This window comes from Falco cherrug, chromosome 8 (assembly GCF_023634085.1).
Source record: "Falco cherrug isolate bFalChe1 chromosome 8, bFalChe1.pri, whole genome shotgun sequence".
Lineage (NCBI taxonomy): Eukaryota > Metazoa > Chordata > Aves > Falconiformes > Falconidae > Falco > Falco cherrug.
In genome coordinates, this window is record NC_073704.1 from 5,025,952 (window position 1) to 5,098,040 (window position 72,089).

Consider the following 72,089-nt stretch of genomic DNA (forward strand, 5'->3'; position numbering starts at 1 on the left):
ATGATTAAACTCTTGTTATTTCCTCCAAACTGGTCTGCCTAGGTGCATGGGAGCTGTTTTGGCTCTTGCTGTCAGAGCTGAGTCCATGCTGATAGTCAGAGAAGCTCACCACGCTTGAAAAAAACTGAGCCACTGGCTGGGGAGAGGATTGGAAAAAGAAAGAATGAAAATTTCATAGTATGATGGCATAAACCTCATCCCTTAGGATTACCAAATTTTCCTTCAAAAAAGTGATCCTAGAAAAATAAGTGGTACCAAAGAAAGAGATACAAATATTGAAATAAATTTTAAAAGTCGGTTTTATGAAACAAGGAGTTTTATTAAGATATTTTATTATGTGTCTCTGTAAGGAATAGACCAACAACCATATAAAAGCTTACAAAGATGGTTAACCTTCAACACTATAAATGTGTTAACGTGACAGAAGAAGTTCACAATTTTGCATCTTTATTGATTTTACAGAGTGAAGGGAGAAAGTTCTCAACTAGGACATGCCAATGCTGATCTTTGACAGGAGACATTTACAATTGCTTTAAATCATTTGTTGTTTTTTTTTTTTTCTTTTTCTTTTTAAAGCAAGTCAATAACCCCGACTTGCAGAGTTAGGAGTGAAAAATACATTAGCACCATCATATTAGTCTTTTACACTTCCCTAATTTTAGTGGTCTTGACCAGCAACGACAGGAAAGTAGAGAAGCACCTTTGATAACAGAATACAATCCAACAATAAACTTATGGTGACTACTGACATTAAGGTATTGAACTCTTAAAAGACACTGTACTTTTTCACAGCTAATCAGTACAGAAATAGACAATTTTATACCAAATGATTCCACTGAATTGACCGATGGGTCCAAGGTGTTTTGACTGATTTGTTTGGATTTTTGGTTTGACTCATCAGACACATCCCAGTTTCTGTCCATGTTGAGGTAGTTGAAACAGGGAGGTCGTTTTAGCTTTATGGACTGCATCTTAGAAAGGAGGGTAAACTTTGGTACTGGGAGCAATCAGTGCTTTATAAATTGGCTAACATTCAACTAATAGAACACAGTGTTGTTTTATTAAGTGTTGAAGTTGTATTATAGCACCACGGAGACATGTTTTGAAGATGGAATTTGGTAAAAAAAAATAGAGCAAAAAAAGCATTTTTACTGTACTTTGTGTAATAGCAAAAAAAAAAAAAAAAACCAAAAACAAACCCAAAACCAACCCTTGATCTCAAATTTATTTTTCCCCCAGAAATTTTGTTAATAAATAACTGGGATACAGATGGTCACCTGTAATAGCTGACAAGGCTAAAACAAAGGAGCACAGTTGGAGTGTGAATCTGTTTGCTGGGATTTCAGAAAGAGCAGAATCTTTGATTTACAAGAAGCAGACCGGGCCAATGTCCACACCAAATTCCTGATCAGGACCACCAATATCTATGGGTGCAATATCAACCACAGGCAACCTCATTGTCTTGCGCGTCCTGTATTCAAAGACTGTTTTACCCCATTCACCAGTGTGTTTCTGTGAAGTTAAAAAGAAAAGAAAAAAAGCCAACACGTTAGAGAAATCACTGTAGGGGTATGTGAAAGTTATCCTACAGTTTACTGCATTTCATACTTTCTCTTTCCATCTTAATGTGTCCCTCCCACCACTACGAAAGCTGGTCACAGTCTCTGTAGAAATGAACACGTAGTTAAATAGTCTTAATTTCTGGACCTTTTACGCGAGGTCTCGTGGGGCTGTAGGCCTTGGGGCTCAGAAGGGATGGGATCTCTGAGGGACCGTAGAGTACTCTGGAGCGGTGCCAGTGCCCTGACTTGTGACTGAGATGTGCTCTGCGTGCTGGGAGCGGGTACAGATGGCTACTCTGTTTGGGAAGTGGTTTTGGCCTCAGGAAAAAGTGTAATGAGGTAGCTGTTCAGGTTAAAGAAATGGCCACGGAGTAGGTATGTTCGTGCATCCCTAAAGGGCAGGTTTGCCGTATATGTCAGTGTTCATTGTGCCTTGGGGACCTTAAACAGCAGGAGGAGAAACTGTGGATGGTGCTACGGTGTTTTGTATTTGTTACTGAAAAGGCTGCAGATGCTTACAGCCTAGCACGCTTATTGATGTGACTGCTCCTCTCCCGTGCTTTCTGCTGCAGTGAGCAAGGCACAGAGAAGTTTCCCCCTCCCACAATCATAGCCCGTGGCTGGAATCAGCTAGCCTTGAAATTTTTTTAATTATTTTTTGTTACTTTTTAGTGACCAAGATGATTCCTACTACTCTTAGTTTTAATGTTGACATGGGATGGATCAAAACTTGGTCGCTGTCGACTTTGACTCTAAAGCACAGATTTAAATAGGAGTGCACCTCACTTTCTACAATTGCCACGGGAGTGACACGTCTTGTATGGAATCTCAGTTTCCTTGGTTAGGTGCAGCTGTGTCCTTGCCTTACCCAGGTCATGCAAAGCTCTCTCTTCCTTTATTATGGGTCTAGTCCTCTAGAGGGAACGGGTTATTAAACTACCACAGTAGAAGTCTTGTTTACTTACAGTACAGCCATCTTCCAGAACAGCATATGTGAACCTGCTGTTTCCTTCAGCCTTGATCTCACTTTCCACAGAGCTCATCAGTTTCAGAGCTTTTTTAACATTTCCACTGGCTTGATCCATGTAGGCGATGCTGTTCTTGCAGTGGTAGGTGATGTTCTGGGAGGCACGGCTAGAGAGGATGCGGAGGAAGGCCAGCTGAACTTCTGAGACATCCTCTGGAAGCTCAGGATCGCCGTAGCTGAACTGCAGAGTACAACACATGAGCAACAGGTTTGGTTTAATCATGTCTAGGGACAGTCCATATAGTTATCGTTTCACCCGCTAAATGTTTAGCCTAGTTTAATTTCAGGATTATTTTTAAGTACATTGTGATGAATGCGAGTACAATAGATGTACTACCTTTCGGGCTGTTAGCTGTGGTAATTCCGTACCTGAAAGCCTCCATTCATAGATTCTCCAAACCAAATGTGTTTCTTTCCACTGCTTTCGCTGGTCCACCAGTTTTTCCTTGGCACAGTGCTGGGGTTAGCACTGAGGCATGTCTCACCCGTTTCCATATTGCAGTATACTTTAATAGCATCCATTTTGCAGCCTTGGTTAGGATCAATCCAGTACTCTCCTAGAGGTAAAAAAAATAGTAATAAAGAAATATTAAGGGGCTTAATATATTTGGAGAAACATCTGACTGCATGATGGTGAAGCTTATTTCTATACCAGGTTCCTGAGCCAAATTAGGAAGCATATTAACTCTGACAAAAGCGATGCCACAAAAAATAAGGTGATATAAAAATATATTGCATTCATGTGAATACTATAAATAATATGGCTGACACTTGAAATAAAGATAGAACTTGGGTTTGGTTGTGGTTTTTTTTTCAAAATAATTATTTAAACATGTTTACTTACAAGCATTTAAGAATTGTAGTTGAAATCATTATATACACTGAGTAAATTAAAGTTCGAAATCATAATTACATTTATCCTGGTTATCATGATATTTGTTTAAAATAAAACAAGTCAAATTTTTATAACAGATCTATGCATTTCAATATTTAAAGACAATAGCGTTTATGAAAAACAAAATGAAGATCTGCTACTGCTGGTGAAAATAAAACCCAAACATACCACTCTTGAGCTCAGGATGGCAGAATTTCAGATCTCTGCAGTTACGAGCTGGATTCTTCTGTGACCCATCAGGACTAATGATATTTTCAATCTGGTTGTTAATTGATTTCATTGAAGATATGATGTCACCCAGATTGATATCATTTTCTTTTGGCTCATCTCGATATTCATACCCATAGCCCACTGGACCTTTTTCAGCACCACCCAGGGAAGCCACGCCACCACAACATGGACCAGGAGGACCAGGGGGACCAGAAGGACCAGGCTGGCCTGGTGGACCCTAAAAAAAAAAGGTGAACATAGTACTGAGTGGAGATTACAGGTTAAAACTAAGAGTCTGTGTAGGCCCTAATCTTAAGAAAATGTGAATTTTCACGTAAATATTTTATTTATTCATTAAATAATAGCAATTGTGACATATAAGTATCTGTTAGACTTTCCAGACCTTTATTTTCTTAAAATTGAGAATTTTTTTTCCTATTTTTTTTTCAAGCTATGACTGTCCTTCTTCTGTCTGGGCTTTGAGAAGGAGAAGGAACCCTTTCCCCCAAAACCCAGAGAATAACTGTTTCTTGGCTTTAGGAGAAGCGACTATGCTAGTGACCTTTGCAGCACCATCCCCCCTACAGAAGTGTGGGAAACCCAATTTATAGCTTCCATATCACAAAGGGGGTCTGTGCTTTGAAGTGGGGACCCTGCCTCCCTGTTGGACGCAGAAAGGTTGATGATTATGTGAGACTAATGCAACACCCAACACATCAATAGTTAGACGGAACTACAAATGATCTGTTTTTTTGTGCTGTTTTTTTTGTCTCCTTAATTTAGCCTTGGTAGCTAGATAAATCCTACCACAAACTCTGTCCATGAAATACAGAATTTTCTGAGGGAGATATTTAAATCAGAGAGTGCTCTGTGTTCGATGATTAATCCCTAAAGGTTTGGTTGAGTGTGCACAGTTTACTTACTGCAGGGCCACTGTCACCTCTGTTACCACGGGGGCCAGGAGGACCGATTGGACCTGGGTAGCCACCTCTACCATCTTTTCCAGGCTGCCCAGCTGGTCCTGGGGGACCCTAGAACAACGTTGAACACAAATAATATGGTCAAAATAGTTAACCGGATAATCTCAAATTCAGAAGTACTTTGTGAGATAAATCATACAGAAATGTTTGAAATATCAGGTGTTTTCTCTTTCTTCAGCTGTTGCCCATTAAAGTTTTTAAATCAGCTATCTTTCTTTTTTTTTTTTTTTTTTTTTAAGCAGTCTGAATCTTCTTTCTAGTTACACTAAGTAAGGAGTTTTTCTTACCCTGGCACCTGAAGCTCCTGGACTTCCAATTGCACCTTGTGGACCCAGGGGACCCTATGAAGAAAATAAAAGTAAGTCATACACCTCCCAGTAATGTTTTGCAACTAGTTGGGTGTACCTTAAAGGCAGACATTGAAAACATCTTTAAGATTATATGAAACACATCCTTATAGAAAGACTATTTCAAATATGAGAGTGAATGGCTTTCATTCTGTCATTCTTTAGCCAGAAAAAAAATATCTAAATATCCTCTAATGGAAAAATATTAATGAATGCGATATCCAAAATGCAAGAAGGCCAATGGACATCAATGAGCTTTGGAAGAATGCATGGCTACAGGCTCATAATGCTGCAGTTGTAATCATATTACCACTAAAGTTATTTAAATGTTTTGACAAACACTCATGTTTTCAAATGCATTATAAAATTTGCTCTATTTATGCACCACAAAGGACTAAGCCATATGTTTAAAGATTATTGACCATCTCACTGTCATAATGTAAATGAGAATGTATCAGATTTTTTAAAAAATCATGTTATACATTAGATAACCGGTTATATTGTGTTGTTAAATAGGTTGGTATTGGTTGCATTTATAGTGAACACTTCTATCTTTTTGCCATCATTAGTAGATTAATTGTGTGAGTTTTGGTTTCTTGGTTCTCACTTGTACCCATGAGTGCTATTAATGGTTCTTTTCACTGTAAATCACTTTTAAAATTTTCATTTATCCTGAATACCTAGGGGCATGCCTGTCTATTACCCTTTGATTCTTTTAGCTATTAAGAACTGTTCAAAATGGTAATGCATGTTCACAGTTCACTGGTTTACTATTTCATGCCCATTTTGCCCTACTATTAATTACTGCAAAAGATACATGATAGAAGTGAGGTGTTTGGACTCCAAGTAGCTTTTTCATGGATTTAGTTGCCTGCCTAACATAGATTTCTAACAGGCAAAGATATTTTAACTCCTGTTTCTATCTTCTATAATTTAATCAGGAGTAAGCTATATAAATGAATGCAAAAAGTGTTTGTTCCAGGCAAAGGCAGGCACATAGATGAAAGGGAATATGGCAACCCCAGTTTTAGCTCCTAACAGCTTCTTCTAGTTCTTTATTAATAATTATTTCAGGTTGATTCAGGGAATCTGGACTTTTGAACTCATTTAACAATCCAATTATACAGATTTTTTTTTTTCTTTCCTCAGTACATTATTTAAGGCTAACTATTTACCTGGGACCTAAACTACAGAAACTAAACCCAGCTGTAATTCCCAATCCAATGCAAAATACTTACAGGAGGACCAGGGAGACCGGGAGTACCAGGAAACCCTCTATGACCCTTTATGCCAATGCTGCCTCGTTCACCAGGTTCACCTTTGTCACCACGAGGACCTTGAGGACCCTTTAAGAGTAGATTTGCGACAAAAGGAACATATAAAGAAATACCCAAATAACATAATATGGTGAATTTATGATATTAAAAATACTTTAAATATAACTTACAACAGGACCACGAGTACCAGCAGGACCGGTAGAGCCAGGAGGGCCAGGTGGACCCTGTGACACAGTAAGAATATGGATCACTTGGTGTTGACTAGACTGCCTTTTTATTTCCAGATAAGCAATATGTCCAAAGCCAGCAGCTGTTTGGAAACAAGGGGAAGCTACACACACACACTACAATCAGCAAGAATTTTGGCCAGTTCCTTTCTCTACCCACGTTCATCTTACTCAGCTGCTTGTAGGCACTGATACATACTACGTGCACTGGACTCCTTCACTTTGTGAGTTGCTCAGTGCTCAAGCTGTGCTGGTGTCATCACTTCTCAGAAATAACTTGAGGACTTCCAAAAGTTACTCCTTTAGTTCAAATAAATAACATCGCTTCTGCTGCATGAGCACCAAATGGGATGGAAATTAAGATAGGGCCTGGTGGGATGATGTGCTTTTTGGCATCCTAAGGAGTATGTGGATTTTAAGCTTAATTTATATGGAGTTATCAGGACCATAAACTGTGATGTCTTTCCCATTGATATTCTTATAAGAGAGGTCCTCAATGCCAGCAGGCTATGTCAGTAACAAATGTATGAATCTTTCAAGCTTCCTCTTTATTACTGCATGAAGTAGACTTTGCATAGAAAAGGTATTTCTTACCTGAAATCCTCTTTCACCAGCTTTTCCAGGTGTACCACTGCTACCTGCAGGTCCAGGGTGACCAGGAGGTCCTGGAGGGCCAGGAGAGCCACTTTCACCACGGTCACCCTGCAGAGTAACAGTTGACAGGATAATAAATTTAGTGTGTTACAGAAGTACAGTGTAAAATGTATATTCATTGGAGCATAAGAGATTTAAGCACAGAACTATGTATATTGTCATCTCTACGTAACATTTTTTTGGCAATCTAAAGATGTTGGTGATTCCTTACTTTGCCTCCTGGGGATCCATCACGTCCAGGTGAGCCATCTGAGCCAGGGTTACCCTGGGAGGGAGACAGAGTGGTACAGTTTGTTCATAAATTGGATGAGGAGTAAACAGCTTGTACTCTAGTAAACTTAAATAATGCTTATCAAAGAAAGAGCATTTTCAAGAAGATAGAATTCCTGAAGGTGGATTGGCCCCTAAAAGATCTGGAAGACCTTCATTATTTTGTAGGCATCGGGCAATGCCATCTCTTGTTCAGTTCCAAGTGAGACGGAGCTGTGCAGAGACAGCAGGCTACACCACCTTACACAAAAATGTAACCTGCCCAGGTCCCTGTGCGTCAGGCACTTGAGGAAGGTTTGTGAACCTTGGAGCACCTTTACTCCCAGAATCTCCCATTTGTAACTCACAAGCTAGCAGGAAGGTCTAACGCATCTACTCACATCTCTGCCAGGCTCTCCAGGTAAGCCTCTCTGTCCAATAGGACCTTGTGGCCCAGGAGCACCGCGTTCTCCTGGGATACCGTTCGTGCCTGGTTTACCATCTTCACCCTGAAAAAAAAGGGAAGGGGTTTCATTGCAGATAAGGTACTTGGGAAATACTGTTCTACATCTTCAATTAAATATATGGTCGTTATGAAGGAGATCTAATAAAGTGAAGGGCCAGTGTGACTTTGGTGATTGTGAATACTGAAAACAAGAAAGATAAAAAAAAAGTTTGGCCAAATTTATATTGCTGGTATTCTTCATGCAAGGCCATTGAACCCAAGGAACATTGCATATTGTATTTATTTCTCTTCTTATGTACCCAAAACCAATAGCCAAAACAGTTAACAAAAAAATGCCAGTCTGTCACTAGTAAATAAATAAACCAAAAAAATACAAACCAAGCCTCACATCGCTTTTTCTGGAGGGAACTGAAAGTATTTTTCTGTTGGGGTCATAATATTTAAGCAAGAAACATATTGAGAATTAAGGAAAGATAAATATCTTGTGGTAGGTGAGACTACAACTCACATCTTGTCTCAAGGAGAGTTTATAGTCCACAACCCTCCTTAAGCGTGTGAAGCTGGCTATATACTTCTAAGTAATCTGATTCAGGGCTCTTGGTAATAGAGATGAAAGCCAATCTCACATCCCACAGCTGCAGGTGACCGGACATTTTAAAGCCCAATCTTCTGCATGCAAATACAAATAACTGTAAATTCCGTAGTGTCTAGACTAAAAAGCATTTTTTTTTTTAAAATACAACACATTCATTACTTTTTGTATCTCTAGGCTATGCCTAGCGGCTGGATTACAGCCGTTGCGTTAGCTTTGAGGCTACTGCTGCAGTGAATGTGCTCTCACCTTGGCACCCGCCATACCGGGGGGGCCACTCGGGCCACGCAGACCTGGCAAACCTGTGCTACCCCGGCCACCAACGATGCCTTGAGGACCTGGTTCACCTGGTGCCCCCTGTTTAAGAAAAGGTCAGATCAGTCAATACTGAGCATCTTCAACATTCAGTCAGTGGGTTCTTATTCTTGAGAGATCAACCCCTGTTATTGGTATATACTGGTATAACAGTCCCCGGCTGGATGTATACTTACCCTTTCTCCTCGTGCGCCTGGTGACCCTTTTTCGCCTGGCGGGCCGGGCTCACCTCTTGTTCCAGCAGGTCCCGGGCTGCCAGGACCACCGGTACTACCAGGGGGTCCAGGAGGCCCATCTTTGCCTGCAGGTCCTGCATTACCAGGGGGACCTGGACTGCCCTGAAAATAATTTTTAAAAAAAGTGTGCGTGAGCTGTGTTCTCTGAAACAGTAGCATATGCTTATGGCATTGATCTTTGCTCATGAAAGCCAGCCAGACTTGAGTCATTGCCTGAAGGCAGATTTAGGGTCGAGCCTCTATGCACCCAAATCTGGTCTGGTCTTATAAAGGTAATCCTTTCAACTACCACTTTCAAAACTGATTTATTTTTTTTTTCTACCTACTGTCTGGACACATTGTTTGCATAACACAACACCTGCACATCTTGGATGCCCAGTGGTTGTAATGCATCTGACACAGGATACATGTTTCTTGCCTATGGCTCTGCCACAGAAATTTGAAAACCAGTAGCAGACCCTGCTAATTTCTTGACTCACTCATACCAGATACCTTTAAGGTGGTGTCTTGGACACGTGCAGAATGAAATGTCTTTCATTAGAACTATTGCCTTAACCAATCAATGGAAAGAGTTACGTTGACTTTAATGGTACCTTAAATAAAATCCTATTTTTTCTTTTTATTTAGCAATATTCAAATTTGCATTTGTCTGTAACTGTAAGACAGAAAATAAAAATCTGTTAAAAAAGAAAGAATTTTTCTTGCCTTGTACCTCAGTTACCATAAAACAAAAGATTACTTACAATTTTGATTTCAAAATGCGTAAATGCATTGTGTTATTTATATTTTCTTAGTTTTTAAAGAATCAAAAATCGGAATCTAATTTTTACTATGTGAGTCAAAAGTAGGTGCATGTTGAACATGCAAGGGTATTATGAAACAGCTTTTCTTCACACACAGATATTGCATAAAATATTGTAATTAGCTGATGCACCAGCATACATTTTTACAATAGGACACTGCAGACTGGTAGACTAAACTTTACATGTAGGCCATATCATAAGAGAGAAACTTTGCCACAAGAATCTTTCTAAACTCCTCTGACCCAGGATAATTAAATCTTATGCGATTCCATTCCATACAGGCAACTAAAAAGATTTCTCAACAGTGAGCTACAAAACATAGTTTTGAAAATGCATACCAATTCAAGATTCTGAATTGAATATTTTTTTGCATCATAGAAAAGCAAGAGAGAAGACGGAATGACTGCCACAAACAGAAATACTTGAGGACCTGATCCAGGAGAAGGACTCCACTAACTCTGATGGGCTTTGGAGAACAAACCATAAAAGCAGGAGGAGTATCAAGACAGTTAAGTGAATGAATTGCTATTCCATATGAACTAAGAGGAGAGTAATCTCTTTTTTTGGAGATTTTTTTCCCCGAGTTGAAACATCATATTGAGAATGCTTTTGCTTACATCCTATTCATGTCAAGGTGCATACAGCTTAATATAATTTAATATATTAATATACATCTAAATATACTCACAAGGTAAGAATAAAATAAAAAAGGGGTTAAGACAACTTACATTGCTACCAGGGGGACCAGGTAGACCACGAGCACCAGGGAAACCAGCAGCACCCTACAAGAGATCAATACTTTTAGTTGTCCTTTTCTGAAGATTGGAAAAATATGAAAAAATTATTTTTATACAACAGCTGAATACTAAATATATTTAGGTGTTTTGCTTAAAACCTGAATTAAAATATTAAATCTCCTGGAACAGAAAAAGAAATTAAAATTTTTATTGATTTTTTTTTTTCCCCTAAGGGAAGGTCCCATATGTTCCTCAAAGGTGAACTAATGGGCTCTGAGAAACTTGGCAAAGATGGCATGTAAATCTACTAAGTGTTGAGATAAGCCATTTTGAAGTTTTGGGTCACTGTGCCAAAAGTTATTTTGGCACCTTACTTATAGTAAAATCAATGTAATCCAGATCACTAAACACCTCAACTTTAATTACTCCTTCTAGAACACTTTAGTATCTGAAGTTCAAGAACAATTAAAGTCCCTGAAGCCCTTGTTTTTCATTTACATCACGTTTGTTGTAACAGAATCATTTAATAGCGACTAAGTCAAAGAACTACTCACAGGGCCTCCAGGAGATCCACGTTCTCCTTTTGTTCCTTGGGGACCGGGTGGACCCTACATGGAATGAAACAGATCAAGAAAATGACTTAATAAATAGATTAAAATTATAGGAAGTGTCATTAAGTTTTAGGCAATTCAGATGCTTGCACTCGGGCCCAGCCACCTTGAGGCTGAGGGAGAACTGAAGAAACCTCTGTGTAGCAATAAGGAACAGCAAAAACTTACTGGTGCACCAGGACCACCTTGTGGACCTGCAGCTCCAGGGGGTCCAGCCTCTCCTCTTAGACCAGGTGGGCCTCTTTCTCCTTTCCCACCAGGTTCTCCATTCTGGCCCTGTAGAAATATTATATTGTTTTATTACGACTCAAAAAAATGCAGATGATATCACTGTGCTGAGAAACCCTATCCAGATACTCTTCTGAAAAGGATTTAGATATTAGATGAAATGTGAATCCAATTGAATTCTATGGGTCTTCCAGTACAGGAAGGGAAGGATAAAGAAATGTTCTTCTGTGTGTGACTGAGTACAGAAAGAGTTGCAAATGAATCAAACTTATGTAGCGGGTATGTGTATTAAAAGGGTTACAGCAAGCCTTTCTGAGATATGGATGAACTTAAACTAAAAACAGATAATCACATTCAATTGCTTTTAGGAATTTATACTTACTGGAGCTCCAGGGAAGCCAGCAGGTCCAGGAAGACCTTGTTCTCCTCGTTCACCCTGTAGAAAACATGTTAGCAATGGAAGGTGTTAGAAAAATAGGCTTCACTTTACAAGTTAGAGAACACTGCAGAAGTTTCTTTGTTGTGTCATCCTTTGGAAGGAAAAAAGCCCTGTACAAAACAATATTTGCTCTTGAGATCTAAAAGAAACCTGTTTGAGAATTATCTAATAATAATCTAAAGTGTGGCAAACTGATTTCAGTTACACCTGTATAAACCCTGAACACAGCCCATATCCAACTGAGATCCAAATGCGCTGTTTTATCTAAAAAAAAAAAATAAGTATGAGCATTTAAAAAAGTTTACTTAACTGTAAGACAAGATGGAAACAACTACTGCTCACACTCTTGCCCTGACCTGTCACTGCAGCCATCCAACCCCTTTACAGTGTTAAAAGCACTGATTTTCTAGAGTCCTTAGTACCTGTAAATCCCAAGAGCCAACAGGAGCTAAATGTGCTTAGTTTATTTTGAAGTCAAGCCACATGCGTTCCTGATGGGATAGGTGCAACGCTGACATCTATGCTAGGCTAGAGAAGCCATAGTAAAGTGATACTGGAAGAAAAGTACTCTCACTTACAGGACCACCACGGGAACCCATTGGACCAGGAGCACCTGCTGGACCAGTCTCTCCCTGTAAGGCACAAGAACAATTAGTAGCTGTTTTTCTTCTTCCCATGAGACGGCCACTGGTGTGACTTTACAGTATCAAACATCATTACAGAGGATGCTTTACCTTATCTCCAGGTGGGCCGGCAGGACCAGGAGGACCGATGGGACCTACATTACCCTAAATGATTAGAAAATAATATATTTTGTGTCAAAACATGAGAATGTTAATTCCTCTGCTTTGATAAATATAATTTCTGTTTCAGTGTAAACAGATTGCTAAAGATATTTAAATGGAAGTCTACAATGCCAGTGTGTTGTTGCACGCTACATTTTGGAGTGACACTCTGAGATGACACCATTTTGCGATGTGAGAGATCTCCACTTGATTGATCCTATTTTTTTTTTGTTGTTGTTGTTGTTCCCAACAGTCTAAACTTAATCCAAACCCACCTGAAGTTAGTAGATCTCTCTCAATGGCAGACAATAAAAATTATGCCTTGCCCTAACTTTTCTTACAGATAATTGGTCCATGTTTCTTCAGTAAATGTTCAAAATCTCTTGACTAGCTCCCTGACCTTTTGCTTTCTTGAGAATTTAATGTGTACTTTATGGTTTGAAATACTTTTTTTCTCTATTTCCTCCAACTCATAGAAGCTGCATTTTTATACATTTTTCATACCTCATTATTTTGATGTATATACTGCTTGCATGTACTCATTAAATTATATGCATATATTTCAAGTGTCTATTTTATGTGTACATGCTATATAGATGTATAAATATATCCTATATAGTAACCTGCAGAAATATTCTGTGTGAGAATACTTACTATCATGATGTCTTTTTGTGCTTTTTTATAACCAGCATTTTCCCCCTCAGTCAGCTGGGTGTATGAAGCTAGTAACATTTTCTCTACTTTTGTATTGCTGCTTTCCCTCCAAAACACTGTCCCAATTAATTGTAATCTTCTGCTTGCAAAAAAAATAATCTATTATATCTACCCAAGCAGCTGTACTCACAAAAACTAGTTTTAAGTCTAGTTTAGTTTTACGAAACCAGTTTGCGCTGCCAGGATGAAATACAATGGGGTTACTACTTTACCTTTCCTGACAATATTTATTAGCTGTAAGTTTACTTATGTTCTAAGCCTAGACTGTCTGAAGCTAACTGATAAATTGTTATGTGTTTAAAGACCACTCACTCTCTCTCCTCTTGCACCAGGAATGCCATCAGCACCTTTGCCACCAGGTTCTCCCTAGCAAGGATAAGATGTAAAAACCATAAGCAAAAAGCAAGCGTAAGACGAGCATAATAATGGGGGTGGGGAAAAAAGAATTAAAACATTATTGCAGAGAGGAACTCATACTGAGGGTATCTCGTAACCAGATTTTCTTATTGTGATCACACAAGTCTAAAATTGGGGATAACATTCTGCCCACTATTCTGCATCAGGTACTGAATACTTTGGTGGAAAAAAAACAAACCCAAATTGATTCAAAATGAAGTCTATGCCAAACTGTATGCCATGGTATAAGCTATTCCCACTGTTTATTAGCTTCATTAGAACTGTTAGGAGGTAGCCCTCCCCCTAGAGATCTAGCACAGCAAAATATCTAGCATATATTAAATCAGGTGGAAAATCCTATATTTCTTAATATATAGGATCCATATCACACTGCTATATCCATAGTATGTCTGAAATCAGACCAAAAGTGAAAATGTGAACAATCTCAGTGCTGTGTGGGAAACTAACACTAAATTAGCATAAAAATTGACAGAGTGTGGATGTGTTACCTTATCCCCTTTTGGCCCAGGACTTCCGGAAGCGCCTCTTTCTCCTGGCATTCCCTGTAAGCCAGGCAGCCCTGTGCCTCCAGGGGGACCAGGGGGGCCAGGAGGACCCTACAGAGTAATAAAAAATAATTAGGGGTGGGTGGGTGGGTGGTGGAAATATTAACCCGAATGCTAGACATAATAGCAGGAAAGCAACTGTGGTACCTTGGCACCTTCTGAGCCAGCAGGGCCTGGGCCACCTCTTGCTCCAGGAGGTCCTGGGGCACCCTGTGCACCACGTTCACCTGGGATACCATTTTCACCCTGTGACAAAGAAACACATTATTCTTTGTTTTCAGGTTCGTAGTTCGTTAATTCATTTATGTCATTACAGAAATGTTGCTGTACGATTTACCTTAGGGCCTGGGAATCCTGGCCCTCCAATATCACCTTTTGGCCCCTGTTAATGAGAAAATAAGTGTAAGTTATCCATGCACTTAGTAAATCTGCATTGTGGTCGGCATCCTATTTCTTTCACCTAGTATCCCTAAAATCAGACTTCCCTGCTCTGCAGAGTGCTGATAGCTGTTTGAATTTGGAACTGTAATCTAAGAACAATTTCTCATTTATATTTTGTTACTTAAAAAAAAAAAAAAAAAAAAATATTACTTACTGGTTCTCCAGGCTTTCCATTCTCTCCAGCTGGTCCTGGTCCACCAGGCAATCCCTATATGGAAGAACGATTTTATCATCCATGTTACATAGATGAATTATATGTTTTCCTATCTAGCAAATTTTTTTGACACAAAGATGTGTGCCCAACTCATTGCAATCCTTTAGAGGGGAGGAGGTGATAATTGGATGGCTAGAGGTTTTAAGTGACATAATCTACTGAGCTAAGCGAACTGTTTTGCAGTTGTGAAATACTAAGCAATAACTTTTGTCAAGCAGTTGATCTGTCTTACTTCAAAATATGATGACATGCACCCTAATGAAAATGTTTAGAGGCCTCTTTTTTTTTTTCCTTTTCATTTTGCGTGTGTGTTAGTCTATGAAAAAGAATCAGAAACCAACAAACAATAAACACACAGCACCTGGAGGCCTGGTGGACCTGATGCTCCTGGTTCTCCTCTCTCCCCAGGAGCACCCTAGAGTCAAACAAAAGAGAAAAAAGAATTTTTCTGAGAACATTTCAACATACAAACACCTCCACACCACCTCTAATCTATGCCTCCTTATCATGATTTGATGGTGACATTGCACAATCCCAAAGACTAATGTATCTTGGTGTTCTGGTATTTGCTTTTTTCACTCCAACTGTTAGATGTAATTCAGCAGACATATTTGTACTTGATACTAGTCTGAAATGCTATAAACATTAAAGGGAGCAGTAATACGCTTCAATTTGAAAAGCTGGTAGGATCCCCAAGAGCTCTAAATTGACTTTTCATCTCAACTTCTACAAGGTATACCTGACTCAGGTTTTGAGAACTTATTAAAATAATGGGAAAGAAGAGCTCTTCTATCTGTCTTCATAAAAGGAGATTTCTTCATGTAATTAAAAATATTTTCCTTCCCCTACATTTACAGTCTCTATCTACAGGTGCCAGACCACCTTGGCAATAACTCGTAATTGCCTTTTATGAGACTATGACACTTACAGCAGGCCCAGGAGGACCTGGGAGGCCAACATCACCATTCTTCCCAGCAGGACCCTATAACAGGACAACAGGTAGGCTATGGTTATGGGTTGATATATATTTTAAAACACTCATAAAATTATTATTAATAATTAATATTATATCACTATTAAATTATAATATTATTAAACAAAATCTTAATGAAACTTACAGGTGTTCCAGGTGGTCCACCAGGGCCTCTTTCTCCATTCTTACCTGGCGCACCCTTACAAAAGAGAAAGATCGTATTTAAAACATTTTTCTGGTAAGTTTACAGTAAGCTGCAGAGTGAGATAGCCCCACTAAGGAGCAATTTATTTTAACATTTGGCTGATCAAGCAGAAGCACAGGAGAAATGGAGAAACCCCACTCACCTCATTGCCCTTAGGACCAGGGAAACCCATTACACCTGGTTGACCACGTGGGCCTGAGGGACCAGGTGGACCAGGGCGGCCAGAGTCACCCTGACTACCCTGGGATAAGCAAAAAAGAAATAAAGAAATGGCATCTGTTAGGAGAAATAAATTAATATTCATGACATTAAATAGTGAGTGAGGGTGAGATTAGGATAGCAATATTGTTATTCAAAACTTATTACATGTGTTGTATTTCAACTAAGCTTCTGTATACTCTGTATTTTAAATAGCATTAAATGATGAGATTTACAGAATATTATTACGAGATAGCATATAAAGTGATAATTAAGTAGTAATTAAACAAAAAAAAGAGACAATTAATCTGACTGTGATAACATCTTGTCATGTAGATAGAGTGGGACGAGGGTAAGGTGAGTAGGACTAGTATTAAATATTTGCACGATGTACATACTGGAGGGCCAGGTTTCCCATCGCTTCCAGGGCTTCCTGGGATTCCGGGCAAACCCTGCAATTGAAGAAAACCAAGTGATATTCTTCATTTCAAAATGTGTATCATTAAGTTACAAAACTGAAATATATAACAATACATTTTAAACTACTTGCTTGATTTTCACTTCTTCAATAAAGATTAAAAGTCCTCCTGCTCCCCACCCCAACCCCATCTCATCGGGGGAAAAATCAGAGAAAGCTAACAAATTCTTTTTTTAGGAGTTTATCACTTTCTCTGAGAGTTATTGTATATTATCCAGGCATTGGACAATAATCAATATGCACAAAACTTGTATTTTCTCATTACTTGGGAGGAAAACTAATTTCAGATGGTAAAAATCAAGGAATGAAACAATTTTGACTACATACCTCTACTTAAAAGCAAAACAATTTATAATGTATTTCAGTTAACTTCTGTTATGTTTTTAAATATTATTTTTGTTATATTTTAAATAATTTAATTTCATTTTGAATAAAATCTTGTTTAACTCCTGGAAGCCTGCAGTCAGACTAACTTTTGAATTTCAGTGTATTTGTTGCTAATTCTTAGTATAGTTCACAAAATGTTTTTACGTTCTGTACATATTACACAATGGTGTATATTATCTCTGAAAATCTTCTTGATATGTACTATGAAAATCTGATCAACAGCTTATTTGCTTTAACTGCAAATAAGCAATAAATGTAATACTTAACTGTATTGAAATATATAAATTGATTTATACTTTAATTATTTAAATGTTAATTTGAAGCCTATTTAAATATATATGTATATGCCTATTAAATATAATAAACATAATGCCTTTTATAATTATAATATTTGCTAAAATATAAATAGATAATAGAGAAAATCATCCAATGCTAATTGAGGTTAAAGCTGTATCTCATGATAGCACATGGCACACTCTAAGAACTGGGAGCACGTTCATCTTCAGAGATTCATTTTGTTTAGATTCATTAATTCAGCTTCCCCATCCACTTGTGACAGATGTTCTCTGAATGCCCCATGTCTCTGCATGGTTCTCTCTTGCGCTATGAATGTACGTACTCTACTGAAAGGAACTAACAGCAATTTTTTCTTAATTGGACACCTCTATTGCATCAACTCAGATGAGGCATCTCTAATGGAGTTTATCTCATTTTCTTTAAGATGTCCTGTCTTACTCTTATTCCAGGAAGCCCTGGGCCTCCATCCTGTCCACGCTCTCCTGCGGGTCCACTAGGGCCAGGAGGACCTGGGCTACCACGTTCACCTGCAGGACCCTGAAAAAGAGATGTTGACATTCACCATAAGGAAATCAGCATCATATTGAATCTGAAATTGTCCGTTCAAATTCAGATGGATTCTCCAGAAGTTTTGGATTTTGTTTTTTTAGAGGAAAACCCATACCTTTTCACCGGGAAGCCCATTGCTACCAGGTAAGCCACGGAAACCAGGGGAGCCCTGCCAAATAAAAGAACAAAATATGGATCATGGGCAATAGGACTTATGTAATGGCAACTGAGGGTTTTTTTTCTAAACTATTAACCTTAGATATACTATTATGAAAATTAATGAAAGAAAGAGATGGAAATGACATTTCACCGTGACAAAAATGTCTACAGAATTATCTTTTCGGGATATATCCCTTCTGTTGAAATCATAGCCTGTCCTCCATTAGTTTTAACTGTCCCTGCATTAGTTACTTTATGTATGTTTCTAAATTCATATAAAAAATGAAACAACACTTTGTCTTGAACAATTATTTTCTTCTAATTCAAGATCTCTATAGTATTGTTTAAATATTTACATTTACTACTGTCTTCATTGCTTACAAGAAATTTGAATTATAAAATTTAATTTGCAAACCATTTATATATTTAATATGATTAATTTGTTCACTGTGCATCTTCAGTTTCTTCATAGTTTCAGCAAATACTGTAATCAATTAATAAATTAAGAGTTATAAATAGCTCAAAACAATTTCATTTGATTCAGATGGGAACAGAAATCTAAAATTTGTAAGGATGTTGCTATTTAGTTTGTTGAATAAATCAATCCAGGAATTCCTTTGTGAGAATGCTCTTTGGAAAGTTCTTGAACCTACTAGCTAAAAAACCTGTTGGCACTAAAGATAGTATAATATAAGACGTCCTGACAATATTATTATTGATATTATTGACATTTAAGATCTATTGACAATGACAATGTTGGCATAAAAACATATCCTGAATGTAGAAGAATTAGTGTTATTTTCTCTTTCTAGAACTGAAATTTTGTGAATTGTTCATTTTTGATAATGGAGAAGTAATTTTGAAATTTGGTTGTTTGTTTTTTTTCTTTTCTTCCCCTCCTGCATAGTTGCCACAGTTTATGGTTGCTTTCCAGCACTAATCTTCTGATACAGCTTCCAGGTACATAAGATCACTGCTTCTCCAGTATCAGAAGAAGAAAAAAAATAAATTAATTACAGACTGAGATAGATGCAAGTGCTGCAATTCAGAGGAGGAGCTATATAAGAATTCTACCCAGTTTGGTAACCCAGTTTCCCATCTGGAATTTGCTGAGAACAGATATGGAGCCAAAGTTCTCCTCCAAATATTTTGAAGACCAGGTTTTGCTGTCTGTGTATTAACTCAAAATGTACCTGGGGTGCATGGTCATCTGCAGCAGCTTACCCTTTCTCCAGGCGTGCCAGGGATGCCGTTCTGGCCGGGTTCGCCGTTTGCGCCTCTTTTGCCTTCCTCACCGGGAGGTCCAGGAGCACCTGGGGTGCCGTTTTCACCCTGGCAACAGCAACAAGAAAGCCCACCAGTGAAGTCAGAAGTCTCCAAAAATACCCGCTGGGTGTTGTATAGGCAATGATTCTGGGTTCAGACTTCCTTGGAAGAGGACTCTGAACACATTTTAAAATCACTTACACGGTCGCCTTTTGGGCCTGGATCTCCTTTTGCACCATTCTTACCAGGTTCACCCTAAACAGGAGAAAATGCGAATAAAATTATGGGAGGCAACAGGTTAGTATTCTAGAGCTACTGGATGTACTAAAATACTAAGAAAAAGACATCTTTCCATTTTTTTTCATTTTTATTATTTTACCTTCTGCAAAGGAATTAGCTCAGAAACAGACATAAAATTTTACTCAGCGGTGTTTAAGATTGTATCACTTCTTTCCTTTACTGGATTTTTAAAAACCCTGCTATTTCAGACATCACTGAGACTTTTGCTTGAAATTCCTAAGTATTTTCTCTGACCAAGAACCATGTGTGGTGTAAAGCTGTCAGGGAAGAACCTGCTGGGGTAAATGGCAGTATAAGGGTACATACAACTCACTAGGGAGTAGCGAACTGTGGACTCAGGCAGGGGAATTCAAACAGGTGAAATTAGGGTTTTAAAACAACAGATTTTGTCTAAAGTAGCCATTTTAAACAAGCTATTTTTCGTTGTGTGTTTCTGAATTGATAGATAGACCAGGAAAGCAAATAAATAGTATCATATTTACATATAATTTTTATATATGACAATATATAAATGTGTAAAAGGTACATATATATTTATAAAAAATAATTACCTATTGTTTTTATAAAATAATTTATTAGACCCTCTCAAGTGAATAGGACAAGTTCAAGGGTTTTTTTAAGGGTGTCAGAACTACTTCCACTATATTTGTTTGTACAACCAGTGTAATGAATGTCAGTAACTCACCGGAGGGCCTTTTGCTCCAGGGGTTCCGCTTGTACCTGGAGGACCAGGAAGACCACGGCCTCCTGGCAGACCAGGTGCACCAGGAATGCCAGAAGGTCCCTGTAGAGAGTGAACAGCAGACAGAGATGAAGAAAGCATGGCGTTACTGGACTCTGCCCAGTCCAAACAGAGATGCTCACCAACACAGGGCAGCAAAAGACAGCAATATGAAAAGTACTCACCATTTCACCCTTGCCACCAGGGCTTCCAGCTCTTCCAGGAGGGCCCTGAAAAAATAAATGTGCAAATAACCAATGCTGCTGACCTAAGACTCAACCAAAGGACACATAGGGATTTGTGAAGAGCAGGTGGCACAACACTTCTCAGTTCCCATGTGGTATTTATGTACCTGAGGCCCAGGTGGCCCAGCATGACCCTGAGGACCAGGTTCTCCTCTCTCTCCAGGGCTACCACTAGAACCAGCAGGACCAGGAGGACCAGCTTCACCCTAGAGACAAACAGTAAAAGGAGAAAAGGAATCCATTTCAGTCTTGTCTCCAGGGCAATCAGTATTAGCTTCATGGTTTGTTCCTCTACTGTGGCGTCTTTGCGTGATTTGGGAAGAAGGTTATCACCATCATCACTTGAGGGCAAAAGCCAAACTGGTGTGGCATGCTTGGTGCTGAGGCCCAAGGTACCCATGCACTCCAGCCAGCCCTGCACAGCCCCTCTAGCTGTGGGAATCTCACTTGAGCCCCTCCCATAGCGCAACATAAGGCTTGGGTCTACCACTTAGTGGTGTTTTGGGGAGGGTATTCATGAAGGTGATGAAAATAGAGTTTGTCTCATGCTGCATATGAAAAACACATCTGTTCTAGGCTTGCAAGCCGTGTAATAGCAGCCAGAAAAAGGAGGACTCATAAAATAAAGATGCAGGCTAATTACAGAAAGGACCAAATCCTATCTTAGTATGCATCTTTAGCTGAATACCTTAAAACCTGGAGAGCCTGGAAATCCTGCAGTTCCAGGGGGACCTGGGGGACCCTTAAAAGTGAAAGAAATACTATTAATGCAAAAGGTAAAAGCCATATGGAATTAATCTTAAGTTAAAGAAAAAAAGTCTAATTATGGGATTTTTCTCTGAGTAAGGAAACACCTGGCAAAATAGCAAATATAAATCATGCTGCAGAAGATGAAGTTTGGCTAGTCCTAAAATATCACACCTACACCTTAGTTACCCTTTTACATGTTCAGCTAAATTTCTGTGCTGTAAATTTAAAAACCATGAAAGCTATCATTAAAGAGATTCAGTTATAAAAAAATGTTCAAAATTTGTTCTAATTATAAAAAAGGTGTAGTAGAAAAAAAAAAGCCAATATACTTGTTACCTATACAAGTGGACATGCTCAGGTTTCTATGCAGATGGGAAAGAAAACTTTTTGCGCACCTCAAATAGCTAAATAATACAATTGATAAGACTATTCAAAATTTTATCTGCATAGAGAACAGCAGTTCTACCCATCTGTACGTTCTGTAAGAATAATCTCGTTCTGGATTTATGCATTTTCTGACTTTCAGTGTTAAAGTTCTCCTATTGCACTCTGTGCTTCAGGTATCTTAATCAACACAGATATGAAATCTATTTAAATAAAATCATCATTCTTAAACCAGTGCACCCCCAGCCTCGGGTTTGCTGGCACTGCAGAACATCAACTAGAAGTAATTAGACCTGTGCAACACAAATACTTAAAGTCAAACATCTGTAAAGTGTCTTACAGGTGGGCCTGCTGCTCCTGGAGATCCATCTTTGCCATGGGCACCCTGCAGAAAGAAGAGAGGCGTTGGGTACAGAGCGCTACCCCAGACACAGACCCACATGCATCATGCCCATCATCTTTTTGTATCTGTACATTCCCATTTGGTTTACCAAGACCCAAGGATTCCTCAACTGTGAAATTCTAAAATGATAATTAACTAAGTATTTTGTGAAGGAATATCCAGTGCTTTATGTGATCTGTACTGTAATGATGAGAGAGGAAGGTGCAAAAATGTATTTTTACTACATTTCTTAAGATGCTAACAGTTACAAAGCATCATCTGTGGGGACATTTCTTAAGGTTAAATGAATATAATCACAATACACGTATATTTCAAAGTAACAGTTACATGTAATTCACATAAAAGACTAAAATTTCACTCCAAAATCCTAACAGTGGTATGATTTAAATCCTGTTGCCTCTCTTGTAGACATGTTAGACCAGGTCTGCTGCTCAGGTTATATAGTGCATGTATGAACAACTTGCTGCTTATTATACTTCAGCTGTGCTTTGCTGATTGTGTTGAACGCTATGAACTCAGACTTCCTTCAGAGCAAAGAATGTACCTCCTAATCTGGGTCAAAAAGTAATTTTACCTTTTTCCTGCAGGTTACTTCTGAGATTGCATTTTTTCCTCTCTCTGCCTTCTGCTGATACCCTTTGCTTTGACTCCTCCTCCCTATTCCTCTTGGCTGAACCTGAGCTTATGCTGAAACACTGAACTCTCCTTTAATGTGCAATCTATTAATTTAAAATAAGGAAATAGAAAATAAGATGGTGACCACATCATGAGTTAGAAGAGTTATGTCTTTAATTGGGGACTGGAAAGTTTTCATGTATGATTTTACAGATGCTATATAGTTTTCTAATTCCCTGCATTACAACTGTTTTAAGGTAAATCTATGAAGTAGGGAATTCTCAACATATTGAAACAAAATGTGTGCTGCTTCTGGATAAGAACAACAGATGCAGTCACTTACAGGGCCACCAGGACTCCCGGGTCTTCCTCTTTCACCAGTTGGACCTCTTGGTCCCTAGAAAACATAAGAAAAGGAGTCTGTTAAACAACTTCCAAAATAATATGGCTGAGCAAAGAGACATTGCTCACATTTGTGTATCTCAGCATTGTCAGTGCATGTGGTAGGGTAAATAAGTTAAAAGGAAGAGGAGTAACTCAGTTAACTGGGAAGCGCTTCCATTTAAATACTACAGGATATACATATTTACCGGTTGGCCTGGTACCCCAGCTGCTCCAGGAAGACCAGTTTCACCCTGTTATGGAAAGAAAATACCAATGACAGAATGAACTTTGGTGAAAACATTTTTTGGTTTGTTCAAGTGAAAGAGACACAGAAATGAGACAGCCCAATCCATTGCCCCATTCTGCATGGTGCTGACTGTCCTCAGCATGAACTGAGACCTGTGAGGCCTGAGAAGTCTAAGCAAGTGACAGAATAAAATAATAAAACAGAAAAAAACCACAATCATGAAGGGTCAGTCCTTTAATATTTTGCAACAAAGTCAGATGATCCAGGCATGCCCTTTCATTTTAGAATGTTATTGTTATCACGGCTGGAAAATCACGATATGATGTGGTTCCAAAAACCTAATTCCTTCAGAATGAGTCTCATTCTTTTCATGGAGTCAATTATAATATATCAAAATAAGTCAATTAATTTCTTTAACATCTAATGGATTTTTATCATTATGTAATATGCAAAGCACAGCTATGTAACAAATTATGAGGATATTACTCTACCTATTACAAAGATGGCACTATGGGGTTTTACCTTTGGACCAGGAGCACCACTGTCACCTTTGGCACCGTCTTTTCCATCAAAACCCTGTGGGAAAGGAAAACCATATCTGTGACTAGTGTTCCTTTTGTGTTCTGGGAAACTTGAGTCCTCTTGGCAAAATATTAAGCTTCAAGACAAACTCCTATAAAAAGGCATATTTTTAATAATGAGTGCTATCAGCTATTGGACCACTTTTTGAACAACAGGTCCGATTCCTTCATCTCTCCATGGACATTAATTAAGAGTGGATGCTTTTCTGGAAAGCAGGCTTCAGCACAGCATTTGGGATGGAGCTCTACAGCAAGGTAACCAGATAAAATTTAACAGTCTTTACTACAGAAGGTCAGATTACATTGTCCAGAAATTGGCCTTTCATTCTATGATTCAGTCTCTTTAGCAAGGAATTGATTGAAAGAGCACAACAGTGCAACACCATAATTCAAGTAGAGCAACAGACTCAGCTATACTCAATACTTACTCGTTGACCTTTCATCCCAGGCACCCCAGGCATTCCAGGGTGTCCCTTGTGACCCTAAAAACACAAAGACACTATGATTAATAAAACAGAAATTTACTGTATGAAGAGCACAAACCAATGTTCATTGTGTGTCACGTTCACTTGAGTAATTTTAAATGGGAAAACAAAACCTTAGCTTAGAAGAACATTGTTATTGGGGGCTTTTCCATACCGGTATTCCAGGGATTCCACGGTCTCCATGTCTGCCTGGTCTTCCTGGTTCTCCCTAATAAAAGAAATTTGGGGTTTTTTTTTTCACTGTTGTGCTGTTGCTTCAGTTACTGACAAAGAACCAGTCTTAGTAGATCAAGGCGAGTTGGAATAAGCAGGTGGAACTTCACCAAAGACAGTGGGGAAGATTATAGCAGGGTTTGCTATATAACTGCCTCCTGAAAAACACTTACCAGGATTTAGAACTGCAGTTTTTAACAAGAAAACTTATTTTTCATGGAAAAACACTCAAAACGGAGAAAAACTTTAGCTGCTTGTCTTGCCTTGTACTATACCTGTCCAGGACTCCCAGCTGTGGCTGTGACATAAAAGATGGTTTTAACAGCCTTAACTCTCAAAGCAAGATTTGACAGGAGCAGACAACTACTACTGCTGTCTGCTTTTCTTTTTAAGTGCCAATTATTTTGACACCAGATCAAAATAGCATAATTCACGCTTGGGGCTTTTTGGTTGGTTGGTTGGTTTTTTAAATATAAATTTGTCATTCAAATTGCCCACTAATACTGAATCTTTTTTGGAACGGACATTTATACCTACTGTAGGTCAAATCTAATTTCTTACAGTCATGTTGTCAAATTGGGAAATAGGGTGATGTTAACAATTCTTAAATGCAATGGAATCAAGTGCTCTGCTGTCTTACCATTTAATAAACTCTCTTTCTTGCCATTTATTAATCACTGGATGAGTAATAGTGAACTTACATCTTTTCCTGGTGGACCAGCTGGGCCTATCATTCCAACAGGTCCTGGAGGTCCCTGTAGAAAAATAATTAATATTAACTATAATAATAAAAAAATATTAAGTCTCTTTCAAATTAAAAGCGCATTAGGTGCCATAAAATACTTGTATATTTGACATACATGATAGTAAACAGACAGGATGAACTGACAATTTTAACCCACCCCAGTGATGAGACAGATTCATGCTTGTAAAATGTATAGCCTTTAGCAGATATAGTGAAAGGTAATGTATACGTACAGGAGGGCCAGGTTGCCCTGGTTCTCCGGGGGAACCTTGGTATCCAGCAGAGCCCTGTAATGCAGCAAAGAAACCAGTTATGATGTGAACAATTACATGCATCATTCCATGGTGTTACTATATTTTATATTAATCTCATAATCATAAGGAAAATGGTAGTCAGAACTGTCAACAAATGACCAAAGGTGCAATCAGCAGAACCAAGCCAAATATACTTCGATGGAAAAAAGAATTAAAACTGTTCCTTTAAACGGAAATGTACATCAAAACCTCAGACCCTTTCCACATTCACTGAATGCGTATCAGGATTCCCACTTTCCTTTATCTCCTGTTAATTTTTTGCATGAATAATCATTTGGGAAAGTTAACAGAGGATGATAGGTGGTGGCATATCTTAAGGCAACCTTAGCTGAAACCCCACAGAATCACAGAAAGCTCAGGGGAACACGGGGACCCAAGGAAGCACAATATGCTGTGTATATAGCCCTCAGGCCACCGAGTCTTGGTGGTGCATAGGTGGTACAGCCCAATTAACAGGAGATTAAATTTATTCATAACATTCTTCAGCATAGTATCTAGATTTATCGGTTGAACATGTACCTAATATTTACAACAGAGGAAAGGAGAAGCTCATATAAAAGAATATGAGAGGATTATGAAAAGATGAATTTACTTACAGGGGGACCTGCATGACCAGGCGGGCCAGGGGGGCCACTGGGGCCAGGGGGTCCTGGAAAGCCACTCTATAGTGTAGATTAAAGGATAGTCATTATATTCATGTAATACAGCAATAAAGCTTACTGTAGCTGTAATAGTCACCAATAACTGTGAAATAAATTTTACATATTATTACAGAGAAAGATCCATGGTGAGAAGCCCTTGGTGCAGTAAGAACCAGAAGCAGCAGTACATACACATTGCCAGATACACCATCTAGTACCTACAGTCACTCCAGAAAAGGGATCACTGGGTTTCCCTTTGCAGCCTTAGCTAACATACTCCAAAAGATATTTTCAAAGCTGTAATTTTTGTCTTTTGAATCACTATTCGCCTCTCTAGACCCCCAGAAGGATGCTCACAGCTCAGCTTTTCAGCTGCCTAAACTGGAAGAATAGATAACTGGAACTCTTAATTTCTTAAACAGAGTAAATGAGCTTCAGCTTCTCTGCCATGTAACAGTTTTATTAGCCTAATGCTACATGTTTAGTGGTGCAGCCATAGTCTAGCGATGCCAGCTTGTGCTTTCTAAAACTAATTTAAAAATTTCTCACCTGCATTTCAGGAGCTATATTACACAAAGATACACCACCCTTTAAAAGAACTTTGTATGATGAACTCTGTTTATGACTAGACTTCTTAGGACTTACTTTATTAGGTATACTTTATTAAAGCTGTATTTTTGTTATTGTCAGTAAGGCAAGCATTTTCACCAGTGAAATCTTTTCTGAACTTTAACAGCAGTAAGCCATAAGAAGTAAATGATGTCTAGGATAAGCAAAGGAATGAAATCTCAATATACATATAGTTTAACTCAAATCAGTAATACTGTTCCTTCTTTTAACTGGTAAAAAGAGGGTAAAATATTACTAAGGAAATTCTCAGTTTGGGAAGAGTGCTGTTATTTTTACTTCCTGTACCAACAACCACAAAAGCATTTGACACAGCAAAACAGAAAACGATTGAAAGCTAGCACAGTGGTTTACTGCACCTGTATATGGTCCTTTAAAAAAAGCTTTTTGTTAAATTAAACTCTTCATGGGTTTGATACAGCCAAAACAATTGAAGTATATGAATTACATGAGAATCACTGTCTGCTGCAGTACTGGCAGTATATTACACAGCTTAATATTGCATGTCGTGTGTTTCATGGGAAATTTTCATATTGTGTCAGAATATTACAGATTGTACATGATTTGCATCTATTACAGATATTACACGAACCTAATTTTCATAATACAAGATTAATAGCATTGCTATACTATGCTAGTATACATCATATAGGATACTACTATACTACAAATATACTATGTTAATATTAGTTCACAGATTGTCTTGTGTCTAAAAAAGAGAATTATTGTAATATTTGGTATTTTCTAGGACAAGAAGCACACCACGTGGCAGAGCAGTCAGTGCCTGGGTAAATCGGGTTGCCTTCAACATGTGAATACGAGCAGTCCCTTGCTGTTAATTGTTAGAACTCATTTAGTGTAAAATAACTCTGGATTCAATGTGAATTGGAGCCATCAATTCATCATTTGCAATCAATTGATTAGACAATACGGCTATAAACCAACAATACATTATTTTTTTTCAAGGTGCACACTGAGGAGATAAACTGATAGTTAGGTATAACATTTGTTTGCTGCTAGCATCTCCAGACTGTGAACAAATGAGCATGTTTGCTTTAGAATATGGGCACTGGTGGAAAGAGACCAAGGCAATATGTGAAGGTTATATGAGCAAATAAAGAAAAACTGTGACGTAAAGTCCAAAACCAGCCTGCAAGCAGCAGAAAGGCAGTGGGAGGACAGCGATGGAGAGATGTGTGACTGAGGAAAGAGCAGGCATGGCAACTGCCCATGGACAAATGGTAGTGCTGTAGCTGGCGTGTTTTATTTTATTACCCTTCCAAATTATTTCAGTTCGGATATTTGTTCAAACTGAGTGTTTAAGTTGAAAATTGATAAATTAAATGTATAAATTAATAAATAAAATAAGCTATGTCATGTTCACAATAAAAACAATTTAGTTCTAGTGATTTTAGTCACATCTGCCTGTAACTGCTCTGTTGCTTTGCAGTCGTGTATTGCATGATGCAATATAAAAGGACATATGACCTGAAAGTATACAGACAATCCTGGCTGAACACATCCTAGGGTGCCCAGTTAAGTTGTTTGGGTTTTTTTAGTGGGGTTTTTTTTTTTGTTTGTTTGTTTTTTAACCAAAATTCAGGTGTCAGAGCACAAGAAACCCCTAAGGACCTCCAGGAAAAATGCCCAAATAGAAAGGAGTAACCATAATTGTTAACTGAAAGGTATCTTGCTTATCTGCCTGTTTCAGCACATCCCATATTAAGACACCAAGTAGCAAAATGCAGGTGGTATGATAAGCTGTGGTCAAAAGCTGTGAAGAGCTGAATAGGAATAAATGAACAAACAAATACAAGAACGGATGGTTGAAGAAGACCAGTGCATGGATGATCATATTAGCAAATGAACGAAGTAGAAATAAACAAGTTAAGATAAAGGTGAGAAAACAATGAACTACATTTCAGAAAAAACAGCTGTCATGATTAGTAAAATTTATTTCACAAGATGATGTGATGGAAGCCTGAGAAATGGAAACGTATCAGCTTGGAACTGCCTCGATGTGTTGCAACACGTATTACCCAAACCTTGTTATGCAGTGTTGGACTGAAAATAATGATTATGCTTAATGAAGCAGCAGCCAATTTCAAATAACAGCAATTCGCCACATCCTCTATATAACAGATTGCTTGAATCAAGAACACTCCATGTCGTCAGTGCTGAATATTTCTAAATCCCTGTGCCTAAAAGGAAAATCATAAGGTGCAACATTCAAATTTATTTTACATGGGGAAAGTAGCTCATGCATAAGTCTCTCAGGCAACCCATGCTTTATCTCACAAAAAAAAAAAAAAAAAACCAAAACAAACCCAAAAAACCAAACAAAAACAACCACTGTGAAAAGCTTGGCTAGGCCAAGCAGGCAGATACAGCATCCTTAGTACACAGTCTGAATAGCTGTGGGTAAAAAAAAAAAGGTAATTGTAAAATGAAAAAGCAAAAAGCTTTTGATTGCTTCTGGGATGAAAAGGAGATTGTAAGAGGGGTTTACTTGTTATCAGGCAAATCTGAGTTGTGGGAAAGTAAACAAGTGTGGACTATAATACTGAGTAAAGGCAGAATGCTGCTGAATAGGTAAAGGAAGATTAGGGACAGTGGAAGAGGTAAAAAAGTGGTGGAAGGGAGAGAAGTAATTAGCATAAGAATACCAGAGCAGATAAATGAGGAACATATGCAAGGGAGAAAGGAATAAATGTTTAGGTAGCTTATAACAGTGAATCAGAGAGAGATTAGGAAAAAGGCGGCAAGAAAAGGAAGAAAAAGAAAAGGCATAAAACCCAGATGATCTATAGTTACTTTCTAGAATGATATTGCCAAGCAAACTGCTGCCTTACATCGCATTCCGCTTGCAGGCAACAATTAAATTAAAACTTATCTTGTTAAATTAAAATCAGGATACATACACATCCAAGGTATAATCTACAAGCAGAAAAATTATTCTTTAAAAAAAAAAAAAAGAAAGGACAGCAAAAGGGCTATATCATCTTACAATGGGCTGCGGTGGGTAACCAATACCAACGGAACCGGCCTTCACATCATAGGAGTCATACTGTGGAGAAAAACTCTGTAAAAGAAATAGAGAAAAACAGAAAGGGGAAAAAAAAAAAAAAAGAAAAAAGAAAGAAAAAAGAAAAAAGGTGATTGCTACAAATCAAATAAGTCTTTTCTTACATTAGAATGGCAAATGTATGGAAATAACTCATTTGTATCTATTGAGTAGCACTTGTTTGACATATAGCTGCCATATATTTAAATCATCCATAAGAGAAGCCCATATTTCTTTTGAGGTCATGGTAACATTAACTCCCTACACTGTGTGAATCCAATTTTCAGCTTGGCAGCTGAGCCTCAGCTGAACCAAAAAATTACCATTCTGTCTCCTTTTATTCTTGTTTGACTCCTTTTAAGCCTTCCCCCCATTTTCTCTATCAAACTCTTTTCTGTTGGACTTAGGTGTTCTCAAGCGCTCTAGAAAGTTGATGAAATTTTTTCTGTTCTACTAAAGGATGCAACAGTTTATCATTACTTTCCTAATTTCTTTTGTCTGTGACTAACAAATGTCTAATTTTGAAGTATTTTGTAGCAAAAAATCTTTTACCTGTGTATAAATTTCTCCTTCCCTGAACTACAAATAATATTTTTACCTCATGTGTGGGAACTTCCAGATCTCAGAAAACTGAGGTTTACACTTTTTTCCTAATGCCATTTTCCATCTTTCCCTTTCTCTCTTCCCATTCACTATGTCACTCCATATAATTCAAATACAATCATCACTTTTGAGCCCAAGCAGCCAAGCCTCAATGCTTTTGACAATTTCTCTGAAACAAATGGAAGCTTAGTCCAAGGTACGGAGTGAAAACTTGTCCTGTGGGTCTTCCTGAGAGCAGATAGCATCTTTGACAGACCCATTTGCATCAAGTACTGCTTAAAAAAACCTATAAATTCTACAGTCATTTTTCCAATGAATTCCTGTGTAAACTCCTTAATTGGCATATATTGATTTTATCATGCAGCTATTAGCAAACTTAATTGAATAATATGGCGTTAATGCAGTTTAGGCATTAATGGCACATAGGTGGTTGAGCAGGAAAGGTTGAAGGAATGCAGTGTTCTGCCTGAGAACCCAAACCACTGTGGAACCCGTTCCTTTGCTGACCAGGTACAAGACTCCCGTGCTAGTGATATCAGCCCTCTCATCAGGATTCAACAGCACATCTTTGATACAGGGTCAGAATGGGTGACTATTCAGCATATCATCCTCTCCCATGTCTGCATCTGCCAACCCAAGCCCAGTACCTCTCTTGGTATATTATTGTGATGTCCATTGGGGCTGGTTAATCCAGGGTTGATCCATGGGTACCTCTCCCCGAAGCTCAGTCCCTTTTAGAACTAAATACACCCAAGATGTCTTTCCTTGGTTTCCGGCTTACCTGAGAGTGGGAAGCTTAAGCGGAAGCTATAAGCTATGGCCTATGCTCAAAAGTAGCGATTGTGTTGATATAGAATTCCTATGTTCTGTGCTAAAGCAATCCCACCTTGTAAAGCTAGGCTTGCTTGATTGCATGGGAGACAACATCATCTCTCAACAAAGTGCTAGCTGTGGCTCAGCTCCCTTAACAAATTGAACTGCACAGAAACAGGTTAAAATTAGCTCTTTTGCTGAGTCTGCTGCACTCTTCAGAAGAGAATTCAAGATTCAGTGAGCCAGAAATAAAGATGGAGTATGACAAATTGCACCTACATGGCACTTCCCTGTGAGCAGAGGACCTGTGTTTCAGTCTAGTCACCTGGGAATGTTTCTTTATTAAATGTGCATTGGATAAAATATAGGAAGGTAAGAGACTTCCCTAACCATTTACCTCGAGGAGATATACTTCCTCCTGCAAACTTTCTGGTCAGAATATTTCTGAGTTGCATAAGTCCTTCCTCAGATCTGACTCCAAAAGTTTTAAAAAATAAGGCAGAGATTCAATTACACTCCAGCCAAATTTCATGGACAGACCCCCAAAACTACAACAAAAACCCACCTACCACTCAGCTGTGTTTTTCAAAGGTGCAAATGAGAATCAGATGCCACTGAAAGCAAAATACATGTAAAGGTGCAAGGGAGAGGTGCCTATAGTATTGCTTTGTACGCTTATGAGCAAGGCAGTAGCTCAACGTAACGATGACTTACGCCTCCGCTTATGCTGGGACACGACTGGCAGACCCCGGGAGGGCCAGGAGCTCCAGGACTCCCCGGTTGTCCCGGAGGGCCAGGGGAACCATTTCTGCCTGGAACCCCAGGAGGACCCTGCAAAGACACAAACAGAGCAGATACAGACATTGGCACCCGCCTCCAACTGCAAGGGCATGATGGGACAAATCCTTCCATTCATAACATGCAGCCTGTGTGACTGCGGTGGGAAACTTTCTCTTTTAAACGTCACTAAGGCTGCAAATGGACATTCAGGAAAGACATAGACTAGGCAGTAGACAAAATTCGTACATGGAAACCCTTCTTAGTTGCTGGAGCCTTATTGCAGCTGATATTTGATCAAACACACTAGAAATATTAAACAGGTCAATTCCTGAATCTAAAATGACTACTGCTAGTGGAGTCCATAGATTTCCCGCCCCACACCCCCCCACACACCCCCAGGGGAAAATACAACAAAAAATAACAAATGTCATATATTTCGGACTAAACTCTCTCTCTCTGTTTTTCCAGTTTAAATCTTTGCAAGTTTTTTTGAAGCTAAAGGGCTATTTCAACATAACAATATGGCATAGTCCTGCAGACAGTGCAGACATCAATGAAAGCTGGATATCTCAGCAGCTTGAATAGAAGATACAGCAGTAAAGGGATCGGTTCTTGGTTTTGTCAGTTTCCCTGGAAAAAATAAAAGGAAAATAATAATAATAATAATTTGCACTTACAGGGTCTCCTTTGGGGCCTTGGGTTACTCCAGGAACCTAAAAAAAAAAAAAAAAAAAAAAGTAGTTACATTAAAAAAGAAAATCAAAACCTGAAAACCTGAATATCTGTCTGTGTGTGTGTGTGTGTGTGTGTGTGTGTAACCAAGAGGAAAACACATTTGAACATTGGAATATAATTTTATCAAATGAATTTAATTTATTCTTCTTCAGCATACTTAGAAGCTGTAGGGTTTTTGATCAGTCTATCTGCATTTTCATGGTTCATCCATAAAGCTACACCTCTTCTATAGTCAAAAACATGACACTAATGATGTCAGTAGAGCTTTGCCATAGGGTACCATGGGGACAGAAGTCCACTGTGGAAAGCTGAACAGGACAGTTTTCTTGTATCCTTCTCAGTCCAGCATGTCAAGCATGACAATGTAACTAATCTGAATTTCTTAGATCTACTTCTCCAAGTTATTTATTTTTAAATTAATAATTCAGGTACCTGTTATTATCTGGAGTCTAAATTCACAGTTCAGAACAGTTTTTATGTGTTCAGTCGAGAGTGGTAGCAAATACTACTCAGCTGAAACCCTCTTGGATCTTTCAAAGCTGGCATTTCCCTATACACCTTCCCTGGTCAGCGGGACAGCTTCCAGTGGGCTTATCTAACTCTTACATATTGAAGGCAGAGGCTGGAGGAAGTAGTCCCCATGTCCTTTATTATCAGGAACAACAGAACTGATTCAAGAGTCTCTAGACTCAGCAAGTGAGGGAGATGTGCTTAAATCTCCAGCACGCTTGTATGTACCATTTGTTTACACCTCCAAAACTGTTTGGTGAAGTAGCTCAGGTAATCCTGGAAGCAGTAGAACTGCACTCACACAGCACAACTAACACTAGGCGATGTGTTTGTATCTGACATTTCATGTTTAAGCAGATAGACCACAGAGCTGCAGAAATACATCTCCTCCCTTTCTGCTCCAGATACACGTTTTTCACACTCTTATCTTCTGGATAAGAGTCTTCAATGTGGCTGTGGAAATCTGCGTACTCTAACAGAATCTCATAGATCTTAAACAAGGATGAGATGTTCAGATAACCCTAGAGGTGGGGATAGCTGGCTCGCCTACTCACTGAAGTGGTTTAGGCAGGGGACTTGGCATGCACTAACATTCTCGATTTTCCTGAGGTTAAGTTGCCGCTGGTTTATGTCATGTTGGTGTCTATAAACAAGATGATGATAAATTAGGGATGTAGGGCTTGAATAACCTTTCCTTTACAGGGCATTAAAGTCGGCAATAACTCTGCAAAAGGAAATTTACTCTGTGGTGGTGTAGAATTGATTTGATAATGCAGGCTCACAGTATGCTGTGAAACTTATCTAACTTTCTTTAACTCTGTGTTGGCATTAATTTCATAGATCTAGATTGAGCATGCACTCAACAAATAAGCGGTTTGCATTATTCCTATGTTTCTTTGTAAAATGAAAAATATAATGGTTAATTGTTGCCCTCTGTCTCTTTCTACTATTTATCTGGGCCTGTTGTCTAAGTAAAAGTGGGTTGAAGGACTTCATGCTTTCAGCTGCACAGCCTAAAGGACTAACAAATATTTTATCAGATCTGGTACTAATTCTCTGATAGAATACAGAAGCATTCTTGAATTTAACAAGACACAACTCTGTGAAAGTTCAAGCTGTTTTTTTTAACATGAGTTGGCAAAATCTGCCCATCCTAAGTATTTGCCTAGAGTCAGAAAGTGGCATTCTTAGCACTTAAAAGAAAAGCGTTTAAAAGCATCTAAAAGAAAGTGAATTGAGGTTGACATGGATCAGGAAGGCAGCAACACCAAAGTAATAACACTGAGAACAAATTTACTCTTGTAGGTTGTGGTGTTGTTTGTGGACAAACTGGACAGCACTCTCCAAAGGGAATCTCTGGGTTGGGACAGTCCAGCTCCTGGTCATCACAGATGATGTCATCACAGAGAACAGATCCTGAGTCGCACACACAGATTTGGCATGGCTCTGGCTTCCAAACATCCCTGTCAGCGTAAACCTGCCCAAGATGGGTACATCCTATGACTGGAAAGAAAGACAAAATAGCATTCAATATTATTTCAAAGGTATTTTCCAAATCAAAGATGAATAAGATGAGAGTTGTTAGGTAGTCTCATTTGTTTTCTACTGTAATATAGTCTATGGGTATGAAGTACAAGGCTAAATACTTCTTTTCAGACACTGGGAGGATCTGTTACAGTAATTGCAGAGTCTGCTCTGAATCTATAAATAGACATCAACGGAAACCTCCTGGAGCTGATCCAAAGCCCAATTAAATCTTTGATAATCTTCTGCCTCAAGTAATTTTAGTGTGAGACTGTGTTACTGTGTAATTAGCAATTGAATTCTCTGCTGCAGCTAAAAAGCAAACGTGCCAATTCTTTCAGACAAGTGTGTCATTGGCCCCCGTGCGCCAACACGAGCACTTACACACGGATGTGGAATCAGCCATCTGCCCAGCATGAACCCTTGCTGCTAGCATCTTGCATGAATAGCTAGCACCAAGTGTTTTCAAAGTGTTTTTCGAAAGCCAGCGTATGCGATAGATCTAAAAGAATGTTCACATCAATTGCCCAAATGGCTTGCAATTATTGTATCATCTGGCCTGCTCCAATGTTACAAGTGTCTGTATTTTCAGAAAAAAACATCGTTCATCTGTATATTCATGACTTTGTGAATTCCTTCCAACAGCTATTCTACTGATAAAATGTGTTGTAAATAATGAAACTGAAGAGACTGATGAAAACCAGCTTCAAACTTTACATTTTGGGTTTGTATTTTTAGAGAAACAAAATCCAGAAAACCTGATCATTTAAGAAACCATTATGAAAATAACACTATGAAGTTAGACAAGCTCCTTGTAAGTTTTGTAGAACTATTAGAAATCCCAGATTACACATATGAGTATCAGTGAACTTTCTGAATAATGGAATAAGATATTTTCCATGAATAATTCAAAATAATTCAGTTTACAGACACAAAATTCTGGGGGAAGAGCTATTTAGGTACCTGCATAGTCCTTGAAACTTTAATATCAGAGTAAGTTACCTACTACACATCACCCTTGAAAAAAGGAAAAAAAAAAAAAAAAAAAAAAGCCAAAAGATGCACTTCAAAGCTCTGACATTAAAATTACCACTGACTCCAGACAGACAATTCTGAATGCCATCACATTGTTGCAATGGTCATAATTACACAGTACGAGACTGAGTCAAACTTACAGTGCAGTCCATTCCTACGGGTTATTCTTTTCTCACATGCAATGACTTTCATCTCTGTTTTTTCTCTTTTCTACTACTGTGTTACCACCCTGGTCACTTTTTTCCTCTTTCCATTCTTCGTTTTTCTATGTTGTGGGTATCTGTCTCCATACCCACACCCCCATGTCTTTGGCATGGTGCAGACTTGGACACGTTTCCTCTCTTCTCATGCTGCTTCTGCCTCAGTTCCTTTTTTCTCTATTTGGTTTCATCTTTCATATAACACGTAACTTCCCTCTTCATCTTCCCTGAATCCTCTTGTCTTTTGTACCTGAACAGCTCACCTTCTTTATTGCCATTTACTCAGCTGAGCTTAGTTTTTCATTCTCTGCTCCCTTCCCAGTGCCTTGCTTGCTCATCTGCTTCTCCTTGTCCATATTAACCTGACTTTTCCTTCTGGGTCACCCGTGACTTTCATCACCTCCTGGCAGGAGCTCTGTAAGGGTGATGGGCAACACAGCCAAGGCTTCTTGGCTCACTGAGTGGAGAACCAGAGCGGGGATCTCAGAACAGGGCACTGCATGGCACAGGAGGTTTCTTTCCCTAGTTTCAACCCCACTACGGGCTTTCTGCATACACCAACTTGTGTTATTTCTGCGCTTCAATTACAAAAGAAGCAAACAGGAATATGGTGCCTTGTCAAGGCTGACACACTACTTACGGTTAAAGTTGGTTTTTGACCACCAGTTGGATTAGAACAACAAGATGCAAAAAGCTTCAAAAATCCTTTTCAGACATTTTCAAGTCAATGTTTTTTTCTTTGTCTGATATCTGTCTGGGAGCCAGTATTTTACCTTCCTTTGACAACACACACACAAAAAAATCTTAAAAGCTAAACCATTCCAGTGGCATATGAAAACCAATCCTCCTCAGACATTTCCTACCAGTTAGAAATTCACTTTTTCCCTTTTCCTTTGCTTCTCCACCTTTTGGGCCTCATCAGAAAGTTCAGGTCCTGCACAACAGAGGTGGAGAAGTGCTTATTTCCAGGTCAGCATCTTCCTCACACCCGTCGTGACACAGGGTCACGGCCTCAGAGGATGCCGTTTCAAAGGACACTGCCTAATAACCACCACCCCGGGAGAGGATCTAGACATCCTTTCTTAGTCTGCCAAGCCTCATTTAGCTTCTAAAAAATTTGCCTGGTTTCCCAGCTCTCACACTACAGAATCATGTCAGTGGATCCCAGTTAAATAAGCTGATTATCTGCTTAATTAATTGCTGTTTCTGCGAGAATCATTTTCCTTCTTTAACAAACCAGGATTTCACTGTGGGCAGTTACTTAGGAAAAAACCAAACTGTCCAGCCTTGACAAATGTTTCCTGACAAACAAGCAGGCTGACATGTATTTTAAAAATGAGAAGTGCAGCGTTATGAATGAAATCATCTTTACAGTCTCTCCAATGACTCACGAAGAAACCTGAATTTTAAAGTGGCAAAAGCTGAGCAGATCAGTGCACGAGCTGCTCTCTGTATACAAGACGACCTCAAAAGCAGTGTCCTGTGGGAGGCAGAATACCACCAAAGCTAGCGGGGAGGTTAGAGCTTGTTATCTGTCTAATAGGAGCTGGTTGGATACACCCAAAAGAGCAGGGGTGGGCATGGATCCACTTCACCCCAGAGCAATGCTCAGCTGTCACTCTGCTTAAGCACTTCCGAGCTCCACAGGTTAAAACATCCTTCTAATTTACAAACCTAACGAGGAAGAGAAAAGATGATTTTTCTTTAGTTTAGGGCAGAACATAGTTTATACATAATTGTTAAATAAAAATACCATGATACAGAGCTAAAAACTTCACAGTGTCACCACGAGCACATGTAATGTACAGTTATATGAATTGCATACACATATTAAAAACAAATACTTTACACACACTTCACTTCTGTGCTCATAAAATGTGTTTGATTATTTTTATTATTCCAGTTTCAGCTCTCGGTATCACCTTCATACTTTCAAATCCTCAATTTTTTTGAAACTATGTGTTTAAGACAGCACGGTTCTTATTCACTAGGAAATTCATATCCAAGAACTTGTATTTCCATGTGTCAATTTTTTCTTCCACCTTACTTCATTTTCATTGATTTGTTTTGTTGTTTTGTTCTTTCCAGTAATGTGATCCTGCTGCCCTACAGCAAAGAGGGCAGCCCAAATGGGGAGCAGAAAACGGCCGTCTTTCCCATATTTTCACTCTGCTGGTTAGAAAAGATTTTTTTTTCAAGACACCTGCTCTTTCCTGAAGCAAAGACTTTTCTCAGTAACCAATTTTTCACACAGAGAATACTGATCTTTCCATATTTTAGTTAACAATATAGATGAAAATGACACATAAAATGTGTCACGAAATGACTGACATCATTTTACAGTAATAAGGAAATAAAGCAGATGCGTTTTACGAGGTTGTCATTCAGTTATTCTACAGTAGATGGCATCATTTAACAGAAAGAAAAAAGACAAAAAAAATCGAAGACATATGGATATAATGACATTCATATTTGCTTCTGACTTTCTGGACATTGTTAAATGAATTAAGAAATCAGCTTGGAGAGCTGCAATGAAAATCGTTGTGGCCTTTGGCAGAATGAAGGTATTAAATAGGTTTCCAAAGGAAACTTACATCTGGGAAGACTTAGTCTGTTCAACACCCCCTCTGTGCTCAGATGTAGATCTGTGTGTCAGCGTGTTATGACATAATGCATTTTGCATTGCGCATAAAGATTAACCGTTAGCTCCAAAATCCTTTGGAAAGCTGATTTGTGCTAAAGCACTGGCAAATAACATATAGGAATAATAAAGTTATAAAAAAGCTGACTTGACTACATCTAGACTTGGAGTAAAACAGTCACACACATGCCTTAGCCAGGTTTTCTTATTGATTCAAAAATATATATTAGCCTAAGATTCAAAAAAATATTAGAAATAAACGGCGTTCTTCTAAGGCAGAGCAAAATCTTCTTCTTCTTCCCCAAGCGCTAAATATGGTGGCTATACAGCCCTTCACTTCTATAGGAGTTATTGTAGTGGTTTGTTGGAAGCTGTGTCAATCTCTGATTCATTGTACAAAGCATTAAAGTTTAATATTTGAAAGCCTGAATATCTCTGCATTTATGCTGTTTACTGAGCATTCACATTTTTAAAGGTTTTGCTGTGAGTAGCATTTCCCTGAGCTGGCCTAAAAAGTGAAGAAAATTTAAAAAGGCAACACTATCTTTGTCATACGCTGGGTTTGAATTATTTCCCATTTTCTAAGCAGATTAGCATCTGTACGTAAGCAGACCAATAGCAAAAGGAAATCACCAACTGTGAAAGGAAAATCACCATTCAATCCCAAAGAACCTCTAAGCGTGGTACATAAAAGAGCCCAAATGTGTACAAGGGAAAACAAGTATGGTGACTGTAAGCCCGGAGGATGACAGACATCCTATGGGACATAATCCCTGTTCCAGTGAGGTGAATGAGAGTTTGTTATCGAGGGCTATGACCTGAGAAGCTGACCCGTTCTGTAGTTGCTTTTGGCTTTGCATTTCTGCAAGCGCCCTGATCATGACTTTGCTACATTTATATGGCAAAAGGAAAAAATCTCCTAATAGTAACCTCAAAACCCACAGGCTTTTCCACATTGGACAAAGCAAATGTCCAGCTATCGCATTAGTAGCAGACTCACATATCCCATTTGCAGAGATGTGACTAAATGCTTAGAAATTCTAGAACATCTTGAACTTGTCTGGTTCTGCCTGAGAGAGGGCAAGAGTCCACGCAGAGGTGACTCACGCTTCTGCAGCGGCCGCTCCGTGGTGGCTTGGGAAGCAAAACTGAGGAGCTTTGATCTGCGAGAATCTCATCACAAACACAATGACTCAAGCAAATGGGTTTTGCTGTTATTTAAAATGAACCTGGTAAAGGCTAAAGCACTGAGCTGAAGGCCACCTTGCCTCTAAGTCTGGATCCAAAGCCTGCTGAAGCCAGGAAGGGTCTCTCTGTTGCTTTTAATGTCCTTCTAATGGTACAAAGCCTGTGCTGCCTTACTCTCACCTAGTTTTGCTCATTTGCTTTACAGCATGGCTACTTCAAAAACAGTTTTTACATTTCTTCTACAGTAACTACATCTATTTATTGTGTATTCCACCACTGTTCTGTACATTGGACAAAGGACAAAGTAGAAAAGAGATATATTGCTCATTTTCAGTGGTGATGCTTTAATTTCCCCCTACACTGGAGTAGATGCTTTCCATTTACTGAGCAGAAAAGAATGCCACAGCGCCTATCCCAAAGCAAATGGCTCGGGCTCCCTATCTGGTATTATGACGATGTTTAGAAGAAAATCAACCATAGTCATTCTATCCCATGATCAGTAATGGAAACAAATGGACTCTCATAATGAACTAGTTGACTTGCTGAGCCAGAATAGCCTGCTTTGTCTGCAGGTTTCTCTGTCACGTAGGAGCTGGGTACTCAAAAAGTCTGAAATAATGTCTCACAGAAATAATGTTTCACAGAACTCTGGAAAAGAGGTGGAAATACAAGAAATAGCTTAACAAGATTTTTTTTTTTTCTTTCCAACTACAAGATCTACAGACATTCTCTCAACTGGAATTGTCTTAAACCAACCAGCTAATTGATTGAATCCATTTCACATGGTGCATGAACACATAAGGGCCAATTCGGGTGTACCTACCTATTAGGATGTTTTCAGATTTAATGGTACTCGTGTTCTATTTTGTAACGCCTGTCCACCATGTGGATGGATACCAGGAATGAAACCTCAATTGATAAAACACTTAAATGCAGGCTGTGAAAAATCAGAGCAGGTCCATCTTAAAAATGCTTTCCTCCTCCATGTCCTGTAGGAGCAATAACTGCTATTGGGTGGAATGGAAAAAGAATATGAATGAATTGTTCACAGATTTCCCAAGTTTCACACCAAAAAGGACAGCTACATCCTGTGCTTTCAGACTGAAACCAATGCTTTCCTACTTCTAGGGACGCTTGCCTGCCAAACAAGCTGGCGTTTGAACAGTTCTGCCACTGTGCCAGTCCCAAACGTTTTCCTCTTTACTCAGATGCAGAGCAAGAAAGAGAAATGCCGGGTAACCGTAATGCTGTACTTGTCTGTCAGAGGTATTGCGGAAAGGAGACATGCACTGTCTCACTGGCAATGTATAGCAGCGGCTGGATTCTTAGGCAAAGGCTCAGTCTGTCATGTAGCCAAACTGTCCTTGCTCTGGGACCCACCCAATCTGTCTTTCAGATTACAAAATGGAAAAGAAAAAAAAAAATCAACCCAGGCCTGCACTGGTACAAACAAGTATTTGCATTTTAAACAAATCGTAGCTTGTTCCCTTCATTTGTCTTTATAAGCTCCAAATGCTGAAACCTTTCTGCAGCTTTTACATTTTAGAAATATCAGGATTAAAAAAGATCCATATGGCATATTTGCTACCAAGTAAAACACAAAATGCCTCTGTTTTCCTTACATCTTATTAGCCTTTTCCTAATCTTTCAAAGCGTCATTCATGTTAAGAACTCTTATTTTTCCTCCTTTTATCTTTAGAGGCCTCTTGTTCTTCTCAAAGGTAACATGGTCTAAAGCAGCTGAATCTCTGTCACATTGTTCTGCCTCAACGTCAATGTTTCACAACTGGCTCTATTCAGGCACATATGTTGACATCCTTGAAAGCTGTTCTTCATGCAACTTCTAAAGGTCACCCTGCGACATAAGTCTTGCTCTGAAATAGGGACCAGCAACAGCCCATCAGCGATACTGTTACACAACAGCCCCACTGGCTTCAGCTGGTGGCTGGCTGAAAAAAGAGTTTTCTTGTTGCAGAACTGCTAATAGGAAAACAAAGGGCAAGGAGGGGTTTTTTCATTTGTTTACTGGTGGGGGTTGTTTTGGCAGAACTGTCATTTCCATCTGAGTCATACTAGAGGCAAGACAGAGCAGCCTGCTACGTATCTATCGCCTTGCTGCTTTTTGGGGGGTTGCCCAGAGTATTGTCATAGCTGCTCCTGAACTTATAAATTTCATTTTGAGGAACACATCCGATGGATGCAAGAGATAGTTCCAGTCCTTTTGTTTTTAACTATTTATTCCTCGACAATATCATGGCCTAAATTGTTCTTTGTAAGGGAGGAAGATATTCCTGAATGACCATCTGTATTGAGATGTTATTCTAAGATTTTGTCTCCGAAGTCCTCTCTCGACAGGTTGACTCTGTAGCTCAGACTGTTATATTTAAACTTCTGCCCTTTTAGTCAAGATAGACCTCTTTTGCTATAATCTGCAGAATGTGTATCATTCATTCCTGATTAAGGGTAAAACACTGCCTGATCAGAACCTTTCTTGATTTTACTGGGTTTAGTATTAGACCTAAAACCCACCAACTACTAATTATTTTGGCGGGAACTGAGGGTCATCTGTGCCTGACAGATCCAGCCTTTTAATAAAGGTAACCATTTGCATTAGAGTAGGACATGCAGTAAGAAAGAATTTAATCTTAATTCAATGCATTCAATACCTTTTAGAGGGACCATTGCATAATTTTCCAGTCACTCTTCCAAGTATTGGTAAAATGCCTATGAGATTTTTCCATCCCCTCTGTTCTTACATTACAATATTTTTTGGCACATCACCTTTCGTGCCATTTGGTGTCACTCTAAAAATAAGCAGCAGGCTGCAATCACTTTATTTGTGGCTATTTACTTTTAGCGCTGGCATAAATTCTCACTACTCTGCAGTAATCTGATTTTAATGTGCTTCTTGTCTTTAGAGCGAATGATGCCAAATGGCAGAAAGACTTGTGTCTTAAACCAAACAGAGACTGACATAAATTCGAGGTTTGATGTGATTACTGATGATTTTATGAATTTATTAGTTTCTTTAAACATACGTCCTTGGGCAATCAATGAAGACTTCTACAGTCAGAGTCCAAGCATCAAGACAATCTTAACCTGAACACTTCCAATTCTATCCAGAAGCTGGCCTAACATATTTCTAAAGAAAAGCAATAGCCTCATGCTCCAATTATTAGGATCAATTGAGCGGAAAAAAATACCAAAACCCAGCACATTTTGTCAGAACTTTCAAAAATACCCCAAACAAACCACCCCCAAGGTTTATCTTAAAGACATACTTCTGTATTTCTGATTTTAGCCAGGACCAGGAATAGTTTATAACAGAGGAGTGTTCTTTGCAACGGTTCTTGCAGTAGGTCTGTCCTGGCAAGAATAAAGAAAAAACTACAAAACTCACGGTATACTAGCAGGTTTCCCCGACTGTACAACTGGTCTGACAGATCCAAAGTATCATGAAATTGAGTTTCAGTTTCTGAGCTGCTAAGTGAAAGGGAACCACTGGAAACTGATAATTGTTACAGCCTGCTCTACATAGCACCTCCTGCAAAACACTGAACTACTTAATTGAAGATACTTGAAGCTTCTCACAAGATAAAACCCAAAAGCCAGGGGTGGGGGTGGAGGGGAAAGTATGATTTTTGTTTTTCATCGCATGACTTTGTAATTAAAACAATTTTTATCAGTTGATTAAGGTTTCAAGTGGGACACGATCTTTGCTTTCCCCTTAGCTCAGCGAGAGGGCTAACAATTTTATGCAATGCTGTTTCTGTGGTTTGCCTTGGAAGAGATCAGCTTGATTCAATGCTTCTCTCCTGAGACAGAAACAGATGGGAAATGTTACAATGCAGTATAGTACATATGGTAACATCATTTATATTTTCAGATACATTGGACAAAGTCAGCCCCAATATAACTCCATGGCCATAGTGAATTTACATCAGAGATGAGTAAAGCAGCAGGGGGTCAGATTCTACACTAACATAACTCCCTGCACAATTTTATTGATTTCCCTGTAATTTCAGAAGTTGGATGTAAACAAAGAGTTTGCTGCTTTTATTTCATATCGCTGTGATGGATTAAAGAGCTCTGGCGTATTGTCTAAAGAAAAGAATCTTATCTTTGGCTGCCAATAAATTAAAGATATTTGTAATTCAGCAGATTGGGGGCGAGGGGAGGGGGGATTCTGAACGCATAGAGCATCACTAGCCTAGTTTCATCTGCAAAACACTTTGTATTCATTCACTCCTTGTTCCAGTTTGTGCTAATTCACCCCACATCCATTTTGGACAGTTTGTTGGATACAGATGGCAGTATTTGAAATTCTTCTTAATCTGCCTCACAGAGCATATTAAATGGCTATTTGTACACTGGATACAACGTTCTTATTGTCAACTCCCTAAGGCTACTAAAGTGAGTATTGTGAGGGTTTTCTCAGGGTACCAAAGACAACTTTCTTAATTTTGGAGCCACTTTCAAGTATCAAGTCCTATGTCATGTTTCAAGCATGAAGACCTTAGAATCTTCCTAACTAATGCCCTCATCAGGTGAAGGTCCACACTTTTGGCCTGGTGAAGAGCCCACAAGCACAGAAGCTGATGTTTCATTAATATCAGGGGTCAGCAGCATTGCTACTGAAGCGGCTGCCTGAAGCCTGGCACACGTGTAGCTCTCCCTGCTCTGTGCAGGCTGAGGATAAACAGTGCCGCATGGCAGGGAGGGATGGACCCTCTGCAGCAGACAAGCCAGATCCGCCGGAATTTATCTGTCCCAGTCCTTAAAAGGTGTGAGTGGAAAAGCCTGGGCCAGAGATAAATGAAGAGGCTGTTCTTTTTTTTTTTTTTTTTTTTTCCCCCTGATTCTTCACTAAAAGAAGTTTACAATTCCCTTTCTCTCCTCAGCTGCTCTAACAGGAAAAGAATCTGTTGGACTTCAACGCCTCTCTTCTTTCTTTTCTCTCCCCCCCCTCCCCCGCCCCATTTCTGCTGTTCTGCTCATACAAAAAAGAGGGATCTACAAAGAGGACCACCCTGCCAATGACCAGGCCTACAATATTGTGCAAAGAATCTTCGAAATGTCTGAGCAGAATTCAATTACTCTTTTCAAAGATTTGCAATTCCCACTACACAGCCTATTGTTTGCTTTCACTAGGACATTCTTCTCTTAAACAGCTGGCACAGGATGACTACTGCTCTGTAGGGAAACAAGCAAACACCATACTGTAGATTTAAAGCCAAAGACAGGAAAAAAACATATTTTTTTTTAAAAGAGCCTCTCATGAACATAGAAGTGTTTTCCAAGACAATATTAATTCTATTTTCACTGCTTACAGCTGAAGGAAAGCATGGGGGATGTAGTTCATTCTCCTTTGATGCTCAGCATGGCTATTACACTGAACATCAAAGGAACAGTGAGCAATGCTTCCCATATTATCCTTTAGCTGTGCTCGGGTGAGCAATTGCTTCTCTCGTGTCTGTTTGAAAAAGAAGCTGCAATTTTACTCTTGCCTCTTTTCCTAAAAGAAAATGGAAAGAATGAAAAGAGAAGCAGCAGCACAAAGGGAAAGAACAGAGGAACATAGAAGTTTGCAGCAGACAGCCTGCTAGTGCACCAACTGGTCACTGGGTGTGAACTGTGGGGAATTTCAGTGGGAACTAATTATGTCCAGAAGTTTTCCAAGAGCTGCCAGTGCTGAATTGCTGTGGGAAGTAGTTTCCAGGCGCAGTTCAGCCTTTCACAGCTACTGCTGTGAATATAGACAGGATGTTCCTGTGATTCTTCTGCCCTGTGCAATGCTAGGGCTGGGAATAAAGTGGAGCCTGAAGCCACCATAGCAGCCGACAGAAGTTTTGCACATGGAAGGAAATATTTTGCTGCCTGGCAGGAAAGCAGAGGTGCCTGTGCCACCCTCCAGGGTGGGATGCACAGTGACTGAAAGAGACAAACCAGTCACAGAAAGGGACAGGTTTCCTGTGGCTGCGGACAGCTTTGTATTACCCTGAAGGCCGTTCTGGTACAAACTCAACCAAAGCCTTAAATCTACAAGTCTTATCCCCCATTTCTTGAAAGTCATTTGAGTGCCCCTTTAGCTACAAGAAAAAAATCTAGGCTTTCAAAATAAAGGAAAACATTCACCCTTAAAATATGTATCTTTTCATTATCATCACATTCTTCCTGTTCAATGTCCCCCCGCAAGCTGTTTCCTCCCTGGCAGCCACCTCTTCACAGGGTACTTGTGTGAATCAAAGCAAGACAAGAAATGTGCAGGCGTTGTTAAAGGAGGTACCGTTTTCATTCTCATTCTTATAGTTCATGTTTAAATGAAGGGTTTGACGTAAATGAGGGAAAATGGAAGTAGTCTTTTAGCTAATCTGAAAGGCATCTCCTCTGCTAAACTAAACAAAGCCAGAAGTCCCAGAGCTGAATTTTATCCAAACTACAGGCAACAAGCGGTTGTTGTTGGAGGGGGTTATATCATGTTTTCCATTGTCATTTTGACATGAAACAGGCAGAGGCTTCCACTTCGCAAACTTGGAGACAAGAAGATTGGCTCTGAAGTCAAAATAAATAAATTAAAGCAGTGTTTGGAAGAACGTTAGGTTTTCTCAAAGCAAAATGGAGAGAACCTTTCCTACGAAACACAAGATGAGAAAAAATAACGACTGCTTGAAAATATAAATGGAAAATATAATCTGCTGTGCCTCTGTGTATAAGATGTATTGCTCTACAGTTAATGACAGTTCATTCTGCCTTGCACCCTTTCAGCATTTAAGATAGGATAAGCACACCTCTCCATCTGTTATGCTTACAGAAAAGATTTTCTGACTCCTGTAAGACATAATTTTTTACTCTCTGTGGAAATTGTAAATTCATTAGCCACAGCCTAAAGCAATGTAAGTGTTAATCTTTGAAATGGTTATACAGTCTCAAAGCAATGTGAGAAATATTAATGGCGTGGTCCATACACATAAATATGGAAACCTATTTCTCTGAAAAGCAAAGGGTCTGACTGTGCTAAATGGAGAAAAATCAGGAAATTATGTGGGAGTTCTTTATAGATTTTTCCAGGGACAAAGCACTGCTTGTCAGAGATGCTGTAGAAAGGACAGAAAGTAAAGCTTCACAATCCCTATGCATGGAAAGATTCAATGGAAGCAAGAGAATCCATGGAGGAGTAGCTGTCCTGCAGTAGTCGCTAAGTCGGAGTGCTGTATCTAGTAGCAGCATGGCCATGGAGAGCCAAGTGGAGTGAGTCACCACACAGCATCTCTGCAACAGAGGTAACATCACCTCGAGCAGCGCAGCCCCAAACAGCCTTCTCTCCAGGAGGAATCCACTGGATCCCCTGGACTTGAGATGGGCAGCATGCTGAGGGCCAGGGGCTGCAGCACTCTTCTGTACCTACCCACACTACCCTCAACACCTTGAGCTGAAGGTATAGAAGCAAAATAACACTTCTTGTGCCGCTCCTGGAGCAGGAATCACGTCTGTGCCCAGTTCTCCTTCTGTACATGGTGTATTATCACAGATGTGTCAAAGGAGGGGTAGGCTGGCGAAGTATTGCAGCAGGCAAGATGATGACACTAAATTTTTTGTTCCATTTTGGGTTGAAGGTTATTTGTCATCTGCCAAAACCCAAAATCTGGATGCCTCAAAGCTGTAGACATACAGATGGTGGGTACTGAACTCTAAACCATGTTGAAGTTGTGCAATCTACAATTTGCCAAGCTACCACAAGGAGAATAAGCCAATAGTCATCATGTTGAGTCAGAAAAGATTCTATAATACCCTTTTCAAGTCTAAGTTTTATTTCCCTGGGTGATAATATATTGAATTTTGCTCCATCACAAGACATTTCTGCAATGATGTGGGAATCTAATCCAGCTAGTTTAGGACCAACACCCCCACCCCCCACCCCCCCATTTTCTTAATACCATATCTTTTGCCTGGTTTCTTAAACAAGAATGACTAAAGGACAGCATAATCTGGAGTATTAATGGGCATAACCATTGCACTAATTTCCAATTCTGTGGGTTTTGACGGACTATTACTTCAAATCAACAAATTAAAACTGGCAACTGTTACAGCAGCTGTGGCTTGTGCTCTTCTCCAGACTACTAACCTACCACAAAAACATCAAGAGCATTACAGTTTTCATGGTGCCCGCCAGCCTGGGAAAGCACGCTTTGTTATTGTTTCCCCCTACTGGTAGGCTGAACCTTTCAACTCTGAAATCTAAAATGCTAAATGACAGGCTGCATCATTTCCGTCACTGACCTACAGCATACTTTCCCAATTATGAAGCCAGGTATATCCCATTTTCTGCACTTTTCTGATCAGGAAAAAGTTCAAACAATAATAGTACATATCTGGGACAACAACTAATAGGTCAGTCCTGTTTATCAGCCACTCTGGGAAACAAAAAAAAGAGATAGTAAGTCGCTCCTTCCTTTCTCTTGAATAACATTAATTAAAGCTAACACCCAGATTTTGCAAGGGACACCTGGCTACCTATTTCAAACCTCAAAACTTTGGCAGAAGCTGGAAGAGGAAACAGGATCTGTTTGTAATCTGCAGCAGTAAGAGGGGAGAAAATGTAATGACTCTGACCGAGGCATCAACAGCGATATTCATGCCAGGGACAACACCCTTCTACCTCTGCCTCTTCCCTCGTAATAAAGCGGTGCACGTTTCCAACTCCACCTCCTCTTTTAAAAAAATCTGTCTACATAGATTTGGTCTCAAATCAAAAACAAATCTGGAAAATAATGAAAGGGATATATAATGGTCTCATTTTCCTAAGGCTAATATCTTCCAGGGATGTGTGATCTAAAATGTGTTTATGAAATTTGTCGTATTTCCAAGAACATATATATAATGCTTAGAGGGGGGTGGATTCCCCAGGCTTTCATTTAGCATGATTTTTCCAGACCAGAAAGGAATGTTTCAATTTTCCTAAGTACAACCTTGCCTGCCGTGTGCATTGTAAAAAGCAGTTAGGAAAAATGGAAGAGCAGCATTAGAGCCCTGCTCTTTCATACCTTCACAGAGTCCAGGTTACTTATGATGGTGTAATTATCTTTTGGCACACAGACATACATCATCTGGTTTTACCTTTAACATTCTGGAGGGGGACTTTTCTGTGTTACCAAAGCCTCTGAGGAAAGATAGTTGCGAGTGTCATTAGCAGTACCTTTAAATTAGCTAATTTATCAACAAGAATGCAATATGTGCAATGTTGCATACAGGTAAGTGCTAAAAATGTCAAGTCCGGCAGTTTCACAGATACACTGCGACTGTGCAGTACCCATCTACTTCATTACCTGTCTAACCCTTTCTGATTAATGAAAGAAGAAAGCAAAATGGTTAAAAAAATCTGTTGGTAAGTTTTCCTAAAATATCATCCTAAAATCATTCCTAAAATATCATAAAAACCCCATCAACCCTTCTTTTCTGGGGCATCAGAAGTGGGCGCTCAGCAGAAGTTCTTTGCACGCTGCCTTCTGAAACCTACAGATAGCAGTTATATTTCATTTTAAAACTTCTGTTTGCTAAAGAAAGCAATATGAAAGGCCAGGAAGTCTTCTCAGAGATATTTTAGGATTCAGTCATTACCTTAGAAATGAGCCTCCTGAACAAACATCCAATATAATACTTACACTGCAAGGAAAACACTACATTACATTAGAACAAAAAAATATTCTGAATAATAGTAATGAAAGGTTTCTGGCTCTGCTCTTACACTGCTTTTAGAGCTGTAGACTTTTTCTGATGACCTCAGTGAGGTTCCTCAAGGACTATGGGGTGTATGTAGGAGAAGTGTCAAGTTCCAGGTGACTGAGACATCCCTTAACCCTCTTAGATGCAGCTGACACAGGCCCAAATCCATCTGACCTCCCTTTTGGCACCAAAGGCAGCATAGCTGTGCACGTGCTTCCTTTGTAGTCAGTGGAAATTGCCAAATACCTCCGGTCTGTCCAGCTAAAATTTATTCTGTCTTCTGGAAGTAGCTGTCTTGACTGACTGTACAAACTCAAGATAAATGGGATGAATGCAGGCTGTAAGGCTAGCAAATGCTTGCACGAATCCTGCTGGCTTGGGTAGTGGATAGATTTCTTTCCTAAAGCAGCATTCCAAGTTCTTACACTTTTGGGTAGTTTAATATGCACTTAATATACATTGCTGGAATCTGAATCATCTGTCATGTCTGAAGCACCAGCTTCATGTCATGTCACCCACCTGGAGGCATTTTATCTTGAGCATGGTCAGAGCTTGCAAATGCTTCACACTACCTTGGCACACATCAGGAGACCTGAACTGCATCAAGGTGATTTCATTTGCAGTCTAAAAGCATCCTAGTGGGCTACCAGGACATGCAGCTTTTGTTTATGGAAGTCACAGAAAATTCCTTGTTCCACAATATCCAGATCCCAAGCTTTTGCAGAGGTTCACCCTGAGGCTGTATTCAAATCTCCATTCCTAGCTATTACAGCGAGACAAAGAAACATATAGCCCAGAGATACATCTGACTATCCTAAACTTAGTGTATACTGAGCAATTTCCTTAATATCTTGCCAAGTCTTGTCTCCTGGCAGGCTCTCCCAAGGAAAATTTTATATTGACTTACATTTGATACTAACCATATAAACATTTTTCTTGACAAGAGAGAGCATTTTAGCATGTCTGGAAATTCTCTTTTGAATCGTGGAAAATTTGGTTTCCCAGCCCATTGCTGCCCTGCACATGATTTAGTGATGCTAATAAGCAACTCCTTCAGTTATTATTTTCTGTGAGAAAAGCATATTCAAATGTGTGGAAAGGAACATTCCAAACAGAGGACAGGACTAGATACTTTAAGGGATAACTGGTGTATTATCAGTGTCTCTGTGCAACCTCATCCTTGTAAGTAGTATGGAAGTTAGCCCAGTAATGAAATGTTACCACACAAGAAACAGGAATGTGGCAGAAAAATGAGAATACTCCCTCACACTTCGTTTGTATATTGTTCTTCTACCCAAAAATTACAATTTCTTGAGTCAAATAAGTGTTGCATGTCAGAAACATCTAGGGATATGACCAGAGCGAAGGAAAGAGACCTGGCACTCAGAGGGGATTTGCTTAATGGGAAAAATAAAACTGATTTTAGAAGTATCCTTCTTTTAGAAGGATAAAGACCTCCTTAGTCCTTAACCCTCTGAAGATACATAGATATATACACACACACACACACATAATGCATATTAAATATATGCAATACGAGTATCATTTGATGCTGTAAGCAGACAAAACACAGCATACATTTGGCTCAAAGTCTGTAATATTTTCTTCACTGAAGAATATTGAAGAGAGAGTTTATATATAGGAAGGGCAGAAGCAGAAAAGCTCAGTTCACAGTGTATGACGTTTTTTCTCTACAGAACATCTTCATATGCATTGTGGGGTTGTTTTAAGATACTTTACAAGGCTTAGCCATGCCTGTGCTTGGTGAGGGGGCTGGTATTTGGGCATGCTGCTGTTGCAGATGTAGTTACCTGATTTGCTCACGCACAGAGCCCCCTGAGCTCCAACTGCTCTGCTGCCAGGAGCCTGCTGGTGGATTCACAGCCACCCCTTCAGCAGAGGTGCCTTTCCAGGTACGCTGAGGCAGAGAGGTTTGCCGTGAAATAGCTAAAGTAATCTTTTTTCATGATTTGTATCATACAGAGTAGGGTAGGGTATGGTTTTAAACGCATTTGTCTTTCGTCTCCTGCACTACAGTTTATTTGGCTGCTTCTTTACCAAGTTACTTGTAATGTTATTCATTGCCTCAATGCAGGAATAAATCCATTGCTGATCTTTTATATTTACAAGAAAAGATGTTTTATCTTAAGGAAGGTCTGGTTTACAATGTCTGGCAAGCAGGAACAGAGCACATCCAAAAAAGGTCAGCTGTACTTGTGGAATGTCATCTGTTTAACTTAAATACTCATACCACACTTATCTGCACTCTGTGTTGAGTTATTGTATACAAAGTATTCTTTTTCCCCTCTAAATTCCACATTCACTTGGGTTTTGGTGTTCTTGCTCTCTGTAAACATGCACATACATACTTGCACAGACTCCCAGATACCATCAGCTGCTAATCAGTCTCATGAGGGACCGAAACAGCCTGCAGATGCACAACTCTATTTCAGCTGAGGGAATTAATTTACCCTCCTGCTTTATGTCAAAGTAAAAATCCCATAAGCTGACATATTTTCCTATCTCGTTCTTAAAAAATGTTTCATCCAAACTGATTAGAAATTTCAGGCTGTTTTCCACACGCAAATCGTTTAAACAAACCCCCACGCTGCCAGTGGAAAACACACGAGTACAAAGGAGAACTCCAAATAAAAAAGCTGGAAGCACAGACTTACTGCTTGTGACAAATAACTTCCAGGCAGCACAGAGCTAACAGTTAAAATGTTATTCCAAGAGTCAGAAATAGCTTAAAAACTCTCCCGTGTCTGTAATAGGAAAGCAAGTAAGAACAAGAACAATTGCAGCTAAGGCAGACGGCGCCGTACAGTCCTTTTAACCACAGCAGAAAGCAAAGTGAAGAGAAACCTTTGGGATGGTAATGCAAACTCCTGCAGCTTCCAGCTTCAGCATTGGGTGTCTGACTGCTGAACTACTGAAGGAAAAGTGTTCTGGTGAGATTTGTGACTACGCATTTCTTACAAGCTATTAAAATCATTGGTGAAAATAAAAATAAAATAAAAACATTAAATCATAAGAAGCTTGAATTACTCACCGTCTTGTTGTGCCAAAATAACTGAGGGTTGAAACACGGCAAGAATGAGCAAAGTTACTTTTTGCACAAAGCTCATCATGTCTAAATATTAGACATGAGACTCTCTGTGCAAAAATAAAAAGGGGGGGGGAAGAAAAATCTATTCAAAATAGCAACATCGGTTGTTCCCTGCCCTTCCAGCACCGGGCCATGTACAGAACTCAGCCACAAGCATTCCCCAGCTTTGGCCTTAAATAGGAAAAAAATTGGCTTACTTTACTTTTCCACCCCCTTTACTGAAACATGAGAAGAAGACCCATCCCCTAACAGTAAATGAATGATTAATATTTCTCTTGGCTTTGCAGAAGAATAAAGTCAACTAAACAAGATACACAGCACATCTGGAACTTTTGTGTGCATACAAAATGCATACTGAGACTGTACATGAACAGTTAGTGTGCGCTATATGAGAGAGAGAGAGAGGCATGTGAAAAAAGAGTCCTGTGGCAAAGTCTCTGTGGTAAAGCATTTTTTCATGGTAATTAGGAGTCAATGGGTACAGCCCCAAGAGGGTTTATAATTCTTAGCGCTCCCTAACAAAGATAAAAGGTAAGTACCTGACATGCCACAGACTGAAAGAATCCCAGAAGTGGAGGAGCAAACCTGGGTAATTCTGCTGATGGGTAATCAAAGTTAATGAAAAGGAGGTCTGAACATTGCAATGCTTCTGTTCCAGTGCTTTTCTCACCATCTCTGCCTCATGCCATGATTTTATGTGACCTGGGGAGAAAGCAAACATTTAATAAAATTATGAAGAAAACAAGATCTCAAATCAGAAGCGCCAATCTCCCGACTAAAACTTTTCAAATAATTCAGTTTGACGCTGTCATTGCAACATTTGAAAGGAATGCAGAACAAGTACTACCTTTTTCTTTACTGTTCGCACCTCAAACAAGAAAGTATAATGGACAAAAAAAAAAAAAATCTGGAGATTGCTAATCCCTTTTAAGCCTAGTTCTTTCTTTATTCCCTGCAAAACTTTACCAAGAATAGGATCAGAACACACAAACTTATTTCCCAAGTATAATGGCTTAACAGGTTTTGTTACAAACGTAGTTTTGCTGGGAATATGGCTTTAAGTACATGTTTGGGAGACTCCAAAGTGAATGTAGAGAGCTGTGCCAGCGTGCATCTCTGCTAAAACAATGACCAAACTAATTGCTGCTCTCAGTCGATTGATTTGATCCAGATCATTAACTGCAGGAATGCTCATTCATTTGTTCTTAAGTGTTGCTGAGATTACAGTGACCCAGGGAACCATCCCACCCATCAATAATTCATTAATGTCACGAACTGTCATCCCCAAAAAGGGACCTCTGTATGCATAACAAAATAAGAGCAGTTTGAGGTTACCTTTTAATCTGATAGGTATTGGATCTCATTTCAAAACCTATTTATCTGATATACATTTGTACTTAAACTGGAAAGTCCTTTTCTGCTGGGGTCACCTGAGGTGGAAAAGGTTGAAGTATGAAAAGTATGAAAAGACATTAAATTAATTTGATGCCACTCTCAACATACCCTGAGGTTCTCTTCTATGTCTTACACACTCATAAACTATGAATGGCTTGATACGTTTCCAAGGAATTACACACCACTTTTTTGCATGAATTAAATACCTCCCAGTTTTCCACATTGTCTGTGTTGGGATGGCAGAATTATTTCATGCAGTTTTAGGTTTCCATATCCAGTCTTACACTACTGAACAGGTTATTTGGTTTAGAAACTCCAAGTAGCTACAATGAGCAGACAGATAACCACCTCCTGTTGAGCTACCCCAAAACATAAACCAAAATGCTTCACATTTTTATGCACAGGCCTATAAGGTTTTCTTCTCTTTTGGAGTTATGCTCAGGACATAAATTAGAACCACAATATCTAATAACACCTGGATTGATTTGTTTGATTCTCTTCAATAAAAATGTACAGACCAAGCACTGGATCCAAATCATCGTCAGGTATGGCATAAGAATTAAACTAAACTAACTGTTCAGCCAAATTGCATGCAGATCAGTTTTTTATTGCCACTCTGTTTTCTGTATTAATGCCTACATGTTTGTTACAGTGAGTGTTTAATTTTCGGGAAACTTAATGAATGTTACGTGGTAGTGTTCACATTTAAATAGCCAAGGAAAAATTCAAGAGAAAATTGATCGCAGTCTTTGACTTAAAGCCCCTTCCAGATCGAATTATACATTTTTTTCAGCCCATTTGACCACAATAAACATTTATCTACATTTCTTAAGTTTATCCTTTCAGAAAAAGAGAACTCTTCCTGTGACTCCATTATTTTCACTAACACTTCCCTTCAAATTTTACAGAAAAACATCTGATTGTTCGAGTAAAATTTCAATTCTAAGAACAGTTCTGGATTGTTCACTTTGGATATTAAACTAGTCTCTAACTAGATTATGAACCCAGGTTTACCCGTGACACATCTCCCATAGGTGTTGGAGTATCAATCTATGTGCTTGCATTTGTACAGAAACGAATCCTGAGGTTTCTGTATAGAAGCATAACCAATATCACTTAATGTTTGCATCCCATAAAACCCAAAATAACCTATGGACCTTATCTTCCTTGGGGTTTTGCAGTATATTTGCTGTGGTCCAGCAAACAATGAATGGCAATGCTCAGCTACACTGGATTTTGTCATTAGTGTTACCTTCACCTAACAGTGGTTGTAGAATTGATTTTATAATTCTAGCATAAACCCAGGAGGCAACTGCCATTTACCATCCTGAGTCAATTCCTTTTGACTAGGCATTCACCATTTTTGTTTGTTTTAATTACCTGGCCTGAACAGACTGTGGCACAACTTTCCTTGAACATCTGTGGACATTTCTTGATCAAAGGCTTCCTTTTCATATCCTCTGCACGGAAACAGGCCCCCCAGAAACTCAGCTGTGTTGATTCTTGGGTCTTGCAGGCAGTATTGGAGTATTTAGTAAGTAGCTCTTGGTTAACGCTCACCTTCCTGGGGATATCATGTCTTGGCATCTGGACTAAACAGAAAAAAGGTATTCCTATCAGATTCAGAGAATATTTGCAGGAGGGGGGACACCTGGAACAGTTACTTGTAAAAGTTATTGAACATATTTTTGCTTTACTGCAGATACCACGAAAGATGTGTGGACCAAAACTATTGACCAACCTCTATGTCAGATGGAGTATTCATGCTGCTCTTGCAATTTTGGATTCCTTGTGCATGGTTGAGTCTTGTGGTTAGTGACACTCTGCCGTGAAAGACAAATGAGAGACACGCACTTACATATTTATCAGGTGACCTCAGACCTGCCTCCTCAAAAGGTCAGTTCTTAAGCAAATGTTCCAAGAGTTACTTTAAAAGCTTGTGAAGTTCTGACCTATAGATCAGGCTGGCAGCTATCCCTTGTTTCCAAGAAAGCTTAATCTGAACCAAGAATCTTCAGGTTTTGTTGTCATAATTACCTTGTCAGGAACAAGTAGCTTATCTTCTGTTCTGTGTGGATTTTGATGATAGTAAAGAATCTCAGAATTTAAGAAGGAGCATACAGTTTCACAAAAGCAAAATATTGCAAATAGTGATCAAAACCACAATGGTGGGGTGTTAGGTAAGTGTAGCAAAGCTTTTTTTCCCCCAAATTGTACTTAGTAAAAAACCACACACTGCTCAGATTCAACTATGACAGTTTTCTCTTTAGAAACATCTTTTTAAAAAAAAACATTTGACCTACAAGAAAAGCTGAATCTAGAGCCACTAAACAAAAAACTCTGTGCACCTCTTCAAACATCCCTACTTATGAGCTAGAAGTAATGCGAATTATGACTGAATGTCTTAACAGACAATTACAGGAATTAAGGTGGCCAAGTCAATGAAACCATTTCAATTCTTTTCCCATCTTGCCATTTTCACTGGAATGATTTCCTAAGACAATGGAAAATCAGCTTTTGAGAAGCAGCTTCTTGTTCACATACACTTTGTTTTCAGCTTCGCACAGCTTCGGTGGCTTTCACAAATGAAAAATCTCTTTTTTCAAAAGTCCTGTGCAGATTAAATAAAATCTTTCATGAGTCATGTTGGGAACTAACTGTGTCACAGCACAGCTGTGAAGGCTCTTAAGGCAGAGCCAACACTATGACTGCATATGGGTGAAGCAGACAGCACCCACAGCATTTTCTCTTCACAGCAGGAGGGACACAAGCCAAAGCAGTTTAATGACCTTTGGGTGTACCAAATGCTGGGGAATTCAAAATCTACGGCCAGGGCGTGGTTTTTCTGCACTGAACACGCACCTACTCTTGTCGCCAATGATGGAATCTGTTAATGTAGAACATTGGCCCAATGCCTTTGTGAGGATGCTCCTCCTTTTCACCGAGGTGTCAAAATTGTTTTGCAAGGAATTTTTTCTTCTTGTCTCTAATTCAGATTTCCACTGTACAACTGGAAAAAAAACCCAGACCTTCACTTTTTAAAGAAATACCACAGTCCTACCCACCTAAGGAAGTACTTAATGAAATGGCTACTAGAATTTGTGGCAGGAGAGTGTCTTATAAGGGCTTTTGTGCTCTACAACTTGTGCTTGTGTGACATCAAAATAATACAAAATGGCAGAAAATATTTACAAATTTAAGAATAAATTTAGTTGTGAACTGGTATCTGTTTAGTTTTGCATAATCACAAAAAATCACGTTTTGCTATATCTCTAAGCAACAAAAACCTGTTAAATCTATCACAAGAGCAGTCTGGGAATGAATTATCATAAAAAGCAGGTTATCCTTTTACCACAGGGTTCCCGTGGAAAGCGAGGGTGCATTATGCAAATCAAAACAGTCACTCTGCTGGCTCTGCCCAGGGACCATTTGCTGCCTCTGTTGTCTCTGCTCAAATCACTGTTGCTCCAGGCAGTCCATGTAGCTTCCCAGGAGAGCTCCAGCGTACTGTGTTTCAGGTACTGGGTCGTATGGGACTCAGCATTGGAACGTTCCAGGTTTTAGGCTTCAGCATTAGCAATCCAGCATATTTTACAAACAATTTTTGGTTTTGCCTTTTAAAAAGAAAAGAAGGAACAATAACTGTAAGATACGGCCAAGATTTTTAAAAAAATTATTGTTTCACATTTTTCAGTTTGCTGATTTATTGTTTTTCTAATGAGGGCATAAATATTCTTGTTTGAGTTTAGTGAAGAGTAACAAAAGGCCATCCGTACTCATATGACTCATCCTTTAGAAAAAACAGAATAGAGAAGATCACAGGATTTAATGTTTTAACTCTTGATCTGTTCAGCATTAACATAATCAGAAGCAAAAGAAATTAGCAAGGCAAAGCAATTGAATTTTTAGAAAAAATATATTTCAAATGAAGGCCGCTGGAGATGTGCAAGTAGGTCAGAGAAAATGGCAATATGAGAGTCTTCCACTAAAAATGAAACCCCAGTCTGGAATAAAAAATGAAATAGCAGTCTTCAAGAGTAGTGTCAGACCAGTTTTCACTGGCCGATGATATGAGGCAGGTATGACGTTCTCTTCTGGACTCAAGTGCTCCACGTGTCCCAAAAAGCACACTGATTTCCTAGAATGGAGAAGCAGCATCCAGCTGTTTCGCTGGAAGGAGGGAAGTGTACCACACTGGGCCAGCCCTGCTGCTGCTCGCGCCGGTGGGTGGGTGGCCTGGGAGGCCGACTGCAAGGATTCTCTCGACATCTATTTTATGGGATTTTTTCTGATCCCTGACCTCTTGTCACATTCTTTTCTCTGCTGTTAAGTCTAGTATATTGTCATAGAGCCTGTCATACATCTGCTGCTGGAAAGTGGTAGTATCACTTAGGAATTAATCTCTCTAACGTCATGCATGGAAGTTCAGTTTAGATACATGGGTTGATCTGTTCTGCTTTTTACAGGTAGTTTCAAAAGTCCCTTTCCTTTCAAGATGAATCTTGTCCTAAGAAAGCTATTGCCACCTGGTATTTGAAACCCTCAAAATCTGTGAAATAACATCAAGTGTAATGTCAGATAAAGAAGATATTTAAACAAAATTATACATAGGTATATAGTTTTACTACTGCTCTGAACTCATTTTACGGCTAAGCTCTATATGGACTTGGAGGTTTTGGTTTAGTATTACAGAACAGAAAACTCTAGTTCAAACCTACCAACTCTATGTCGGTAAGACATGTTTGGGCTATGTTAAGCACATCTGGGAAAGTTTTGTTAGGTACTCTGAGTAGAAAGATACCACAAAACCACCCCAAAGTAGTAACAACAAAGTTGTGGTGGACTCTGGTGACCAAGCTAAATACTTAGGAAGAATCATCTGGAAAACAGAATGAAAATACCACACCATTCATTCTTTTTCATCCCTTCATCCCTGCCAATTCAGTTGCAAAAAAGTGGTAACAATACAATTATTTTTATATTCTTACTTGAAACACTTCTGCTAATGTATTTGATTTAAACTATTTTGTCAATCAAAAAATTGTTATGCCTCATTTGAAATCCATTTACTCTTTGTTTACTAAAGACAAGAGATGCTTTTGATCTCCTTTCCTAAGATTTGTGTCTCATAGAAAAGTGGAAATAAATATAATAGAAAAAATATTTTTTAAAAAAAATAGAACAATAAAACATTTTTTTTTTAATAAACAGCTTTGAGGTGTGAAATCTTCTTACTCCATAATATATGAATGTATTCTTCTCAGCAGATAATTTCCTACACACATGGAAAATTCAGGGAAGTGTCTACTCCAATTAATGAAATCCATATTTGAAGGCATTAAATATCCTTTTTTTCAAACGGAAGAACAGTGAATAGCCTGGTATGAATATACTGAAAAACAAGACTACAAGGCTAGTATCGTGATTACAGAAAAGTATTGTAGTCATGATTTTGAGAGCAAAGAATTAAAAGTATGCCTTTAAATGAAAATCCATGTAACCTCACCTTCTCAGCCCCAGCTGAACTCCCTGTCCTCAAAAGGATATTCCATCAAACTCTTGCTAGAGATCAGTCAAGCTCCAGGACCCATGCTATCAAAGAAATCTTGCATGCAGAAAATTAAAAGAAGCAGCAGTGGAAAGAATCTCTCAGCGAATGCCACTATATCTGATTAGTATTTATTTTAAGATTAGAGATCTGCTTTGGGTCATTCTTTCCCAATGGCAGCAGTATGTTGTTTACCGCGGCGGCAGTGTTCAGCCGGTTCAGTGGGTATTGTAGGAGGGAAAGATGATCTTGACTGGGGAGGTGGTGGAATCACCATCCCTGGAGGTGTTTCAAAACAGAGTAGATGGGCTGCATAGGGACATGGTTTAGTGGTGAGCTTAGCAGTGTTGGGTTCACAGTTGGACTTGATGATCTTAACGGTCTTTTCCAACCAAAATAATTCTGTGATTCTATGACTGTAAAGAGATGCCCCAGTGGGAACCCAGGAGTATACAAATCCCCCCTCTCCTGGGCAATTCTGCACCTCACTGGCATGGAAAGAGTGCCAGACCCCAGCCATCCACCCCACATCTCCCCCATGTTCCCAGGACCAGCAGAACACACAGCTGTCGGGAATTTATGAAACGAGCGGACTGAAAATCTGACCTGCTGTTACGGAAATCTCGGGTTCTTTGCACAACAGAGAATTAAGCCTGTTTCCATTCCCAGAGCTTCTGGTGCTGGTTTTGATTTAGAAATTGCACTTCCTAATTTATAAAGGTCAGGAGGGCAGTGTTGTTATTGTACTATCTTTCCCATAAGCTGCCTTACTGTGCCTCTTTAAGTTTTGCCATTGTGAACAAACCCACCACATACTGTTATTTTTCCAGCTCCCAAGATATCACCCATGACCATTTTAACTACTCAGAAAGTGGAGGAAAGTTTTTTCCTTTGGAAAAGTAATGAAATTTCAAAATTACTAATTGCTTTACATATACCGTATCCAGATCTCTGAGAACCTTATCAAATGTCATCTTTGCCTTAAGCAAATGGGAAACAACAACATAAGGAAGATATATTCTAAAAATACAAAATAAAGATGGGAGCAGAATCCTGGTCCTGATCTAGTTCTGTAGCTAATGAATTAGTGTGTGGAGGTTGTCATGTACCTCAGATTTGGTCCTTACCAGCCAAATGACACTCACCATTATTCCTCAGAAACGTAGCTGGCATTCCCATCAAACTCATGGTACCTTTGGAGCCAGGGTTGGACCATCAGAGAGCGAAACAGTAAATCCTTTTGAAGCTTTATGCTGCTGATTCGTTAGTTCTCTGCCAATGTCCAGATAGTGCAGATCATCAGATTCAGACCTTGTAAACTTTTGGCTGCCCTTCTGAAGAAAAAGAAAAGATCTTTCTTAAATACAGACACAGTGTAGAACAGATTTCTGAGGATGTATTTAATTAACACTCTTATAATGGTTAACATCTTTAAAAATTTGCATGACTATCACCTCCAGAGAGCTGTACTGCTGTTGATGTTTATGCTCTGAGCTAAATCAGGCGTTGCAATGCAAAAGCTATTAAGAAACTAACAGATTTCACTGATCGATACAAAAAATTTCAATATGAATGCTAATAGATTTTTTTGCCCCTCGTCTGTTCTTCTGAGTGAGCGGAGTTCCTTCCATTTTCATGATTCAAGGTCATTGCCTTAAGGAAACAATAAAAACCCAGAAGGATCTTGCCTGATGCTTTCTATCAGTGTCTGCTCTACTGCTTTTTAGCCTGGGGCAACCTTCTAGTAGCCTTCTGTGGGTGCGTGCACACACGTGTGCCTGGGCGCGACAGATTTCAGAGCGCACTGTGATACAAAACAAGCACCCTGTAGGTTGTGAATTATGAAAAAAAAAATACTGACACGTGTATTTACTTGCTCTGCCTCACAAAACAGAGTAAAAGATCCTTCCCTTTTAAACAGCCTCGCAGTTTTCTCTTGCACACCCTTCCCACGCACTGTCAAGTGGCAAGGTGCCCGGCTCTGGGACCTGGGGGCTGGAAAGCCAAAGGCCCACCGCGGGCTGCTGCGCAGGTGCAGGAATGCACAACAGCACCTTCAGACCTTAGTGGAAAAAAGCAGCAGCAAATTTGCCACACGTTGCAACAGGTTGTCATGCGATGCAGCACTGGTGCGAGGCTTTGTGCTGTTGTATAGACACTTTCTGCTGTAAAACAGCAAGAAGCGCATGCGTGTTACACCACTACCGCTTGTCACTTGTAAAACTTAATGAGAAAGAAAGAACATGGAAAGGTTTATGAACTACTGGGATAGATCCTGACTATCTTCGAAGTTAGAGCTGCCCCTGCTTTCTGTGTTAGTAGCTCCTGTGTAGCAGGTACCCACTCCGGCCACACCAGACTCCCGGCTCCGCAGGGGTAGTGCACATCGACAGAACAAACTACAAGGGCACAGAAATGTCCAGAAAATGGAAGCAGCAGCATCGTATGTTTGGTAAGAATGTCTAACAACTACACCGTGTAGTCTAAAAAGGGACGCCAGGGGATATTGCTGTAAAACGTTTTGCATGTAGGTACCTTCTGTTTAAGATAATATCTCACAAATTATGTCACAGTAAAGCCTGAGTGTACCTACCTCTCAGTGCAGACCATACTATGATACAAATAAACCACTAGTTACAACATTATTTTTGTTTGTACTTAGGTAGCTACGCAGATCCCAGAGAACTTGCTATCCAGTAAGCTGGCAAGCTACATAAAGTAATGCACGATCTGAAAATTACTCTGGAAATAGAGTTGGAGCATACGGTCATTCTTCAACATACTCACCACAGGCTCATCATAAAGTATGAACAAGGTTACTTAGCTACACCCTGTAGTACAAGGTGTGTGCATATTAACAGTAGATTTATGCCACCATCATGTTAGTGCTCAGAGAATTTTCAAATTTTAGTTTTAAACCACTTTCTAATGAAGATGGACAGCATTCAAAATTTTGACAGTGGATTTTGTTCATATTCATTTTTGTTAAACTGAATAAAATGTCATGTAGGTGGAAAACCAACATATATTTAAATCAAACACCTCCCATATGCAAGTGCAGGAGGAGGGGGGAATGGGGTACTTTCTATTCCGCTCCCCCCCCCCCCCCCCCCCCCCGCCCCCAAGTTAGGATGAGGTGTCTTTTGTGTCTTTTCAGAGCTTTTCTCTAAAACTTTATTGAAACATTGTTTTTAAATGAATGGCAGTTAGGAAAATTCAGCTCACCAATGTCTTTGGAAAGCTGCAAAGCTGTCAGCAGCCATACCTTAATACTCATGAGATGTTTCTCATGTGGTGCTTGTAAAAGTACATAAGTAGTGTGGACTGAAATCTCTGCTAGGCAAAGAGTAAAAAAATATTTCAAACCATAAGAATTCAAAGAATTTGTCCTTGGATGACTTCTAATGTTATCAATCTAACGATGTGCACTAGTTTTACTTTGGATCTAGTGCATTGGCTATTTTGAAATACAATAAGAAATCCAGTTTTAATCTATTCATGCAGAGTTAATGACCCCTCAAAAGGGAAAAAAATAGCTATTAGGCCTTCCCAGAAACACTGCATCTGGTTCTTTCTGGAACTGATACGGAGGTCTGATATTCTGATAGATTTCAGGCTGAAAGAAAATTTTGAAGATTCTTTTTGGAATAAATCATAAGTCCAAAACACATAGATACTCATTATGCATGTGTTAAAGTAGGTGTGAATTACATTTATAGAGGTATCCAGGTCTTCTTAATGAACCGAATAGTGGAAAGAAAGCATAAACAAGCAAGAATCTTGCTCTATTTTCTGTTTCTGTGAGTCAGGCAAAAATGGCACTTGAAAGAGATTATATTCTCTCACTGTAGCTACCACTTCAGGAATGGCTGTGGGAAATGATGTTGGATGTAGAAGAAAATGAGAAGAGACTGTGTTCTGCAATTTTTAAATGCAATGCATCCTTTTCAATGAGCTGAATAATACATAAGCCACACCCCTGAATATGTCAAGCACAGTATAAACATCACAGCCTTATTGTATCATTACAAAAAGACTTGCCACACTCCTTACTGCTGAAGGACTTTTGACTTCCCAAAAGTTACACTTACTGTATCTAGGCTGCCTTGATCTCCTTGGGAATCCTCATTCAAATCCATCCAAATTGTGCCTTGCTAGGCACAAAAAAAGATTTTTCAAAAATTGCTATCAATTTGTCTTGAGATATCATCTACTAGGAAGTAGAAATAGGATCCCTATACATATTGCTTTATTTTCAACAGTAGGAATCTGTGCCCACCTCTAAAATACAAGGCTCCCAACAGCATTTGGGTGGTTCGGACACCTGCCATTTTCACTTACACACCACCCCCCCCCCCCTTTTTTTTTTTTTTGAGCTTCTGATCTGGTTCTCTAATTGCACATCGTTTGATTAGCAAAGAGCACCACTAACATCTGGAATCAAGTTGGACAAAAGGAAAAAACCCAACAATGAAGTTTAGGATGAGCTATTCGGACCTGTGATAGCTGAAGAGCCTTGCTCTCCAAAACCCCTCACGCCTGTCCCGGGAGAGCGATAAAGCAGCCCCACAGCCAGCCAGCAAGGCACAAACTAGACATTTTGCATCAACAAGTCACTACTTGGCTGACCCTGCAGTCTCTCAGCTCTCTTGAGGGAATCAAGAGCTAGAAGCTGCTCGCTTTTTTAACAGTTCAGAGTTTCACAGTCATCGCACTAATGATTTCTTTTTTTAACCGCTTAACACAATAAAAATTTGAGGATGTCTAAATCAGTGCTTCCTTCTGTGGTCTATTTCACTGCAAATACATTTGTAGCATGAACAGAAAAGTGTGCCCCAAAGAGCTTACATTATTTCATCTTTGCCTTTTGCTTTGACAGTTAGGTCAAATTCAAATTAACTCCTCAATTTTCACGATTTAGCATTAATTTCAGATATGAGAAATATGTGTTTTTAAAGAAACCTTGTAATTTTTAAGCTGTAAGAACTTAAAATTATTTTCACGCATGTGAGATCATAAAATCAGTATTGTAAAATACTTCTCTCACGTATGATATATTCACACATTAATATAAATATTTTTAATATTTTCACTAGTGATCTTTGTCTTTAGACAGCTCTATTTCCATGAAAGCATGTTTGCTAACCTCTTTTGGGTTAATTGGGCAATTCTGCATTTTCGTTCTCCCTTCAAACATGATTAATGATATTCATCTGAACGTGAGGCAGAACTTCTTTCCCTGGAGGGTGGCAGAGCCCTGGCACAGCTGCCCGGAGAGGCTGTGGGGTCTCCTTCCCTGCAGACATTCACATCCCGCCTGGATGTGACCCTGCTTTGGCAGGGGTTAGACTGGATGGTCTCCAGAGGTCCCTTCAACCCTGACCAGTCTGACATTCTGTGGGTATTGCTGGAGTGCCCAGGGAAAGGGATGCAGGGACTGTAGGACTCAGCTTTTGGTAAAATCCAGACCAGACAGAGGTTGACATTTGAGCCATGGACTCTTGTGAATGGAAGAAAACCACGAGCTACCTCAGATCACACTAGGATGAAGCAGGAATGCAGAGGGGCTGACACCTTGGCCACGCCGTCCCCGCTGGGCTGCTGTGCCAGTGGAGGGGCCTGCCAGGAGCACATGGGAGGGCAGCAGCAGCTCTGCTCCTCTTTCCCAACTCATGGGCAATGCCAGCAACCACAGAGCAGCATGTTTTCTTTAGCACCTGACAATCTCCACACATTGAACTGAGCCAGAATAAGACATTTTGACAAATTAATAAATGAAATGCATGGTGGCTGAAATAAATTGATGTAAGGACTGGCCCATTTGTGCTCCAGAACACTCTGGAAGGAGCTAACCCCACAGCAAACCCACTTCATGGACCTTTAGGCTTTGCAGTTCAGTGCATCAAAAGTTTAGGGATGTCCAAGTTTTGGGCTTGTAAAAAATTTCTTAATAAAAAGCACCTTGGAAATCAGGTTTAGTGTTTAATTCCATTGATTTTTATAATGATAAAATTATATACTTGAATATCAGACAAATAACTTATTTTCTTAGGAACAGGATAATAGCAGTTAAATTTCTCTGCAATCTTGTGAACCTATTTATATCATTTTATGTTTTGAGCATATTCTCTTGGACCAGATCTTTTTTCTTAATTGTCTTTGACTCACCTACCTGATGGTAGAATTCCTGATCTGAAAACATTAACTGCCAGTCTGTTTATCCTAATGACACAAACCAACTTTTTCAAAAATATCAGCTTCTTTAAGGTATGAACCTGTTCTTTCTGCTTTTTAAAAAATCTTTTTATACATAATATTTTTTAAACCAATATGTTTTTATATAATGTATCTGATTGCACACTGACCTTGCTTTTCAAAGCTTTGGTCTGGTTCATGAGATGACTGCCTTGGAAAGCATGTTTGGATGTCCAAGTCATTTTCACAGTTGTTAACTTATCCATTCCCCGATCTCCCTGTACTTTGGGAAGGACAGGGCCTGGACAGAGTCGCAGCTATTCAGCTGAGAATTTGAAAAGCAAAAGAACCACCCACAAAATGACCAGCCAGTTCCTTCAGACGTTGCTGCAGCAGAAGCAGAGGTGTATCGATCCATCTGCTAACCTTTCACTAAGCTACTCATACGAGCAAATTTCTGGCATGTCTAGGAATAAAATGACCTTACTGTGAATCTGTTTTTCTGCATATGATCTTCCTGAAGGACACATGTTTATTTAAAAGCTGCTTTGATGTTTTTGGAAAATTTATGGCCAATGTCTTGGCTGAGAAGCTGCCTGGAGATTTCTTTTATAGGGAACGTATTTTTTTGCAACATTTCTTCATAAATTTATCAAAACCAGAAATACCGTGTGTAAACTCAGCGATTATTCTAACTCACTGAGATAAATTGGTATTTTTGGTGCTGCAGTCATATGCATGTGTGGTGATGTGGTGGTTTCTTGTTATGCAATACATGGACATTAATTTATCTGAAACCCTTAAATTGATACGTTGATCGATTAGTTACTGAGTGCCTAACTAAAAACAGGGTGAAAGTGGGCTGGAAATTTGCATCAGGGTTGAATGTCTATGAAATCTCAACTTTGAAAAGCCCTCTGATGATCAGAACACACAAAACTGAGCATTAATGTAGAGGAGTGTTTGCAAAAGCTATTGTGTGTTCCTCTGGAATGTTTGGATTGCAGCTCCTTTATCCCAGCCACATCTGCCTTCTCCATTCTCAGTTGAGTTTTACACCTCTGCCTTGTTCACTGTCCCACAGTTTTATTTCTGTCTTCAATGTTCCTGTTCCATATTATCTATTCAGATAACCCAAGGAAAAGTGTAACTGATATTTTTAAAGAAAATACTATGATGAACCATTTCCTGCAACATAATTAGAAGATTTCAGACTATGGTTGGCTGAGTTTTCTGAGCCAGTTAAAAAATCTAGGTAACTAGATCTCTACATTGCATATAAAAAATTACTTTCTACTTGTGCTGGCATATATAAAACCATGGGGGGGTTTATTGTGTTTAAAAATTCTGTTTTCCTTAAAACACCCATAGTAGTATCTGGACATAAAGTTAGTCATAACTCCCCAGTTTTTGCTTTCATACTTCATCACTTTGGTCTTCCCTAATACCATAATCTTCAACTGGCCAAGCATCTTTTTTCTGGTAAAACATTTCACTGACTTCCTCTAGAGTGCTAATTATCAAATGCCCTTTTAGTACCCTTACCCAGCTCATTAAAAAAGACTTTCCAGGCTTCTTTCCTAGCTTCTGTGAAATTAAGCAAAAGAGCAATATTTAGACACATTTTTTTCTGCATGTCTACAAAAGTTCCCACTAACACTCCTCTCTTTTGTGGAGGTCTTACTGTCAGAGAAGCATGAAAGTTTTACAAAAAACATACAAAAGCTCTCACAAAAGTTTATCTTAAAGCATTTTTTTTTTTTCTGGAAGAAGTGAAAAATATTTTCTTCTTGACCCCTGTATTAAATAACACCCATTTTGTTATTGCCCTTTACTTTCTGAATTTACACCTACTGAAAGTACCATTCAAAGCCCCTCTACAGTCAGCAAAGCTATAGACTTCACCAAAGAAAGCAATGCAAAGTTTAAAACGTCCCATGCAAATTGATACATATGGAAAGTTTGCTGTAAATTAAGTTGGGAAGACTTGTTTAGAAAAAATTTTGAATCTCTAGTGTTCTGTTTATGTGATACTGAGGCTTGAGTGTTTACTTTATCAGTCTGTGTTTACAATGGGTTTGTGGACATTAGATTAGACAGCAACAAGATCTGTAAAAGCCTGGGAAAAAATGAACACTTCTTATTTCTAGAAAACACTTAAACTGTCAATAACTTTTGATATTGTACGGGCTACTAAATGTGTGTCATAAATAAGGTGAGGCAAACAAGTTTCAGCTGCTAAACAAAATAAATCAGTTCAGAATGAATCACTACAAGTTACTTCTGGGGTTGGTTGCTTTTGGTTGTGGTTGTTTGGTTGGTTTTGTTTTTTTTTTTCCAGCTGTAGGGTATTCTTTTTAAGGCACTCACATCCAGAAGAGCTCCTGCTTCTTTCCCCAGAGCCTGAGACAAATGGATTAGAATTTGCAGTTTGATGTCCTAGATTTATGGCCTGTTTCAAATATAAAAATAAAATGTGTTTATGATTATAACTAATATATTAGAAGGTCAAAGTTCAAAATTACTTTTTTGATTCAGTGGAATGATTTGAACTAAGTCTCCTAATTTCTGGGAAAGTGTCCTTCAAAGCCAACAAGGTATTTTGAAGTAAGTACCTGCTGGTTCCTGTAGTTGAATCTGTTCCGCTTGCTTTCATGGAGACCAAGCAGTCAAGACAACCTAGAAGTTAATGTTAGGGAGACGTTGTGAGCACCCGAATTAAAATTGCATTTATATAGGTCACAAACAATTACTTCTGTGTAAAACATATTTTAGCACAAATATTTTTTCATATTTAATGTGTTTTCTAACTATGTAGAACCTGTGTTCAGTCCTGGAACTGTGTTTCATATAATTATGCATTTGCCTCGGGGCTTTCTTTATTCTCCAAGGCTTTCATGACATTTAATGAGAATAGAAATATAAGATACAAGGTGTTAATAATAACAGTATGTGTCCACATGTTAGGCAACTGATTTGGTGAGTCTTGAAATTTAAAAAGTTACTCAGAATCCCCAAAGAGAGGCATTGAACAGTTATTTAGAGAACTGACTTAGTGTTTTTTTCTTGTTTGGAACAGATCAGTTGCAGTTTGACTGCAATTTCCTTAAAAGATGCAGGAAAGACGAAAAAGCAGGCCCTGGATATCTGTGCAGATACTGATACACCCAAACATTTGGTTTTCCTCTACAACTTTGTGAGCATAGCAGCAGAAACTTTGGACCTACTATGTATCTCTAACCAGGAAAAGGCATTAATCTTGGATTACCTAGAAACCTTATGCCCAAAAGGATTTTCAGTAGCAAACTACCATTTTTATGATACAACTGATAGATCTTGTGCTTTGCTACATTTTATGATACAACTGATAGATCTTGTGCTTTGCTACATTGATGAAGGGTTTACCCGAGCCTGGTTTTGAGGGCCAAATGTCATTAAGATTCTACTGTCAGGAAAATAGTAATTGTAAATCTGTCCAAATCTAAAAAGCATCATCCCTTGTGCAGGAAAAGAGGGCTGATTCAGGATTGAGACAGTGTGGGAGGTGGCCCACAGAGCTTCATCACCACATTGTTCAACTTCTTGAAGACAAGAAAAGCTCTGGTCTGGGGGCTATGTCAATAAAGGCAAAGCTCTGCTGGAAAAAAAAATTGAGAAAACTGTGTTTTCTAATTTCTAATTTTCTAATTTCTAATTTTACCCTTTACCCTGTTCTACCACCTAGAGAGTGAACTACGAAAAATTCTGGTGCAAATTAATTTGATGAACAATTGAAGAATAAGCTTAAAAAAATATTTTTTTTCAGTTCCAATGTATTTTTAAACCAAAAACTCTGGTTGCGGTCTCAGTCTGAAAGGAGAACATGCAGAATCTCCTAGTTTTTATATTAGCTAGGGTGAACAAGACATGCAGAATCTGCAGATGAGAGGCCTTTCTTCCACAGGATTTTTGTTTAAAGTGATAAATCCTGCTTTGCTTTTGGCATGGCACAAAATGCTGATAGCCAAAGAATTAAAAACTGCACGGCAGTGCACAATCGTGCGCTGGCAGATGGGTAAAGTAGATGACCTAATAAGCCCTTTCCACTTCTAGTCTCCAAGATTATGTGAGTATACTCAAGAGAATTGTCTTTTTATTAAATAGCCAACCGAAGATGAGCTTGTTTGGAAAATTATCAAAAGAAATAATTCTCCATGAAGGCCTGTGAGCTGTTGACACAGCATTTGATGGCATCCAGACTAGTAGGCAATGTCTACAGGCAGGCCAAACTGGAGAGCTGTTTTGACTACAGCATTTAGCAAACCTAATAAATATTTCCCCCCTATATGCCAGGGATAGAATAACAGAGAACAGCATGACACACCAACTTTTTAAGTTTTTCAGTGATCTGAGTAACATTTTGTAACGGTTCACATAATATTTCATAAAAATGTAATGCTCTGCTTCACTTTTCTACTTTTATTAGAAATCTAGACTTTTAGCGTAGTTACGCCTGAATACCAGTCAAAATAATGCTTTGCTAAACTACTGGCCAAATTCTATTAAAATGTTTCATTCTGCACCTCTTCTTTGTAGCATATTAATAAGATGAAAATGAAAAAGTATCAAAGACCTTACAGGGATTTGCAAACTATTTAATTTGGAGTGTAAAATCAAATTAGTCTCATTACATTTAGCTTAATTGTTTCACTAGAGCTCTTGAACAACTGTAGGATTCAAACCGACATCACTACTCAGGGTGGATGCTGGTCGTGTTCTCATGGCCTGGTTAGAATCCACCGATTTAATCATTTCAGGAACTGTTACATGGTAGATGCAAGTCTGTTTCTTGCATGGTACATATTTTGCTCCTCAAAAGAAATATGCCTTCCTGGGAAATTGGCTAATGTTTACTTTAGGATGATTTTCAATTCAAAGTGATATGGAAAAATTTGTTAAATTAATTTGAAATTTTCTTAGATAAAATACCTTCAATCTTTGTGTATCCCCTGATTTCTGAGTAGTTCCAGCCACTAGCACGTGCTGATGTGAGCTGGCTAACATTTGAAGAAGGCTCTGCCCAGCACAGATCTCTACGTTATCTATATGAAGTGGAAGCACAGCACTTGAGTGAAAGCAACAAAAGCTTGACGGACATAAGCAGACCACAGAAAGCTGTGAACTGTGTTACCATACTCGAAGAATGATGATCATTTTCCAGGTAAATATGCTCTAATTCAGTCAGACTTTGTGCCATAGATGTTCTGTTTCTCTGAAGACTTCCCACCTGCTTCCTACCAGGCCTGCCTGGCTCTTGAGGAAATAGTGCAACAATTTTTGTTTCGAGTGCCCACAGTTTTACAAATACGAGAAACTTAAAAACTGTTTGTGTCCAGGATGTTCCTCTGATAATACTTCCACTTTCTACTGCTTATGTAGTACTTGGAATACGAACTGAATGTAATGGCACCCCGAGGTACAACAGTCAGCAAGCTGCTCTTTCCTCAAAGACTGGGCAAGAAAATAGCTGCTAATACTAGGATAAGCTAGAGCTCCTTCTGCACACGATTTGCTTCAGAAAGAGTGAATAAATTATTAGGCATTACCATTTCCACTTCCTGCTTGCTGCTTTTTTACGTAATACTGTAAAACAAAAGTCTGGTAGCATTTTTCACATGCAAACTTCATGACATTCAACTACAACACCATATGCTGTTGGCAAGAACAATCATCTTCACCAGAGACAATGAATGGGTTTGTGGTTTTTTGTTGGTTTTTTTTTTTTTTTTTTCCAGATCCTAACATACAACTGCCTGTTTTGTTCTTTGTTGGTTTTGGGGTTTTTTTGTGTTTTTTTTTTTTCTTTTTATTTTTTTTACTGTGCCATCACTGGGCCCTGTGGAACAGATTCT

The 72,089-nt window shown here is 39.0% G+C and overlaps 1 protein-coding gene across 1 annotated transcript; it reads right to left on the minus strand.

The window, feature by feature from the left end:
* Positions 1–298: 298 nt before the first annotated feature.
* COL3A1 (collagen type III alpha 1 chain) lies at positions 299–53,218 on the minus strand. The gene is made up of 51 exons (XM_055718614.1): positions 53,004–53,218; positions 34,941–35,146; positions 33,076–33,111; positions 32,333–32,449; positions 30,146–30,220; positions 26,467–26,532; positions 25,790–25,843; positions 25,513–25,566; positions 24,753–24,806; positions 24,542–24,595; positions 24,055–24,108; positions 23,492–23,536; positions 23,245–23,298; positions 22,224–22,268; positions 21,438–21,491; positions 20,857–20,955; positions 20,690–20,734; positions 20,469–20,567; positions 19,685–19,738; positions 19,442–19,549; positions 18,174–18,227; positions 17,948–18,046; positions 16,746–16,799; positions 16,292–16,390; positions 16,090–16,143; positions 15,900–15,953; positions 15,333–15,386; positions 14,912–14,965; positions 14,654–14,698; positions 14,464–14,562; positions 14,260–14,367; positions 13,667–13,720; positions 12,590–12,643; positions 12,434–12,487; positions 11,799–11,852; positions 11,357–11,464; positions 11,132–11,185; positions 10,569–10,622; positions 8,978–9,139; positions 8,736–8,843; positions 7,830–7,937; positions 7,391–7,444; positions 7,120–7,227; positions 6,469–6,522; positions 6,260–6,367; positions 4,962–5,015; positions 4,618–4,725; positions 3,653–3,932; positions 2,959–3,146; positions 2,528–2,770; positions 299–1,512 (listed from the first exon to the last, which is right to left on the minus strand). Exons 1-51 carry the CDS (start codon positions 53,080–53,082, stop codon positions 1,366–1,368), a joined length of 4,380 nt encoding a protein of 1,459 aa, XP_055574589.1. The 5' UTR covers positions 53,083–53,218; the 3' UTR covers positions 299–1,365.
* Between the last annotated feature and the right edge of the window lie 18,871 nt (positions 53,219–72,089).

What these genes read in the sequence shown, in the direction of transcription:
- COL3A1 (XM_055718614.1), bottom strand. Translation starts at nt 53,082, where the DNA reads ATGATGAGCTTTGTGCAAAAAGTAACTTTGCTCATTCTTGCCGTGTTT. An exon ending in CAGGCCCAAAAGGCGACCGT is followed by an intron (nt 19,550 to 19,684) that starts GTAAGTGATTTT and finishes TGCTGTTGCCAG; the next exon opens with GGTGAAAACGGCACCCCAGG. An exon ending in CAGGATTCCCAGGCCCTAAG is followed by an intron (nt 14,563 to 14,653) that starts GTAAATCGTACA and finishes TCTTTGTCACAG; the next exon opens with GGTGAAAATGGTATCCCAGG.